The 70,556-nt window shown below is 41.4% G+C and overlaps 2 protein-coding genes across 8 annotated transcripts; both read left to right on the top strand.

The window, feature by feature from the left end:
• The first annotated feature begins 38,611 nt into the window (after positions 1 to 38,611).
• Positions 38,612 to 69,529, top strand: TMEM242 (transmembrane protein 242). Of its 7 annotated transcripts, none has more exons than XR_003969035.1 (5): positions 38,686 to 38,915; positions 39,894 to 39,994; positions 44,897 to 45,034; positions 55,079 to 55,429; positions 55,593 to 56,635. XR_003969035.1 is itself a non-coding variant. In XM_030316680.1 (5 exons), exons 1-4 carry the CDS (start codon positions 38,828 to 38,830, stop codon positions 46,602 to 46,604), a joined length of 348 nt encoding a protein of 115 aa, XP_030172540.1. In that variant the 5' UTR covers positions 38,730 to 38,827; the 3' UTR covers positions 46,605 to 46,645; positions 69,005 to 69,082. The 7 variants fall into 7 exon arrangements, 6 of the variants coding, with proteins under 6 accessions (XP_030172537.1, XP_030172538.1, XP_030172535.1 ...); XM_030316680.1 differs by lacking the exons at positions 55,079 to 55,429; positions 55,593 to 56,635 and adding exons at positions 46,584 to 46,645; positions 69,005 to 69,082 and having other exon boundaries at positions 38,730 to 38,915; XM_030316678.1 differs by lacking the exons at positions 39,894 to 39,994; positions 55,079 to 55,429; positions 55,593 to 56,635 and adding exons at positions 46,584 to 46,645; positions 69,005 to 69,529 and having other exon boundaries at positions 38,646 to 38,915.
• On the top strand, positions 44,953 to 63,298 carry LDHAL6B (lactate dehydrogenase A like 6B). The gene is made up of 2 exons (XM_030316673.1): positions 44,953 to 45,034; positions 61,389 to 63,298. The coding sequence occupies exon 2, from the start codon at positions 61,450 to 61,452 to the stop codon at positions 62,593 to 62,595; it is 1,146 nt and encodes a 381-aa protein (XP_030172533.1). The 5' UTR covers positions 44,953 to 45,034; positions 61,389 to 61,449; the 3' UTR covers positions 62,596 to 63,298.
• Positions 69,530 to 70,556: the final 1,027 nt, after the last annotated feature.

The raw sequence follows: 70,556 nt of genomic DNA, 5'->3' as shown, positions 1-70,556 counted from the left end.
CCAACTTTGACCCGGGTCATAAACTCATGGTTCGTGGATTTGAGCCCCATGCCAGGCTCTGTGCTGACAGCTCAGAGCCTGGAGCCTGCTTCAGATTCTGTGTCTGCCTCTCTCTTTGTTTCTCTCTCTCTCTCTCTCTCTCAGATGTAAACATTACCAAAAAAAAAAAAAAACAAAAACAAAAAAAACAAACAAACAAAAACCCAGCAAAAAAACAAATAAATGGGGGCACTCTTTCCCAAGTAACCAATGTTAACAATATATATACTTCTCCAAGGCTCATCATTATAGGCAAACACAGATACAGTCCACATTCCACTTTCACCAACTGTCCTAATAATGTCCTTTATAGTTAATTGGTCCTGGTTCAGGCTCATGCATGGCACTTCATCACTATGTCTCTGGAGTCTTCCTCCATATGGAACAGTCACATCACTTCTGTCTTTTGTTTCCTGATCTTGACATTTGCAAAGAGTATAGGCCATTTAGTCTGTACAATGTCATTCAATTTGGGTTTGCCTGGCATATCTTCACGGTAAAACCCAGGTTAGAGCTCTCACCAGCTCTCAGCCTTGTGTACTTGAGCAGTATAGCTGAAACTATGAGACACCTGTCTCAGTCAGGCCTCCTGCTTCCTCGGGGTGCACAGTCTTACACAACTTTCAAGAAGCATGTGCATACTGCTCCCAGCAACAGGTGCTGGATAAAGCTGGAACGTGCCTCAAGCCCAAGCCAAAACTGACACCTAAAATACAGACACTTGTTAACCGAGAAGCAGAAAAGTATGTACTGAAGCAAAAATTATGAACAGTCCCGAAGGCTCCAAGACTGCTTTGTTGGTTACTCATAAAACATGCAACAGAACAGTAACATGATGGCAAAAGAAGATGCTTCCTATGGGCGATGAGAAATAGGTCCACCACTCCCGAAATGAAACCTCGCAGGAAGACATGAGAGGAAAGCTCTGCATTCTGCAAGTGCTTCCAACGGCGAGAGCCCAGCCTTGGTGTGCAGAACACCAACATCTGCTCCTCAAAGGACAGGAGCAAAACAAACACTTCTCTCAACTGAAAATGCCGCTTAGTCAGAAAGAATTCCAAAAGAATGCAGGGTGGATTTCAGAAGTTTCTTGTCTCCCCTGTAAAAATGGATTTTGAGAAATGTCTAAGGCTATTTCTGAATTAAAGCTAGCCAGTAGAACGGCTTGCTAGACTTCTATTTATTCTCTGAACACATGGAAACCAAATCCAAAAAACAAAAAACTTTTCTTGGCATCCTTGGCATTTCCAGGAAATAAACACCTCCTTGGAATGAAGAGCTGAAACTTACCTACCTCAGAGGTTGGTTGTGAGGTAAAAAAAAATATACGAAAGTGCCTTGTAAATAAGAAATTTATATGCAAGTATCAGTTGTATTCTGATTATTTTCCCTTTACTCAGACGTTTTCACTATTTATATTGTTTTCTTTCAAAAGGCAATTGAGACCTTTATGAAAGTGTCTACTACTCATTTGTATTTCTCTGGTCAGTAGCCTAACTGCTAACTTGGGGGTGGGGGTGGGAGGGGGAAATGTATGTTTTGGTTCTCCCAAAAACATCCACATAACAATACATTAGTAAAATCTGAAGTTAATTATTGTTTTGGGTATAAAAGTATCAGGGATATTCTTAATTATAGGTGATTCAATGAGATAAAGAGTGCCAATATATTTCCAGAAAATTTCATTTTTTATAACTTTCTATCGTTCCTATAATAATATTTCACCTTAAGAGAGACTTTAATTTGTTCTGGTACAGACTTATTTCTAGGCTTAAAATCATTTCAAAACATAACATAGTAAATTATGCTTTAGCTCTCTTACATCTTTTCTGGAACAATGTAGATATAAGTTGTTGTTTTTTTAAAATGAGCAGCGTTATTTCAACCTTTCTATTTAGCCTGTTTAGATATGTTGAAAAAATTAGGTTATGCATTTTGGTAAGAGTGAGTATCAGTGAATTGATCTTGTGCCCTTTGCAACATCAGGTCAAATGTTGTTGGTTTGTCCTGATATTGGTGAAGTTCATTTTGATTTCCTAATTTCACTCCCCTTCCTTCTTTCCTTCCTTCCTTCCTTCCTACCTTCCTTCCTTCCTTCCTTCTTTCCTTCCTTCCTTCTCTGTCTCTCCCCTTCTCCCTCTCTTCCTCTCCCTCCCATCTCCTGCCCCTTTCCCTTCTCTCCCTTTTTCTCCCTTTCCCCATTCCTGCCCCCTTTCTTGGTATTTTATGGTGAGGAAGAACTTTCCCTTCTTCCCCATTTATGTATCTGTTCACTAGTTTATTTATATCAGAATGGCCTCATAGATGTTTATATTATTCAATAGGTCATAATCTGTTATTATCAATAGTTATTTTAATATTCAAATTGTTCCAGATTTGGCCCATTCAGTCCAAGTCCTGAGTAATTCGTTGTGACCTGACGATTCCTTGGTTCCCTACGAACCGAGTCAATCAGCTGTTCCAGGCTCATCCTGTCCTTTCTGTCTCAGTCCTGAACTTCTCAGGAAGTGAGAGACTGCATTCTCAGTCCTATCATTTCTCCAAGAGGTCCTAGTTCATTTCAGCAGAAAAAATATATATGCTTATACACCTCTGTCTATTGCCATCTCTATAAAAACAGAGATGTGCATAAACATGTACATTATTTTTCTCAATGTTAAAAACCACGTTTTTAAACTGACACGGGCAATTCTAACTTAGAACTATGGGGTATGCGGCCTGCTTCTCTACTTTCCTTATTTGAAACCCCAAATCGTTATCCTCAATATATTTATTCATTTCCTCAAGCCTACAATACAAAGATGATTTCAGAGTTTGAAGATGACCAGCAAACTACAATTGAGTAATCATTTAGAGTTGTTTCTTTTCTATTTTAGGCAAAAATAAACAAACAAAAACTAAAGGTTGGGCATCCAAGCATTGTTCTTAACCTTAGGAGAAAGCATCAAATATTTCATTGAGGGGTTTTCCTTCTATTTGTGCTTTGATGAGTTTATGTATACATAGATGTTGAATTTTATAAGATGTTCTTAATTATGTTGCTCATAATATTCTTCTAACACCCAGGTAATGTCTATAAGATCATTTGTTGTAAATATTGGCAATTTTCTCAGAGTTGCTAGGGGATTATCAATTTTATTAATTTTTTTCAGAAAACCAACTCTGTGCCTTGTTAACCTAAGCTAGCATTTGTTTCCTGTTTCATTGTGTCTGTTCTTATCTTTGTAATTATCTTCCATACATTTACCGTAAGTTTGATTTGCTTATTTTTTCCTAGATTCTTAAGTCAGAGTCTTTTTCTTTTCGAATATAAGTATTTAAAACTATAAATTCCCCTCTAAGAGTCAAACCATAAGAGGCTCTTAAATACAGAGAACAAACTGAGGGTTGCTGGAGCGGGGAAGTTTGGGTGTGGGTGAAATGGGTGATGGGCATTTAGGAGGGCACTTTTTGGGATGAGCACTGGTGTCATATGTAAGAGATGCATCACTGGGTTCTACTCCTGAAGCCAAGACTACACTATATGTTAACTAACTTGAAAATAAATTTTAAAAAATATATAAATTCGCCTCTAAAAACCACCTTAACTGCATCCCACAAATTTTAACATGTATTTTCATTATCAGAGTTCTAAGTATTTTCTAATTTTCCTTGTGATTTTTTTTAGTTTATCCATGTTTTATTTTTTTAATAAATTTTTTTAATGTTTATTTATTTTAGAGACAGAGAGAGACAGAGAGCGAGTGGGGGAGGGGCAGAGAGACAGGGAGACACAGAATCCGAAGCAGGCTCCAGGCTCTGAGCTGTCAGCACAGAGCCTGATGCCGGGCTCGAACTCACAAACCACAAGATCATGACCAGAGCTGAAGTCAGACTTAGCCGACTGAGCCACCAAGGCACCCCTCTCCATGTTTTATTTACAAGTGGGTTGCTTATGGGTGCCTGGGTAACTCAGTCAGTTGAGCATTTGACTCTTAATCACAGGGTTATGAGTTCAAGCCCCATATTAGGCTCTGCACTGGGCATGGAACCAACTTAAAAAGAAAAATAGAAGTCAGTTGTTTAATTTCTACATATCTTATTGTTATTGATTCCTAATTTAATTATTTTGTGGTCGGAGAACATAGTCTGTAGGATTTCAGTTCTTTTAAATTTATTAAAATTTGTTTTATTTTCAAGTATGTGGTCAGTTTGTCATGGTTCCACGTACACTGGGAAAAATGTGTTTCTGAAGGTTTTGGGTGCAGTGTTCTTTAAATGTCAATTAGGTCAAGGTAGTTGATAATTTTGTGAGGTCTTTTATATCCTTACCAATTTTTACTCTAGTTGTTCTATCATTTCCTGAGAGAGAGGTGTTAAAATCTCCAACTATGATTATGGATTTGTGTATTTTCCTTTCAGTTTTCAGTTTCTGCTTTATGTTTTTGAACCCTGTTATTAGGAGTATATGCATGTATAATTGTTTAATTGTTATGTATCCCCAAAGAATTGGCCATTTTATTGATAAAAATGCAATTCTTTTCTCTAGTTATATTCCTTGTTGAAGTCAACGTTGCCTAGGATTAGTTCAACCAGTCCACCTTTCTTATGTGTACTGTTTGTATGGTAAATCTTTTCCCATTATTTTATTTTCAACCCCTCTGATACTTTATGAAAGCATAACTCCTTTAAACAGCATGTAGTTAGGTTTTGCTTTGTTATCTAGTCTGGCAATCTCTGTCTTTAATGGGAGTGTTTAGCACATTTACATTTAATGTAATTATTTATATGATTATATTTAGGTCTACCATTTTATTTGTTTTCTATTTGCCTGAGCGGATCTTTTGGTTCTTTGCTACTCTTTTCTTGCCTTCTTTTGGTTTTATATAAAAAAAATTCTCCATTTTAGTTTCTTTATGGGCTTTTTAGCTATACTTCTTTGTCTTATCTATTAGTGGTTTCTTTAGGGATAAAAATAGGCATGCTTGTCACAGTCTTTAGAGTTAATATAGTGTACATTTTAAAATCTTGAAATAGTATAGTGCTATTTACCTCTGTTTTGTACACTTGATGACATTTATTATAACTATCTGCATTACAAACCACAAAATATATGGTGACCAAGGAGCACCTGGGTGGCTCAGTTGGTTAAGCGTCTGACTTTGGCTCAGGTCATGATCTCATTCATGGCTTTTGAGTTTAAGCCCTGCATTGGGCTCTGTGCTGACAGCTCAGAGCCTGGAGACTGCTTCATATTCTGTCTGTCTGTGTGTGTGTCTCTCTCTGCCCCTCCCTGCTCACATTCTGTCTCTCAAAAATAAATAAAACATTAAAAAAGTTTTTTTAATATATGTGGTGACCTAATTTTTACTTTAAATAACCATATTTCACTTTAAGCCATTAAAGTCTTTTTTATTTAGTCACATACTTAATATTGCTGATTCTCTTTATTCATTTCCATAGAAACAAATTTCCACCTGATGTCAATTTCTTTCAGCCTCAAGAAATGCTAAAGAAAACTTTTCTTTATCTGAAATTATCTTGGTTTATTTTCACTTTCTAAGGATATTTTGATTGGATTCAGAATTCTGGGTTGATGGGTGCTTTATCCTCAGACCTTTAAAGATATTATTCCACTGGCTTCTGGTATTCATTTTTTGTTCATTTTTAAAGTTTATTTATTTATTTTGAGGGACAGAGAAAGAGTGCAAGCAGGGGAAGGGCAGAAAGAGAGAGGGAGAGTGAGAACCCCAAGCAGACCTCATGCTGTCAGTGCAGAGCCTGACACAGGGCTCGAACCCACAAGCTGTGAGATCGTGACCTGAGCCGAAATCAAGAGTCAGACACTTAACCAACTGAGCCACTCAGGTGCCCCTGGTATTTATTATTTTTGATGAGAAACAAGCTGGCATTTGCACTATTGTTGCCCAATTTGTCACCTATCATAAAAAGTGCTACTCTCAACACGGTTTTTCAGTTTGACTGTGATGTACCCTGGTGTTTTCTTTTTAATTTATCTTGCTTAAGTTTCATAGCTTCTTAGATCTGTGAGTTTATGTTCCTCGAGCAATTTGGGAAGTTTTTGGTCATTATTTTTTCAAACATTTGCATATGGCCCCATTCTCTTTCTTTCCTCCCATTCTGAGTGAGACTCTAATTCCACATATGTTAAACTGCTCAATATCGTCCGACAAATTAATGAGACTTGGTGTATTTACTTTTTTAAAGTCTGGGGCACCTGGGTGGCTCAGTCGGTTAAGTGTCCAACTTCAGCTCAGGTCATGATCTTGAGGTTTGTGAGTTCCAGCCCTGTGATGGGCTCTATGCTGACAGCTCAGAGCCTGGAGCCTGTTTTGGATCCGTGTCTCCCTCTCTCTCTGCCCCTCCCCCGCTCATGCTCTGTCTCCCTCTCTCTGAAAAATAAATAAACATTAAAAAAATAAAATAAAATAAAGCCTTTCTTCTGTGCGCTCTTCAGATCAGATAACTTCTATTGATCTGACTGCAAGTTCACTGACCCTTTCTGCTATCTCCAATTAGTAATTATACCTAGCCAATGAATTTCTTGTTTCAGATATTTTACTTTTCAGTTCTTGAATTTCCATTTATTTCCTTTTTCAAGTTTTTCTTTCTTGCTGAGCTTTGTCTATCTGTTGATTTATCATGATTATTTTTTCCTTTAAGTTCTTGAACATATTTATAAGTACTCTTTTAAAGTCCTTGTTTGCTAATTCCAACATCTGAGTTATCTCATGGTTGATCTCATTTGGTATTTTTCTTGTTCATGGGTCACATTTGCTTGCTTCTTCAAATGTCTAGTAATTTTTTATTGTTGCCGCACATTATAATGCTATATTGTTGAGACTATGGATTTTTTAATCTCGCTTTAGTTTTTTTTTTCTTTTGGACAGTTAACTTACTGACACAGCAACTTGAGCCTTTCAAGGTTTGTGTTTAAGCTTTGTAATGTGGATCTAGAGTAGTCTTTACTCTAGGGATAGAATAACCCAATCCATAGAATGTTGACTTTTTGGCATGTTGAGTGGTCAAGATGTTCAGTGGCGTCTTTCCACTCTGGATTGTTGGAATTCCTGTATCTCTCAGCATGGTGAAACCTCCAGGCCTAGTGGAGTCTTGCCCATACACTCACAGTTCAGTACATAGTCAAAGAGGTAAGAGGATCCCTAAGCAGAATTTTGGAGCCCCTTTTATGCATAACTCCCTTTATTCTGATACTCTGTGCTCACAAACACCAGCTGCATTAGCAGCTCTGAACTCTGTTCTTAGCCTCTAATGATCAGTGGGCTAAAGGAGTGTGGGCTCCTTCTCACTGCACTATGGCCCAGAGAAAACCCTCAGGCAAAGAGCTGAGATGATTGTGGTGCTCACCTAATTATCTGCCTATTGTCCAACATCCAAAGACAAAACTCGTATATTTTTATCAGTTTTGATTGCCAGACAGGCCCCTTGTCCTTACATATTTTGATCAGTTTATGGAGAGAGGTTAGTTAGGTAGCAGTTACTCTATCATGGCTTGTGGAGGAAGTCTCGTGATAGATGTTTGTAAGTGTTCTGTGGATATATGCTCAATTGTGTCCTACTGGGGAAACTAATGCAGTACAGTGTTGTCTTTTCTCCCGTGGATTGGTGGGTTTCCTCAGACCATGCCCTTTCCAGGAGGACCTTCCTGGAGCTCATCCAGATTCTCCAGCTCTGGGCTTCAAACTCACCCCGAGGAGAAGAGCCTTTCGCTGGCTCCCTGTCTGGACACCAGCAGGGTTGGACTGACTCTCAGCAGCTTATTATCTCCAGTTTAGAGTAGAAGTTAGTAGTTAAATTGAAATTGAGAGGGAACAATGTGGACTTATTCAAATTGCCAGCTTTCTATCAAACTCAGCTTGATTACAATTCCTTTATGGGTTAATAAGAGAGGAAAGTTTGTGAAGCACCTTTTATTACAGAAAATGAATTTATATTTTTTATTTAGTGCCCATTCAAGTAAATCCCTAGAAGCTACCTTTTCTTAAGTAAATCTATGATTAAATGTTTGAATCTTTTAATACCTCTATTTAAAGATGAAACTTGAGCACCCTGGGGTTTCAGTTAGTGTCCTCCAGTCTAGCAAACATTCAGTAGTAAATGTTGATGATGATGAAAAACCCCAGTTGGAACTATACCAAATTAATGCTGGTAAGGAGGTAAAACAATAGAACTCGCATATATTGCCCCAATCTGTCTTTAGTACTATTTGGAAAAAGACGCATACAAGAGCATTCACGGAAACACTGTGTTTTTTTCATAGTCAAAAGAATTAAAACTGAAACAACCTACATGGCAAATTGGAGACTAGATTTAAAAAAAAACAAATAGTGGACTACTCATACAATAGAATATTATACAGAGTGAAATGGAATAATTAGAAGCATCAGGACAAACATATACATTTTTTAAATTTTTTTTACATTTATTTAGTTTTGAGAAACAGAGTGAGACAAAGTGTGAACAGGGGAAGGGGCAGAGAGAGAAGGAGACACAGAATCTGAAGCAGGCTCCAGGCTCTGAGCAAGATGTCAGCACAGAGCCTGATGCGGGGCTTGAACCCACGAACTGTGAGATCATGACCTGAGCTGAAGTCGGACGCTCAACCAACTGAGCCACCCAGGCGCCCCCATATACATTTTTTAAAAATTTTTTGAAGTTTATCTCATTTATTTATTTTGAGAGAGAGCGCGCAGGGCAGGGGCAGAGAGAGAGCGAGAGAGAGATCCCAAGCAGGCTCCGTGCTGTCAGTGCAGAGCCCAATGCGGGGCTTGAACTCACAAACTGTGAGATCATGACCTGAGCCAAAATCAAGAGTCGGACAAGTAACCAACTGAGTCACCCAGGCTCCCCACATATAAATTTTTTTAAAGATACTGAATGAAAAATAAAGTTGCTGAAGCTTATATATATGGTATCTTTTATGTGAATTATAACAGGACATATTGTTTATGGTTATATACATAGATACTAAAATTCCAAAAAGAATCCAAAGGAATGATAACTACAAAATTCAGTGTTTTGTGGTTTGTTTGTTTGTTTAGCAAGGGAAAGAGTGAAGAAAGAAGAAAAAGAGAATCAAGAGTTTAAGCTGTCTAGTTGATACAGGGGAGATCATTATATTCTTATTATATTATCATCTAAGCTTTTCCGTATTTATGCAACATTTTGTAATATTTTTTGGAATAACCAGATTGCCTTTTCACTTCCATACCCCAACTGGTTTAGAAATTCATAAAAGAATTTCCGAACAACATACATTCTCAGATACAAATCTATCTTCTGAAAACCACCAAATGTAAAGGATTTCCTTTTTGACATTTTCTATTCTATAGTTGGTAAGTCTCTTCCTGGCCTTGTCCTCTTTATGAGAGAAGTCAGCATCCACATACTGAGAGAGAGAACAGCATTTTATTCACAGGGTTAATAATTGAAGTTTAGGCAAAACATGGGAGCTGTCAAGCACAGGTTAAAAGAAATACCTGAAAAAGAAGAAAGGCATGTTTAATTTACTGGAACAATGTAATTAAAGTAGAGTGCTAAGATACACAGCAAAATTGTTGGGCCCCCATGATGGCTCTGTCCATATGTAAAATAATTACCACAAGAAAAACTTAAGATGGTACTTGATCTCAACGAGCTCTTATCTGATAAATATTTACTATCCTCCTGGCAAAAGGGAAAGTGAGTAATAAGAATTCCATTTTCTTAGCTTTGGCGTCTTAACAGTGAAACCAATCTAACTATCTAGATCCAACACAGAAGTTCAGTGAGCTCAAGTCAAAGTGTTAAAAAAAATTTCTGGTAGGCTGGGATAAAAACTGTGGAAGGGGAGAACTGAGAAGAAAAAAAGGAGGCCAAAAGAGTCTAAATCATATGAAAAATGTAAGGTTTGAACCTTAAAAACATTGGGTAGCCAAGAATTTCAGGATTGCCAATGAGCCATAACTCATCCATCATCTTCAGAGTCCCAGGCCATGTGGTATAGACTATGGGGAAGCAGACATGAATGAGAACTAGTCTCTGATGTTAAGTATAGTAACCCTAAGATAACTAAGGACACTCTCAGAGGGCAGATAATCGCCACCACAATGGCGCATGCAATAAAAAATCAGGCCACAGATAAAAGAATAACTACTTGTGGAAAGTTTAGTTTCACGGGCAAGCCAACATTTGGTCTGGATCTTTACTGAAACTCTACTCATTTTTAACCAAAGGAATAAAAAGAAAATTCTAAAACCAAAGACAAAAATTAAATAAAAAAATAAAAACACAACACAACAAAACAAAATAAAACCAAAGACGAAAGACAACTACCATGACATTGTTTAAATATTTGAAAAAATGGTGCGAATGAAGAATTATTTTTTAAAATATATGTGTTGTGGGTGGAAGTGTGTCCCCTTCTCCCAAAATTCATTTGTTGAAGTCCTAATCTAATCCCCAGCACCTCAGAGTGTGACTGTACCTAGAGGTAGGGCTTTCAAATGGCCCTAATCCATTTTCAAAGACATACAAAGAGGAAGATCACGTGAGAACACAGAGAGAAGATGGCCATCTACAAGCCAAGGACAGAGACCTCAGAAGAAACCAACCCTGCTGACACCTTGATCTCAAACTTTTTGCCTCCAGACCTGGGAGAAAAGTAATTTCTATTTTTTAAGCCACCCAGTCTGTGATACTTTATTATGGCAGAACTAGCAAACTAATACAATATAGTACACTTTAGATGATGGTCAAAATTCCATGTTGACCTATAATATTCAGACTGTATTCAGACTCTAGTTAAAGAAAGCAGACACATGGGGGCACCTGAGTGGTTCAGTGGGCTAATCATCTGACTCTTGGTTTCAGCTCAGGTCATGATCTTATGATTCATGAGATTGTGCCCCCCATCAGGCTCTATGCTGACAGTGCAGAGCCTGCTTGGGATTTTCTCTCTCTCTCTCTCTGCCCTCTTTGTGCTCTCTCTCTCTTTCAAAAATAAATAAATAGGGGCACCTGGGTGGCTCAGTTGGTTAAGCGTCTGACTTCAGCTCGGGTCATGATCTCACAGTTCATGGGTCCAAGCCCCGCGTCGGGCTCTGTGCTGACAGCTCAGAGCTTGGAGCCTGCTTCGGATTCTGTGTCTCCCTCTCTCTCTGTCCTTCCCCCACTCACGCTCTGTCTCTCAAAAATAAATAAATGTTAAAAAAAAGTTTTTAAATGACAAATAGATAAATAAACATTTTTAAAAAGAAAGCAGATACATGTATAAAATGATCTCATTTTTATAAAACCATGCAACCAAATGCATAAATATAGATAGAAAGATGACAAATGTGATCTCTGATGTTTCATGTGATTTTTAAAAAACTCTTCTCCATTAGGCTCTTCTGCATTTTAACAAGTATGTGAGTGATGAATTCAAGTGGGAATAAATATATAGAGCAAGAAAAGAATGTAGCTCAGGGTAGACCCTTGGGGAATGCTGATATTTAAGGGACAGAAGGTGGAAGCAAGCAAAGGCAAAGAAAGATTGGTCAGAGAGGAGAAAAACCCAGCATATTCCAAAGACACCCATGGAGGGCAAGGCAGGGTGCTAATGAGGGTTAAAGGCTGCAAAGAGCTGTGTGGAGCCTGGCAAGAGAATGTTGCATTTGGAAGCCAGGAGGTGATGCTGTCCTCAGAGAGCAGTTTGAAGGAATGTTGAGGCCAGTTTGTAAGGGTTTGTGGAAAGAATTGGCAGTGAGGAAGGAAGGCAGCAAGGCCAGGAATAGTGAGAATTACAGACCTTCAGGTATAGAAGCAGACTGTCATTATCATACCAGGAATAGCCTGAATACAAACCCAGAGATGTTGAGATGCCAGTTACCCTAGAAACCCAGAGAAGAGTACCTTAGCAACATGTACGAAGCTGCTGTATTCTGCACGGTGCCTAAAGATGTTTCTGGACCCACTCTAGTGTAATCTGTCAATTAGCCTGCAGTCTTCGCTTAATGGGAAAGATGCTCCTATAAACCAAAGGCCTTGACAATGAAATCACTTAGTAGCCTCCAGAACAACAAAGGTGCTGGCAGCAACCAGCATAATTTGCTATTAGAAAGGCTCTATAATCTGACAAGAAAGCATTTCTAAACTGAGTTGACTATGAGGAACATACTTTCTTGTCTAGTTTCTGTACATCTTAGCCAGGTTCCCTTGGGATAAGGGCACAATAAAAACTAAGCAAAGACGGGGAGAATGAGGGAGAGAGCATGTGTTTAGACAGTGTGCTAGGCACTGATCTTTCTTCCTTCATGTTAGCCAGGTAGCCTGGGATGACATATCGTCAATGTTATGAAATTATACATATACATTTATCAATATATGTATTTGAAAGTCATGTTGCAAGTAGCATACTACCTACTTTACTTGAAATATTTAACTCAATTTTTACACAAGCCCAATTAGGTAGCTACTATTATTATTCCCCCTTTTTAAAAAAATCTTTTTTTAAGTTTATTTATTTATTTTGAGAGCGAGAGAACAAGTGGAGGAGGGGCAGAGAGAGAGAGAGAGAGAGAGAGAATCCCAAGCAGGCTCTGCACTGTCAGTGCAGAACCTAATGCTGGGCTCGAACCCACAAACCATGAGATCATGACCTGAGCCGAAACCAAGAGTCAGATGCTTAATCGACGGAGCCACCCAGGTGCCCCTTGGGTGAATAAAATTCACCTTTTTTATAGATGAGGAAACTGAGGCTTAGAAGAGTTGTGTTATTTGCTTGATTTAAGCAAACTTCTTGATTTAAGGTCATTTCTTGGCCACTGCACAGGGCATGAAGTGGCTTATACGTCATGCCCTTCACTGAGGACCCTGCACCCCGGTAATGCAATTAGGCACATATGGAGGTAACCACACCTGAAAGCAGAATATAGATGCTGCAGGAAAGGATCTGGGTGTTCAACTCCTGGCTGGGCAACCAGACGATCTCTGAAAAGAAAGATAGCCTTAAACTTTGGGTTTGAAGGGTAGGAAGAATGTTTTAATAAATGGAGATTCCTCTTACCACAAAATCAAAACAACATCTGAGGTTTTTTTCTACCTCTCTTTCTTTGGGTTACTCCTTCCCAGCTCTTCTCAAGCTGTCTCTAACTAGCAAGGCTTCACTAGCATCACCATTTGTTTATTCCCATCATCTTTCCTTCCTTCAGGACACCAGCCTTCCACAGCAGTGGCGGACAGAGCTGGGCATGCTCAAATGTGCAGATGCCAAAGCAGGTGTTCACTGCTATCCGGCTGTGGCAAGGAGAACTTGGTTGTGGTGACCTTGGTAAAGGACAATAGCCCCTTTCCTTTGGGTAGGTATCTCTAGGGGCAGGCATTGTCTGAGGCAACCCGAATTCACGCCGGAGGCCTTTCTGAGTACGGCTCTATTCTATATTATCTGAATTCACCTTTAATTGTTATCTGTTAAGTAAAATTCTAAAATCCTTTGTGTCCCTAAAGTTGGAGGATAGAGGAACTGAGTGGTCAAGTTCACATCTTGAGCCAGGGCAGAGCATTGCTGGGAAAGTCCGTTTGATGTTCTCCCAGAAGTCTCTAGCACCCACATCGGACGCTGCTGCCTCAGAATCTGTCTCTAACCGGCTGACCTGCTCCACCAGAAAGCAGAAAGGAATGGTTCAAATAAATCTGTTTTTAAAATACTCATAGCACTTTTCACATTGCTCACAATAAGACATGTCCAATCCCCTAGTCAGGAGAGAGAGCATGTTTTTAGAGAGCGTTTCTTAAGCACAGAGTAATTTCTGGGTACCTATAGAAAACAAGCCAAAGATATCGAGGAAAAGTTGGAAAGAGTCATTTGCTCTTAGCAAAAGCAAATTATTCCTTATGGGAAGAAAAGTTTATGACAGTTGGTAACTCAGGCTGCTGAAAGATACCTCAACAACTTAAGAAAAAAATGCTCTCGTTAGACCAAAAAAAAAGGGGGGGGAGGACATTTTATTGCAGTGCCTATGTTTCTATATTTTGGACCCAAAGAAAAGGCTGAAGATGTTTCAAATCCTCAATGCCTCTTTCAAGCATATGCAGGATATGGGAAACTCGTTCTCCATCTCCCCAGAAGAGGAGTTTAGTTTTAAGAACAGGTTAGATGATGTAATTGGGGGAGAACTTTTGTCTAGACTTATGACTATACAATAAGATACTTAAGTGATTGTGGCTTTAACCATTCTTAAGAGTAGGATAGATCACCGTCCACTGACAGTCCTTACTTTCAACCCCTCCAGAAACGCAATGGACACTGGAGGTACGACCCACTGTGTGGTTCCAGGTAATATAATCTAAAGAACGTAGCAAGGACTCTGTAAAACCAAAATATCTGAATCTTCAAACATTTCCTCTGTTAGATTATTTTAAAATCTGGATACCTAAAGTGTCAGTTTTTTCCCCCAGTTTAAAAATAATGCTATTTTTATTATTGTTTCCTATGGAAACCATTTCCCTAGGCACGGCAATGGCCATGTCTTCACAGGGAATTATTTATTTAAGCTGTTTTTTCTTGTTGAGCTTTGGATGACAGAAACCCATATTTTATCCCAGTGGATTCTTCAAGATTAATCTCAGCATACTCTTGGAGAACCATCTAATGCTGCCATAGCCACACTGCCAACTGCTAAGCAGCCATGGAGAACTATTCTGTTCCCCAGAGATCACTTTGAAGAACTTCAGGTCCTCGGGGACTAATGGAAAGTTGCAGCAGCTGTGACCAGAACTATCCAAATCTGTCTGAAGTCAAATGTCAAATAAAGCAGTGATACTTAGAAAGTACATAAGAATCATGAGAAGACCTCCATACTCGCACAGGAAAAAAAGAACTTTCCCTTCACATAACACATATGTCTGACAACATGTTATTCTTCTTTAACCATTAAAGAATTGTAGGGATGCCTGGGTGGCTCAGTCAGCTGAGCGTCTGACTTCAGCTCAGGTCATGATCTCGTGGTGTGAGCTTGAGCCCCTCGTCGGGCTCTGTGATGACAGCTCAGAGCCTGGAGCCTGCTTCGGATTCTGTGTCTCCTTCTCTCTCTGCCCCTCCCCTGCTCACACTCTGTCTCTCCTTCTCTCTCAAAAATAAATAAACATTAAAAAAAATTTTAAACATTAAAGAATCGTAAACTTCTATTTGCACCTATGAATACGTAGCTTGTATCAGACTAACTCTCACAGAAGAACCGTCATAAAACACCACCTCTAAATTAAACAGCTATTAAAACAATGAAGAGTAACCAAAGCAACCAGGACTTAAGGGATCAAGATCCTGAAAATACACTGCGGTGAGCCAGGTAGTTACCACTCTTATTCCCCAGGGAGTTTGCTGAAGTATACAGGCCAGGGAGAAAGACACACACACACACACACATACACACACACACACACGCAGGCACGCATGCATACATAGGTATGTACGTACATATCTACATAAATGATCGAGTGCTACAGGAGTCTCACTGGGCTAAGGAATGAAAAGTAGAATTCAGGGCTATCAAGCTGAAAGGATGTGAGGATCCAGCATCTTAGAGAAGCGAGCCCCACATTCCCTGTGCAATTTCGCCTCAAGGCATTGACCTATCCCTGAACTAATTAGAAACAGTCCAAGAGGAAGAAACCAAGCAACCATACGGCAGACAATTCTCAGACGGGAATGGTTATCAGAGAGCTTAGTGATCTATGATGCTTGGAAGACAAAACTTGGAGTTCAAGACTCTCCAAAAAAGAGTAGTCCTGGCATGCACTCCAAACATTCAGTTGGGACTCTGAAGGACCATACCCTAGGAATAGATGTGATAATTCAGGGACAGAAGAACTCTTTCAAAGACTGAAACTCAACTCCAATCAGCTCAATTCCTGATTGGGTCACAATGAACGATCTGCTTGCCAAAATCAAATTAAATCCTCCCTATAGGAAGGTACACATTATCTAGAATCTTTATAATTTTCTATACACAATTCCCATCATTCAATCCAAGTTATCGGGCATACCAGAAAATACGACCAATGACTAAGATTTAGAGGGGAAAAAAAGCCATGACAATAGAGAAACACATGGAATCCAGATATTGAGGTTCTCAGACTCTGACTTTAAAATAAGTGGGATTGAAATGGTCATAGAAATAGTTATATATATGGAGGATTTCACCAAGAACTTCAGTCTTTTTTTTTTAAAGCACTAAATGGCAATTCTAGAACTGAAATGTACAGTAACTGAATTGAGAACCAAAAATTGGATGTAATAATAGATTATAAGCAGAAGAGAGAGTTAGCAAACTGGAAGATAGGTCAAATCGAAGCACAGAGAAATAAAGCATGAAAATAGAGAAAAGAGATACATGATACATACTGGAACAGTCTAATGCATGTGTAATTAAAGTTCCCAGAGAAGAGAAAGAATGAGGCAGAAACTATCTCCCCAAACTGACCGGAGACATCAAGTCACAGAGTCAAGAAGTTCTATGACCTGGAAGCAAGATAAATACAAAAGTAAACCACACCAAGGCATGTCATAGTAAGATTGCTGAAAACCAGAGCTAATGGGGGAAAATCTTATAGTAAATAGAAGAAAGGAGGCAACAATAAGACACCTTGGAGGCAAACACTGTGTTTCTGTGTGCTAGCCAAAAAAACCTGAAAATAAAAGTTTAAAAAAAATGCCATTTACAATTATAGCAAAAATTGTCAAATAAATAAGAATAAAACAAATAGAACGTGCATGAGCTCTCTTTGCTGAACACTACAAAACATTCCTGAGAGAATTTTAAATAGACTGTAATAAGTGAAAGTTTATTAAACACTAAGTTCGTGGATTAGAAGACCCAATATTTTAATGTAAATTATACTCAATCCAATGAATAGACTCGGTGCAATCTCCATTTTAAAAATGCCTGTAGGGGGGCGCCTGGGTGGCTCAGTCGGTTAAGCGTCTCAGTCGGTTCGGCTCAGGTCACGATCTCACGATCCGTGAGTTCGAGCCCCGCGTCGGGCTCTGTGCTGACAGCTCAGAGCCTGGAGCCCGTTTCAGATTCTGTGTCTCCCTCTCTCTGACCCTCCCCCATTCATGCTCTGTCTCTCTCTATCTCAAAAATAAATAAACGTTAAAAAAATTATAAAAAATAAAAAAATAAAAAAAATAAAAATGCCTGTAGGTGGCTGACAAATTGGTAATTGACAAATTATTTTTAAAAGTTACCTGGAAATGCAAGGGACAAAAAAAAAGCAAAAACAAACTTGATGAAGAAAAGAAAGTTGGAAGACTTACACTACCAGATCTCAAGATTGATTGGAAAGTTAAATAAATGTGGTATGGGTGAAAGGAAATAAAATAGGTCACTGCAATGTAACAGAGTTAAGAAGAATGGGTGGTCTTCTCAATAAGTGGTGGTGTATCAAGATGGGACAAAATTAACCTCAATCCCCTACCTACACCACAAAATCAATTCCAGGTGGATCATAGACCTAAATGGGAATGGTAAAATGGTATCGCTTCTGTACAATAACCTAGGGCAATATCTTCATCACCTGGGGTAGGCAAAGAGTTCTTAAACAGGACACAAAAAGGCACTAGATATAAAAGAAGGTGGACAACTGAACTTTATTAAAATTTATAATTTCTGTTTATCAAAAGTCACCGTTAAAATAATAAAAAATAAATGAAAAGGCAAGTGAGAAGGTATAAGAATACGTAAACAATGAATATGTATGTATATGTGTGTGTGTGTGCATCCTACAAAAGTTGAGATGGCAGATAATCTAATTTGAAATAGACAAAGGCTTGAATAGGCTTTTCCAAAAAAAAAGTGCATCCAAATGAACAATCAGCACAAGAAAGGTATTTGGTATCAGTAATCACCAAGAAAATAAAAATTAAAAAGAAAAGAAAAGAAAAGAAAATTCCACCACTCACCCAGCAGAATGGTTGAAATGAAAAGGACTAACAATCCCAAGTACTGGTGAGGACATGAACCGATCTCCCATCACTGACCATAGGAGTATAAACCAGGGCAATACTTTGGCAAATTTAAAAACATCCACAAATTATACCCATCTGTGTATGTGATTGCAACTGACACATACAATTTACAACTGACTTTTCAGTTTCTCCCTCTAAAAGGTCTATTTCTCCATTTCTGGAATCTGGGATTGGTCATGTGACATGCCTTGGCCAATGGGACATTAGCAAATGTGACACCAGTAAAGGCTTGAAAAGAGCTAGTATGTTGGAGTTTGCTCTCTTTCGCTACTCCTGGCAAAGTGCCACCATCACCGTGTGAATGAACCCAGACCAGCTTGCTGGATTATGCGTGCCCCATCACTAAGTTAGCCCCATTGCTCCTACCGACAACCAACCAATGGCCAAGCAAGTGAACGAGGCCACAGCCGCCAACTGACTGCTAATGCAGGACTGAATCCAGCTGTCATGCACAGAGCAGAAAAGAACCATTCCACATGAGTCCAGTCCACTACATTGATCCAGGGAACAAAGGGTATTGTTTTAGGATACTACATTTTCAGGTGGCTTATTATGTAGCAAAAGCCAACTGAAAAAAACCACTTTGGAAAATAATTTTGCAGAATCTATTAGACACATACACAATTTCCCAATTCCACTCCTAGGTGTATACCCAACAGAAATGCATCAAAAGACATGTACAAGAAGAAAGTTCATTGTAGCACTATTCGTAATAGCTTCAAACTATAAATAACATAAATATCCATCAAGAACAGAATACATAAATAAATTGTGGAATAGGCATGCGATGGAATACTATACAGCAGTGAAAATGAACAAACTATTGGTAAATGCTCAGCACAAACGAACTTCATAAATACCATATTAAGTTTTAAAAAACAGACACAACACAAAAGAATGTATACGAGTTCATTTCTAGAAAGTTCAAAAACTGGGAAAAATCTACAGTGACAGTAATCAGAATAATGGTTACCTTTGGAAGGGTTTTTGGCTGAAGGAACCACGAAGGGGGTTTCTGGGTGCCAGCAATGTTTTATATTTTGATCTACTCATTTGTGTCTACTCTGTAAAAATTCATTGAACTGAGTTCGTAAGATGTGTGCCCTTTACTGTGTATTATGCTTCTATTTTAAAAGTGTAAAAACAAATAAGAAATGTTCCTCAGTTATATTGTTTACAATGTCTTTTTCAGGGAGACCATCTACCCTTCATACACACTTTTAGTTCTAGATTTTTACTGGGTTTCATTCCCTGATCCTTCCACAGACACCTGTACTTATGTGATCCATTAGCATGGTGAATGCAGTCTAAATCTGAACAACCCACCTACCCCACATATCTGGGTTTGTGGCACTTCTCACTGCCAACTACCTTTCCTGGCTCCTCTCATTGCCTTATCTCCCTCATCTTCCACATCGTATCATCAAGTCTTATTGAGCCTTCCTTTGAATTTTCCTTCAACTTGGTCCCTCTCTCCTTTCCATTATGTCAGTCAGAGGTCAGAGGCAGGAGACAGAAACCGCTGAAGTTTTCTTGAGCAGAAAGACATTTAATACAGGGAAACCAGGGCTTACAGAATGATTGGGAGGCTGAAGAAGCCTTCTACAGGCTGACCTCCAGGAATGACTCCCGGAGCAAGATCACTCAGGTGGATCGCCAGTGGACGTCTACCTCTGCCACTGTCAGGCAGGTGGAGTGCAAGAGGCTGCAACTGGAAGAGTTGAGCTCAAAAACACCCATCCCAGCTGCAGTCCAGATATCCAGGAGCCACCCATCCACCCCACAAAGGTACTCAAAACTCATAACACTAGTAAATGGACCCTTGGGAATAAACCCAGTCTATCCACAACCTTGCTTACCAACAGTGATAACTCAGGTGGGAAATATGGCTTCCCTCTTTCCTAGCACTTCAGAGAAGTACATCAATTTGGCAAAATACAATCCACATTCATAAAACTGGTTGCATGGGAGTCTGGGAATGTATCTTTGGCTTTTTAGCCTCTGCAATACAGGAAGGCCATTTGAAGGAGACTGAGATAGATACCGAGGGTCAATCCCCCACGTCTTTGCACGTACAAGTCCGTAATCTCCCACACCTGGACTATCCCTTTAGTCATACAGCAGGCATCTACTCAGTCTCTGCTGAGCCCCCGGGCTTGGACTAGGACCTGGGACAACAAACAAAGATGTAGTTCCTGACTTCGAGGAGCTCTTGGTCTAGAAAGGAAAAGAAACCTAACAACCAGCGATCCCGAGACAGTGCAGGGAAGGGATGCGTGAAGGCTGGGCAGCTGTACTTTGGGAATAGGGAAAAGAGGCTTCTTTCTTAACCTGGGAGAATAAGGGAGCCTTCCCAGAAGAAGCCCAAACATATTTCTGAGTCTTTGATAATATCATTTCCTCTGTCTGAAATAGGTCTTCCATTCTGAATAAAAATCTTGTGAAAGAACTCACTCATGAGTCTCAGGAACTAAAGGCTGATTTAAAGTCAGACAAACTTTGGGGGTCAGCTCAGTGGGTGGTCTCTTGGGCTCCGTCAAGTGTGGTCTGGTTTTATCCCATGCTGGCCCCTGATTCTGAGGCCTTCTTTTTTTAAGGAAGAATGTGTGTGGCTTTCTGGCAGTGCACCTGCCCGAGTGGCAGAGCCAGATCTCCTTTTGATCCTTTAAGTAGGGTGAGTTCTGGTCCCTTCTAAAGAGGCAGAAGCACTTCTCGGTGATCATCCCCACCACTGTGTGGGCAGCCCCTTCCCCGATCTCACAAAGCCACAGGGACCCCTGAGCCTCTTGTGCAAAGGCTTTAGGGGACTGGAAAGGAGAAAGTCATGCCAGATGTTCAAACTGAGTTTTCCTTGGGCCTCTAAGCTCAGATGACAACTCTTAGTCAACTTATACATCTAGTAAAACAAGAATAATTTCACTTTTTCTTTCATTAGTGACCGATTATATCAAGTTGAACAGACTAAATTCCCTTAAACAATCACTGCCATCTACACCTTGGTTAATTAAATCCCCTCAAATATGCTAGACTGCAGTGACACATTTAACGGATTCAATTTTCTTTTGAACTGCTTCAAATGTCTACCCTAAGCAGCAAAGCCTTTCCAAGTACTAATACAACTGTAATCAATCTAATAAATTAAACCTATAAATGCTGTGACTCTCCCGTTCACTTAAACATTCACTGTTTATAAATTTAATCAAATTTTTTTTGCTTTATATAAATCATAAGTCTAAAATCAATTGCTTAATTACACATTTTAAATTGGAATCCCCTGTCTGCGTTCCAATATACCTAATTCTCTTATTACAATGAGATCCAAGTACATCCAGATTTTCTCAATGATTTCAAATGCATTCCTAAACTACACAAAAGTATGAATATTATGGTTTGATTTATTTCAACATCTAATTCTAAACAATCCTAGGGCTAGAAATATAGTTCACCTGTTGAAGGAACAATTTCATCACCCCAAAACAACTTGAGCTGTTTTCTCAAGGTGTTGGAATCATCACTGGCCAGGCAGCTAAGTCCTCGAGAAGGCTGCATTTGTCCCGGGCAGTCCTACCTGCATCAACTATGGACCTGTAAGCCTTTCTTGTAGTCAGACAACAAGGGACTCCCAAGTCCTTATCTTGCCCAGGGTGTTAATCTTAAAGCCCTTGCCACTTGGCTTCAGGGGATGGCATAATTTTCCAAAACTTCTTTCAACATTACTGCCTGATGGGGCACAATGGAAACTTGCATCCCCATTAAGATTTCAGTTAGCTTTCTCTAATCCCCCGCAGCCTGTTTGAATTTTAATTATTTTCATCTTCCCCAGTGACCAGGCCACAACTCTTAGAGACATTTCACCGGTATATAACTGGTTCTGCACACCTGTCTATGCCACCTGGTTCTGTGACCGTGCTGGTGATGCCAACCCTGCTGTGTGTCCCTTCGTGGTGCCTTGGCAGAGCCTTCTCCAGTGCACCTTTCTCTCTGTTCAAATACACCTGTAAACCCCTGATCTAAAACCAGGGAGGCCTCCTGTGGATGAAAGTCACCACAAAGTGACCGGGTTAGAGAATGTAAGTTACAAACATTGACTCTTTCAGGTGCCAGCCATGTATTCACTTCACAAACATCATTGAGCACTTACTGTGTACCAAGGAGTCCAGATACAGTGAGGAACGAGACCCGCCGTGTTCCTCCCGTCATCCCCGTGAGAGAAACCAGCAAATATGTAAGCACACTGCCAGATGCCCAGCCATCTTCAAGGGCCACACAGCATCCCTGTGGCTGAGGACCCCACCAGCTGCCCTCTGTACCCTGGGCATTTGCATGGTGGGGCCGCTTTGTGGCAGCACCTGCTGCAGGGTCCAACAGTCCGCTCTCAGAGCTAGAAGGCTTCTGTCCTGCTCTTATAAGGGCACTAATCCCATCTTGGGGGCCCCACCCTCGTGACGTCATTGAAACCTAATTACCTCCCAAAGGCTTCACCTCCAAATACCCTCATTGTGGGGGTTAGGGTTTCAACATATAAATTTTGAGGGAACACATTCAGTCCATAACAATATATTTCTCTGAGACTCCACTGAGCTTGAGTTGGGTTTTTTTGTTTGTTTGTTGTGTGTGTGTGTGTGTGTGTGTGTGTGTGTTTTAATCTTTTCAAAATGATACATTCCTGAAAACATACTTAGACGAAACTTGAGGAACCATAGCTAAGCGTTGCCAAAACTGTCCTTCATGTGTTATCTCTTTTCAAAAAACAAATCGTTCCTTCAGGGAATGAGCTGGTCGTTCTCCACTCTTGCATTCAGATACATTCCTCACTCTTCCTGCCTTCTTCGTGCTCCCAAGAACTTACACGGAGCCCCTTTCAGCTGCCTTCTGTTGGATGTGGCCAACGGGTGGTATCAGAGGACGTTGGAGGGCAGGGCAGGAAGCAGGGCAATTTTCCCTGTTCTTTTAGTGCTTTTGGTGCCTGGGTCTGGGAGTGGCAACATGCTTCTATGACCACACCTCCCTTCAGGGAGAGTGTTTTCTGCCTGCCTCCAAATCTCACCCATTTCCCCCCATGCCCAGGGTTTATAACAGCCTCCTACTGTCACAGTCTCTGGGAACCTCGACCTCTCTTAGTGGTCCCGTAACCCTCTTCACAGAGTCCCTTCATTAAAGAATCTTCTGTTGAGCTACCTAAGAGGTTTCTTATCTCCTGCTGGGACCCTGGTTGATAGATGTAATTATAACACATTTCAATATTTTTCCATGCAGCCTACTTCCCTCTCAGTCATGCTCTTAGTTTAATAAAATATTTGCCATCATTAAAAAAGAAATTCTACAGAATTTCCAACTGGCACATGTAGCTTTTGCAAGGTCATGATGATAATTGCCTTAGGGAAATAGCCATTTTTAGTAGTACTTGGAAGTGAAGTGGAGAAATACAGTAAAAGGAAGACAATCCTTGCTTGTATAATACATGGCTGGTGTATTAAGAAATATGAAAAATGAGAAGTTAGAAGTCAGCACAGGAGTTCAGAGTCAAGCTGTCAGAAGATCCTGCTGTCATTGCTTCTGCCTTCTCGGCGCTCTCTCCCTTGAAGGCAAAGCACTAATTGTCTTTCAAGAGGAATCCAACACTTACCCATAGGCCAATATTTAGGGGCTACCATGAGGTATGCCCTCACCTTTCCCCCACCCCAAATCTTGAAAATCAGGGAAATAAGATTAGTCTCATAGAGTTCAACTTTATTATTTTTTTTAATGTTTATTTATTTTTGAGAGAGAGACACAGAGACAGAGACAGAGTGCAAGCAGGGGGAGACAGGGAGAGAGAGAGGGAGACACAGACTCCGAAGCAGGCTCCAGGCTCTGAGCTGTCAGCACAGAGCCCGACACAGGGCTCAAACCCACAAACGGTGAGATCACGACCTGAGCCGAGGTGGGGGAGCCACCCAGGCGCCCCACAGAGAGTTCAACTTAAAATCACATGTCTTGGATCAGAACAGAGAAACGTAGAGTCACCTTACAAGTTGAAGGACCCTGAGAACCATAAGGCTTGTTTTTAGCTGGACTGAATATATTAAACTACCTACAGCAAAAATACATCGGTCAGAAGAGGCCAGGAAACAGAGAATCATAGAAACAGGACCAACTATGCTCAGTGAATTAGCAGAGAAACAAGCTCAAATAACTCAGAATGTTCTAATATCCTTCTAGTGAGACAAACACCTCAGCTTTTCTCAGCCAGATACCATTAAATGGTCAATTCTTCTAATCCCCCCTGTTTCAACTCCTGCCTTATCAAGAAATATTTTTATGGTCATAATTTTCCTATTTCTTATTTCAATATGCTTATTACAAAAATAATCAGAAAAGGTGGACCAAGCCCAGGGATGACGTTAATACTTTGATTTATTTTCTCCCCTGCCATTTTTCACACACATAAATACACATACATATTAACAAAAATAGAAATGTTTTACTGAGGTGTTTTTCAACTTCACTTAAAAATAAATAATGAACATCTTTGTATGTTGACAAATATACCTCCACAGCAGGTTAATGGATGCATACTTTTTTAGGTGTGCAATCCTATAATTTATTTAACCAGAGCTCTATTATTGCACATTTCCGCCATTTCCGCCATTTCCATCATTTTTATTTTTTTTAAGTTTATTTACTTATTTTGTAAGAGAGAGAGTGAGCATGATCAGGGGAGGGGAAGAGAGTAGGGGTGGAGAGAGAGAGAATCCCAAGCAGTCTCCACACTGTCAACACAGAGCCAGACACGGGGCTCAACCTCACAAACCATGAGAACATGACCTGAGCTGAAGTCCAGAGTCAGATGCTTAACGGAATGAGCCACCCAGGAGCCCCTCCATCATTTTTAAATTATCAACAGCACTACAGGAGACAGACTGGCAGCAAATATCTTCACCTCATTAACCATTTCTCTGCACTTCTCTCTTCCCAAAGGACATGGGCATTCCAAGACTTTTGATATATTTTGCCAAATTGCTTTCCAGAAAATATCATAATTGTTCCAGTGTTTGCCAATTTTTATACGTGATAAATCATTGTCGTTATTTTAATTTATATTTTTCCGATAGTAGTGAAGCTGAAAAATTTTTCATCAATTTATTAGGCATTTGATTCTTTTTGTATCTTCCTATTCATATCCATGGCCCATTTTTTTGACTCAGTAAATATTTTCTTTTCTTTTTTTCTTTTTTTTTGTATTAAATATAATTTATTGTCAAATTGGTTTCCATACAACACCCAGTGTTCATCCCAACAGGTGTCCTCCTCAATACCCATCACCCACCCTTCCCTCCCTCCCACTCCCCATCAATCCTCAGTTTATTCTCAGTTTTTAAGAGTCTCTTATGGTTTGCCTCCTTCCCTCTCTGTAACTTTTTTCCCCTTCCCTCCCCCATGGTCTTCTGTTAAATTTCTCAGGATCCACATATGAGTGAAAACATATGATATCTGTCTTACTCTGCCTGACTTATTTCACTTAGCATAACACTCTCCAGTTCCATCCACGTTGCTACAAATGGCCAGATTTCATTCTTTCTCATTGTTGAGTAGTATTCCATTGTATATATAAACCACATCTTCATTCATGTGTCAGTTGATGGACATTTAGGCTCCTTCCATGATTTGGCTATTGTTGAAAGTGCTGCTATAAACATTGGGGTACAAGTGCCCCTCTGCATCAGCACTCCTGTATCCCTTGGGTAAATTCCTAGCAGTGCTATTGCTGGGTCATAGGGTAATCTATTTTTAATTTTTTGAGGAACCTCCACACTGTCTTCCAGAGTGGCTGCACCAGTTTGCATTCCCACCAACGGTGCAGGAGGGCTCCCGTTTCTCCACATCCTCTCCAGCATCTATAATCCCCTGATTTGTTCATTTTAGCCACTCTGACCATGGCCCATTTTTTTAATTGACATGCCTATCTCTATAGAAGTCTTTATATTAATAGGCATATTAACTTTTGTGATATATATGCAAATATTTTCCCCCAGTTTTTCATTTGCCTTTTATTGAAATGCAGTGTTTTGCCTTAAGCTCAGACTCAGTTAGGAACGAATTTGACTTTGGAATTAATTTGGCGACAACTCCTGTCCTCTCTTGGCCACCTCCTGCTTGTCGTCTGACAGTCACAAATAGACTGCTGCAGCGGTAGCCATCAGATCTGTGTTCTAGGCAGAAGGGGGAAGAGTGGGGGAAAAGTCAACATCAGCTGACTCCTGTTTATGCCATTGGCCAGAACTGGTCACATAGCCACTCCCAGTAGCAAGTGAGGGGCAGGCAAAGGTGAAGTCAAGATGGGGTTGTGTGAGCAAATTTACACTCTCTGCCTTACAGTGGTTTTCAGATTTATATAGTCAAGTTGGTCTACACAGACCGTCCCAACTTACCATGGTTCAACTCAAAGATTTTTCAACTTTATGAAGGTCTGAAAGTGGTAGGTGTTCAGTAGAAAACATATTTCGAATTTTTAAGCTGGGTCTTTTCCCGGGCTAGTAATTTGCAGGTGAACTCTCTCATGATGCTGGGCAGCGGCCTCAGCTCCCAGTCAGCATGAGACGTGGGACATAGTGACAACCATTCCACACCCATTCTGGTTTTCCCTTTCAGTACAGTGTTCAAGAAGTTACATGAGACACTTAACACATTATTATGAAACAGGCTTTGTGATGATTTGCCCAATGGTAAGCTTATGTAAGTGTTCTGAGCACGTTTAAGGTAGGTCAGGCTAGGCTGTGACGTTTGGTAGGTTAGGTATATTCAATGCATTTTTGGGGCGCCTGGGTGGCTCAGTTGGTTGAGCATCAGACTCTTGATTTCGGCTCAGATCACGATCTCATGGTTTGTGGGATCGAGCTCCGCATTGGGCTCTGCACTGACAGTACAGAGCCTGCTTGAGATTCTTTCTTTCTCTCTCTCTCTCTGCCCCTCCCTGGCATCCTCTCTCTGTCTCTCTGTCTCTGTCTCTCTCTCTCTCTCTCAAAATAAATAAATAAACTTAAAAAATGCATTTCAACTTAAGATATTTTCGACTTACAATGAGTTTACCAGGACATAACCCCACTGTAAATTGAGGGAGAGCTGTATTTATATCTTTGGTTCATGCTTAGAAAGTTGTTCCTCAACTCAAGGATGTATTCCAGTAGATAGTTATCTATATTTTCTTATATCACTTTTATGTTTTCATTATAATGCGAGACAGAAATCAAAGATATTTATTTCCAAATAATCGGTTAGTTGTCCCCAGATCATTTTTTGGACTCTCTCCACTAATTTGAAATATGTTGTTTATTTATGAAACTATTAGATATACTTAAGTCCATTTGGAACTTACCATTTGGTGTCGTTGGTGTAGTCATCTATTCCTGGCTAGGGCTACTACTTCAAGTAACGTCACATCATGCATGTAAAAATGACAGGGCAATCCCCACTCCCCCACAAGGCTTTAACAAGAATTTCTCGACTTGTTTTGAATATTTAGCATTCAGATGAATTTTAAATCATTCTGTCAAGTTTTCTTAATAATTCTATCTTGATTTCAGCAGGAATTGCATTAAATGTGTAAGTTGAGAAGAATTAACAACTGTCCACTTAAGTTTTGGGAACTAATCATCAAGCCTACTTTCATGTGTCAGTATAGTTTTATTGATTATCACATCGTGGGATCTTTTTTCTCTATTTTGTATTCTAATCAGTCATAGCTGATATATGGGAAAGGTAATGATTTTTTTAAGATTGATTTTACAGCTAACCCACTGATGGAGCCTTAATTTATTCCAGAAGCTTTATCTTACTTGTTATTTGTCTACTTAATCCATCAGACCCTGAAAGAGGGCTGTCACACACAGCTTTCTGATTGCTACCTGGCTTCCTGTTACGGTTCTTACAATATTTTTCATTACACAGTATTAAATTGGCATTTGGATCCTGATTAATGTGATTCTTCCCAGAAAGATAACTCTGCTTTGGCTCTGCTGACAAAACCAAGTTTCAGAGACAGCAGAACTGAGTTAGCAGAGCAGCATCATAAGCCTTCTTGGAATTTCTAACTTGTCACTAGGGTAGGAATTTCTTCTACATCATCTCCGTTAGATATTGATCCAACTGAGGCTCAGAAAGTCCTAGTGATAGAAAACAATATAATTCAAGTTCCTAATTCCATTTGGGGGGACACTTCAAATTTTTCAAAGGTTTTCATTTGAAACACAATCTACCTATTCTATCTTTTCCCTATGCTTCCTGAGAAACTCGACCTCTTTCTTTAGCACATACCCTCAGCTCTTTTTTTCTTGGACAACATGGTTAAGATTTCCCACCTCCCGGTCACTGTCCCCTACACCTGCCCTGCTCTCTGAGGATATTGAGCGGGCAGACCTCACACAGGCCAACTAAATGGTCCGTGTCTTTGTTCACAGGATGTCTTTTAGGCCAACCCTCTCCCGTCCTGCACTTGGTTGTTTTCTGCAAATTTGATGTGTCCTTGTTGAAGCTCATCTTAGTTGTTTTTTTTACCTTTGTTGTCTGCCTAAGCCATGTGAAGACATTTTTGTCATTCATCTCACTCATCGAATAATTAAGTTTCCTTTCTTGTGCCATCTGTAAAGTGTAATAGGCGTGCCTTCTAGGGTCTAGGTTCAAGTTGCCTACAAACATGTTGACGTGGCCAAGGCTGAGGAGAGAGATTTGGCAGCATGACCTTGGGAGTTTCCTTCCAGGTGAGACATAAATCGATGCTCTTTGGATGTAGGTGCCCAACCTGTTTCAAAAACAACCAGCCTTATTAATAAAGTTATGAAATGAAGGATTTGGTCAAAAGTCTTTGGAAATAAGAGGACAGTAGTGCCCAGAGTTCTGGTTGACCCCCCAGCGCTGTGGTCAGTTACGGGCACAGTGCCACAGTGGAGCAGGGCAGATGGGGAGAAGCCAGGACCTGGACCAAGGTATGGCTCTGGGAGTGACCCACATAACGGGCTGGGGTGAGGGGGCATTAGAACCCACTGCAAGGAAAAAAGGGAAGCATAGACATTTGGTCAGCTCATGGCAACTGTGTGGGCCTTGGCTTCCAGAGGGTGTGTGAGTGGGAAAGCATGTGGCACATGTGTACAAGTATTCAATGGTCTACTTATGTGACATAATTTCACGCGAAAGAGGGTGCATTTTTCCAGTTCTAGCAAAGGGGCCTCAGGGGTAGTGACAAAACCATGAAAGATCCGTCCAGTGACTGTATGGTAGCCAGAGGAAGGGGGGCTGAGTAGGACACCTTGAAGGGTATCAGCTTCGGGACAGGCATGGAGAGAATAGTAAGCTTTCAGGAGAGAGGGAGTAGCCAAAACATGTGCTGAAGATTGGGTGCACCTGCCAGTAAGTAAGGCTCCTACTGGGCAGAGTGTTGGTGTACAGGTGACTGTCTTTGGGTCTGATGGTGACCTTGGTCCAGTGTGCTTTGGCCAGGGCACCTGGATCATGTGACATGAAACACAGAAACCTCTGCCGGTGGGATTGCCTACAACCATTCTCCGAAAAGGCTGAGGATGTTCCTCCCACACCTACTGCTTCCAGAACTACAGCACGCTGAGCTCCTTTAAGAGGAATTACGTGTATGATAGGATGTGCCTAAGTCAACTGGTTGCTCTACAATCAGGAGTCAAGATGGACCTCCTGCTGGATCAGTAATTAAGAGAATTTGAGCGAAATCCTTCCTGGACATGAGATGATCTGCTCCGTGACCTCGAAAGGGCACTCCCATTTCCCTAAAGTCATGCAACTCTGAGAAAAGCAACCAAATAAGGATAAATATATAGCAGGGCTTGAAATAGTAAATCTAATTCTACTGTAAGTCAGTCTATTTTGGTTTCTCAACTATACTAATTCAGAATGTGCTTTGGGGACTGCATTTTTCTTCCTAATTGACTGGAATGAAGTAGATTATTCATGACCATTTTGGCTTCCCCCCTCCCCAACAAATAGCTCTCTTTCTTCTCTCTTATAATGCGAAGAATAGCTCTAAATTTGATGTGGGAAAGTGAGACATTATTTTTGGCCTGAGTAGAATGAAAGTTTCAACCCCTGAGTGAAATCTGGTCTTCACTCTTCTGACCACCCAGTAGGTTCAGATTAACTGGAGAGTGGAGACATTAAATTTTAGATCTGATCCTGACCTGCAAGAAGAAGGAGAGGTATTGCTTTCTTCCCTCTACGCAGAATAACCTCATTTCTCCAAACAGAGTGACAATCAGAGTTTGGCGGGGGGGGGGGGGGGGGTGGTGCGGAGTAGAAACAATCCTAGTGACTGACTAGGTCAGTGTTTCTCAAACTATAGTCTAAGGTACACGAGATATTCCTAAACGGAGGGTTCTTCGGCCAAATACCTTAGAGAATCACTGCTTACTGTGTCCTCTTGAAGACTGAGAAGCCTCCACGCAAAGAAACCTGTTATATTTTGTTTGCCAGACTTATTCAATCACAAAACCTTTTTCCCTTCTAGGTAACACCTGACAGCTTCTGGAACTGGCATGCTGTGAAAGATACTTTGAAGAGTGCTGATCTATGCAACCCTCCCTTCATATCATGGGGGAGGCAAACGAAGCCCGTATTAAGACATGTGGAGACAATGGTGACCTTTACTGGCAGGGTTGGGAATTAGCTCCTGGCTTCCAGAGAGCTAGTCTAGTCTCTCTCTATCACCTTGAAAATGGCATTGGTAATGGTGGTAGCTTTGATGTATCCCCTAGCACATTTTCATTGTCTGGAATTTGAGGTTGTATTTATTTATAGTGCACTCAGCAATGAATCCATCAAATGCTTTGAATGTTTTAAAAAGGGCATTGGGCCCTGTACCGTTGATCTAAATAAGAGATTATCTTTTAAATAGCATGTAATTTACTACATGATGAAATATTTTATCATTCTATATAACCACATTCTAAGAGGTTATTACTTCTACACACAAGAATAAATCAAAGGGGGCAAATCTCAATAAAATACGTTACCAAAATGGAAGTATTTTCCCAGTGAGAAGTCACCATAGATGCTTCTTTTGTAGTACAGAGAGAACAATAGTTGGTGAGCCAAAATTACAAAAAAAAAAAAAAAAAATTGTCCAAAGGCCACAGATGTATTTTTTAATGGAAATTCAAGTAGTTTAAGTGCCCAAGAACTCTTCAGAAGCAACACTTTTCTGACTCATTCTCTGAATTCCAAAGGCACTTTGCATCTATGAGCATTTGAGCGCCACAAAGTTGTTCCTGAGACACTAGCCCTAGATACTCTGGAATGTTTCTCACATTTTTGTTTCTGTCTTAATACAAGGTACGTTCCCATCAGTTGGAATATTTTAAATTGGTTCCTAACCTCTGGATACCACGTTTCCAAATCCAGTACTGGCCCAGGTGGTACCAGCTTGTGAACCAGAAAAGGTGGCCCTTTCCAGAGGCAGTTGGGACCTGTGCAGGGCACATGGCTTGCTGAGCAGAGTGCAGGTGGGGTTTCAGACCCTGTCCCCTGGGATGGAGGCTCTCGTGCGGATGAACAAGTCACTCCACTAAAGGAAAGGGCCTTGTCTTCTTCCTTCCCTCCCCTCCAGCCCTCCTCCACCCCTGTGAGCTGATTTCCACCTGCAGACCCAGCCTTCATCCTGACCTGAATCAGGCTCTATTTACGGACTTTGTACCTCGAAACCCTCCTTGCAGACTCAGCACCAGAATCCCACTGACTCTGTCCTCCTAACTGAGCTCCTAGCTGTGGTCTCTTTATCATGCCCTTGCTATCTTGATTGGGTTGTGCCTTGCATTTACCCGATACTATCTTTGTGTCTTCAGTTCCGCCAAGGGTCAGGACGCTGTTATTCATGGACATATTTCTTGGTGCTGCTAGCCTTCCTGCTAAGTTCTGAACTCCCTTCTCCGCCCTGGATTCTGGAACACCATGTTAATTACTTAGAAATCGTACATCATCTCACAAGTAGACCACCACAACTGCAGACCTCTCTTACCATGACCCCTTAGGCATGCGCTTTGTCCCCCAAGACAAGCCTACCTGCTTCTGAATCATTTGTGGGGCTTCAGTTGCTGAGCCTACTTCTGGGAAATAGTCCTTTCCCTCTAAATCCCAAGACCTGGACAGTCCAGGCTCAGCACAGATGCAGGCCAATCTCATAGGCTCTCTCTATCCACATGTACAGCAGCAGCTGCGATTCAGAGGGGTGAGTGACCTGAATGAGCCTCATAGGCAGACTTCATAGGCAGGAAATAGAAAAGTGGCTCCATATTTTACTTGCCAAGGCAGAAAGTAGAAGAAATACAGTCAGAGAGAACATCAACCCCAAACATGGCAATGGAAAGATGCTTTGGTAAAATTCCCACTGACTTAGAAAATCGAGGGTCATGGAACTCTAAGCTCCAATGAGCCAAGGGCTAAATCCCTTTTCTTCAACACAGTAAATCCAGCACCTGAGACCATAATAGGCACTTAGTTATAACTTGCTGAAAAACTAACATCAATGTAAACACCGTATTTGGTCAAAAAAGGTTTCGCCAGCTTATGTAGTAACTCCTTCACTATACACGTGGTAGAACCTGTTTTTAGCCCCTTTGTGGTTTATAATCAGAATAGGACAGAATAAGTCACAAAAATAAATACAATAAACACAATAAGCATTAATGACATAAGGGTTGATATTACATATCTTCCTAGTAAATGTGAATGAAACATATGTGCCTGTGTATGAAATACTGGCAAAATGAGATGCATAGATGGAAATATATTTCACTTTTGGCAGTGGTAAAGGGTTTTTCTCTGACTGGGACATACATGGGACTAAAAATAAGAACGCCTTTTATTTCCAGAATCCTTGACAATTTACAAAATGCTTGAACACATGGGATCCTATTTGATCCTCACAAGACAGAGGAATGTCGTTAGAGGAAATCGTATGCATCACTCTTTTATAAGAAAATATCGGTGGCTCGTGAAATAGAACAGCTTTCAAGAAGATTTCTGGCCTGTCATTAACAGGAACAATCCAACCGATAGCATGAAGGGAGATAGGAAAGATACTCTCCCCAAGAAGGAAAAATTGAAAGGAAGTTACCTTTAATGGCAACTTGCATTTACTGTGATGAAGACAGACTTCTATTATTCAACCGGGGGCCATTATAGAACACTATTCTAAGAGATAAGTAATGAGATGCCGGAAGTGAATAATGAGATGTGAGCTTTGAAAGTCAAGTTGCAGCTCACTGAAGAGGAATTATTACCATACTTAGCACTTATATTGCACTACATTGATTGTAGTGCACTTCAAGGTGGTTATAACTCTGGGAGTCCAGAGCAGATATTGGGAAGAATTCAAGAGGCTCTGATCACGGCAAAACTGGGGATGCAAATCTGGCAAGGGCTCTCAGCCAGCCTAGCGTCTCTCCGTGGGACATATGTTTCTCACTCTTACTTCCTCGCTTTCCGAGAGTGTTGTCATTGGATATCCTGCTGGAGACTTCGGTGAGTTACTCTGGAAACCTACATAATATTTCTATTTACACAGGAAAAAAAATCCATTTCTTTAAATGATGTGATACATTTTAAAATTATGTTTATTGTTTTTCTTCCTTTTTTTTCCTTTTCATAAAAGTAATACAAAGCTCTTGCTATATTTTTTTCAAACATTATAGAAATACGTAAAACTGTTGCTTTGGTCGGCATTTTGCTTATTAGGGCAGAAAGTAGATGAAATGCAATTGGAAAGTTTCACCTCCCCCCTTCCCTCAAGGTAACCTCTGTTAATAATTCCGTGTAGTGTCTTTTCTTCTATGTACACACTTAATTAGGCAGTAACTTTTAAAGATCTCTGCACTCTATTTTTGACAACTATCTTATATCAAGTAGCAGTGAGAAGAATGACCAATATGTGACCTTTATCAGATTTAAAAAAGAATGCGGCCTCCTACTTTAAACAGGGAGACATTGAAGCTGCAAAGACATGTTTTAAAAATAGATGGGAAAAAAGCCCGTCAGTGTTTGGAACTAGAGAGAGCTAGGGTACCCACATTCTGGGAACTGTAATGCTAACAGGTTTTCTCGCTGTCGAAACTTGAAATAGAATCTACAGGGGCCCAAATGTTTGAAATAAGTATGTGGTCAGATGCATAGATGGTATGGACTTTCAGCTGACTAAAACAAAAACCAAAATAGCAACAGAATCTGTCTCAGATGAGCTCACTTTCCCAGCAGCCTCTTTGCTTGTAAGACATTTCTATTACATTTTCCTAAAAGGGAGTCATGCTTCCATTGAAACAACAGTTCTGCCCACATTGCATGGAGCACCAAACTTCTGCAAATTTCTCATCTCTCGTGTCCATGCTTGGAATATGTCCCATCTTGCTGTTCAGAATTAACATCCCAATCTTGCGGAGACACTGTGTTCCAAATATTTACAAGTCACCTGTTTGGAGCTTGCATCGTGCTTTCTTGTAGAAATCAATATAGATGGGATTTGAGGGTCCTGAGAGCAGGCCAGGAATTAGACTGCATGTGACCTGACTGTGTGAACTGTAGACATATGAGATCTTGGTTAACACTGTCCTTATTCTTTTATTTTTGTTTTAGTTAATAGATTTTATTCTTTTAGAGCAGCTTTAGATTTGCAGAAATATTGTGTAGAGTGTAGAGTTCCCACATACCGCCCTTCCCCCCGCATCCAGTTTCCCCTATTATTATTATTTTTTTTAATATGGCTGATGGGCATTGAGGAGGGCACTTGTTGGGATGAGCACTGGGTGTTGTATGTAAGTGATGAATCATGGGAATCTCCCCCCAAAACCAAGAGCACACTGTATACACTGTAGGTTAACATTGTCTTTGAGATATGTTTAATTGGGGTGCCTGGGTGGCTCAGTCGGTTGAGCGTCCGACTTCGGCTCAGGTCATGATCTCACGGCTCATGAGTTCAAGCCCCGTCGGGCTCTGTGCTGACAGCTCAGAGCCTGGAGCCTGACTTGGATTCTGTGTCTCCTTCTCTCTCTTTCTGCCCCTCCCCTGCTCACTCTCCATCTCTCAAAAATAAATAAAAACATTTAAAAAAATTAAAATGCATTTTATTTAAGCATCCTAATTTGGGATACCTGGAATGTGGTTCTAATCTCAAGGCCAAGGACTCCCTATCCTTGCTTCATGCAGGTTTCCCAGGCCTTGGAATCACTATCTTCCAGAATCTGGAATGGAGCAAATGGCAGGAGCCTAGGAACAGTGGGGAGTGGGATTGTAAGCTCCTCACACAACAAGCCTACCTTGTCCAAGGAGTTCTCGGTCTCTCCAAGGTGTGTATCTGACGAGGATCCTCAAAGTGCCAATTGTTCATCTAAGGCAAAGACTACCTGTTGGTTTGCTTTGATTGCCTTGTTGCCCTCTGTGTCCTGGGAAACTGAGCTTACACGTAGGAAGGAGGAAGCTGTCCTTTACCTTTGGGAGTTAGAATGAAGGTGGGTGTTCACCTCCTGGAATGAAAGCAGACAGGGGTCCGGCAGAGTTTGTATTTATTGCCTCAAAATGGAGACGAGCTCTAGAGCACAGGATGCTGTGTCATCCCTACATTTAAAAGTCTCTTTTCTGCTCCTTACAGTAAATAGCAATTTAACCCTTAAAATACAAAAAAAAAAAAAAAATTCTGTGGTTCTGCTGGGGGGAGGGGAAAGACAGCAAAGACAGGGGGAGTGAGGGAGCCTGCACGGTTTCTCTCTGAACAGTTTTGGGAGAAGAGAACTCCAGGTGTTAAAGTAGATGGTGTAGCTTTAAGAGGTATAAACTGGGAGAGTAAAGCAGGGAGAAGAGCTTCTGTAAGTGGAACCAGCCGCATCAGCCTCACCTCGAAACTTCTTAGACATAAAAGTTCTCAGGCCCACCCAGACCACTGAGTCAAAACTCTGGTAGAGAAGCCCTTCCAGGGGATTGCACTTATCAAGTTCGAGCTTGAGGACCACTGGGCACAGGATAAGGATTTGAGTAGAACTTCTTCTATTTATTCCTTTTTCTTTTTCTTTTTGACCCCCTTCACCCATTTCTCCTACCTTCCACCCCCTGCCTCTCTGACAACCACCAATCTGTGCTTTATATCTATGAGCTAATTTTTGTTTCTTCTTTTAGATTCCACATATAGGAGAGATCATACGGTATCTGTCTTTCTTTGTCTGACTTCTTTCACTTCACATAATGCCCTTGAGGTCCATCCACGTCACAAATGGTAAGGTTTCATTCATTTTATGGCTGAATAATATTATTATACATGCATACCACAATTTCTTTATCCATTCATCGACTGGTCTGCATTTAGGTTGTTTCCACATCTTGGCTCTTGTAAATAATGCTCCAACAGACATCAGGGTATAGCTTTTCAAGACAGTATTTTCATTTTCTTCAGATAAATAGCCAGAGTGGAATTGCTGGAGCATATGGTAGCTCTATTTTTAATTTTTTGAGGAGCATCTGTACTGTTTTCCATAGTGGCTGCACCAATTTACATTCCCACCAACAGTGTGCAAGGGTTCTCTTTTCTCCACATCCTCACTGACATTTGTTATCTCTTGTCTTTTTGATAATAGCCATTCTAACAAGTGCAAGGTGATATCTCACTGTGGTTTTGATTTGTATTTTCCCGATGATTAATGACGTAGAGCATCTTTTCACATGTCTGTTAGCTATCTATACATCTTCTTTGGGAAAATGTCTATTCAGATCCTCTGCCCATGTATAATTTTTATGGCTTTTGGGGTGGTTTTGTGTGAATGTGTTTGTATGATTTCCTTATATATATTGGATGTTAGCCCCTTATTGGGTATATGATTTGCAAATGTTTATTCCCATTCAGTAGATTGCCTTTTCATTTTGTTTCCTTTGCTGTGCAGAGGCTTCCGGCCTGTTGTAGCCCTTATTTCCTTTTGCTTTTGTTGCTTTTAGAAGCAGATCTTCTTTTATATCCTGGCTCTGCGTCTTAGCAGCTGTGGGAGTCGAGCAAGTTAGTTTCTCTGAGTTTATAAAGAAAATTAAATGAGATAACATATTTGAAGCACTTAGCACCATGCCAGACATACAGAAAGCACTAAAAAAAACCCCAAAAAACAAAAAACAAAAAACATGTTAGCTGCTATGATCACCATTTTGTACAAGAGAAAGGAGAAAGAATGGGTCCTAAAGAACTTCAACGAGTTAGTACAGCATTTACCAGTTTAAAGGGCCCTTTCAGACTCTGGCATTTTGCTTCCAAGGCACACACAGTTTAGATAAATTTTGTGTGGTTTCAGCCAGAAACAGAATAGTCCTCAACCTGACTGATCATCTGAACTCCCTGTGGAGCTTTTACACTGCCCTGCCTGGACCTTCAGAGCAATCATCTTCAGTGGTGGGCCCTGGGCATCTATAACTTAAAATTTTCCATAGGCGATGCTGCAAAACAGTTACTGGAAATTAAAAGGTATCATAACTAAAGCTAACACGTACTGAGTATCTGTGCCCGACACTGTGCTAACTTCTTTATGTTGCTTCCTTTACTTCTCACAGCAACCCGTGAGGCAGCTATTATCAGTTTCTTGGTTTTACATATGAGGAAACTGAGGCAGAGAGCCTCAATAACTCAGCCAAGTTCGCATGGCAGAGAAGGGATTGAGGACCTGAGCCCAGGGTTGAGCTACTAATTGCAATTAACTAATGCATTCATTTATTCATTCACCCAAAATTTATTATGTGTGACCAGATAATAGGTTGAGAGCCAGAGAATATAAAAATGAATAAAAATCTCCATCCTCATCCTCAAGAAGTTCATGGCTTTTGTGTGTGTGTTCACATTGAACAAAGGACAGATTGTCTCATTTTGAAAGATGATGTCATGTGTCTGTGTTTGAGAGGCTTAAAAGATTGTTTATGACTTCCAGCCTCTTCCTCTCAGGGACCATTTACAGAATCCACCCCCGTGGGCACACCAGCCTCCCAGACTGTGAAGACTAGGCGCGTCTGGGGGTCGCCTGCACCAGCGTTTCCCCCGCAAGAAGGACTCTAGTGCAGCCTTGCAGTCCGTGTTAGCAACCCCTCAGGGTTGTCCTCAGCTGTTCTCGCTCAGTTGTATCACTCGCTGCAGTTCAGCCCGATAGCCATCCACTCCTCTTGGTAGGTCCATCAATCAAACTACCCGGGAAGGAGATCTATCACAGCGGACCTGTGAGACGGCCTCTTTTCCAGGGATAAAACCTGTCACTTACACTTAAAGTGAAGACTGTTACGAAATTTCCCAGAAAAGTACAGAGAAAAGACGGGAGACCTGCTTTCTAGAATCGTGAAACATTAGGGCTGGGTAAATCCCTGGACAGAATGTAAGGCTGCTCAGGAAACTGAGCTCCAGGGTCTCAAACCTGGCTGGGACTGCGCTCCTGGCTCAATGCGCGACCGCTCACTGCCTCCTAGAGTCAGGGCCGAGCACTGTTTGAAAAAGACCGTATTCAAGTGCAGCGATCATCACTGTGGAGCAGGCAAATGATCCAACCTGGAGTCGGCCTGGGAGGACACCACCCTCGGGGCTGGGGTGGGGTCACCACTGGCAGCCACCTTGTTGTCCTCGCCCGTCGGCGGGGGAAGAGAGAGGGTTTGGGGTGAGCCGCCATTCCCCGGACCAGTATTCAGAACGCACAGGGAGAGGAGGTAGCGGAACCTTTGTCCTCCGCCTCACTCTCGCTTCCACCCGGACTCAGTTGGCGTCGGACGCAATTGCGGAGGCCTAGAAACATGGAGGCGGCGGGTGCTGGGGCTGGGCAGCCGTCCTCTCGTCTGGAGGCTCCGGAATCTACAGACGATCGGCTTTTCCTGATTAAAGGTGTGGTGTGGTGTGGTGAGGTGCTGGTGCCCGGGCGAGCTCACCCTGGGCCTGCGCCGAAGCCTCCATTTCCACACACACCCGGCCCTGGGAGACCTTCCCTTGGGCTGCCGCTGAGTTTAGCCGGTGGGGACGGGGATCAGGGGTCGTGCCCATTGGAATCTCCCCTGGGCTTGGGGCTGGTCCCTCGAGATGTCGTGTGTGCTGCATTTCCCCCATCACTCTGCAGTTTCTCTCGTGCCGTCCCCTTTCGAACTCCCACTATCTCGTCCCTCCCCCCCCCGCCCCCCCGGAGAAAAACTTCATGGCACCATCCGGGTGAAGAGGGTAAGGGACCCTGCGACGATTCTCACCACTTGGAAACGGATACCTCAGGATGACCGCAAGCACCAGAGGTTTCACATTGCTATTGTTTATGTTTGGCAAGAGCTGCCTAGTTAGCGTTTCTCAAATTTCAGAAGGGACTTAAAATGTAATTTATTTTATAGTTTTTAAAATTATTATAATAATTTTAAAGAGAGAGTGCACCAGCGGGGGACAGTGGCAGAAGGAGAGAGAGAATCTTAAGCAGGCTCCAGGCTTAATTCAGAGCCTATTGTGGGTCCCAATCCCAGGACCTTGGGATCATGACTTGAGCCAAAATCAGGTCCCAGGCTAAACCCACTGAGTCACCCAGGCACCTCTAAAATGTAATTTAAAGGAGCGCCTAAAATGTAATTTAAAGGAGTGCCTGGGTGGCTCAGTGGGTTAAGCCACCAACTTTTGGTTTCAGCTTAGGTCATGATCCCAGGGTAGTGAGATCCAGCCCCTCCTTGGGTACACTGAGCACAGAGCCTGTTCATAATCTCTCTCTTAAAAAAAAAAAAAAAAAGGTCTGAAACTTATTTGTGTATGTCCTCTTAACTTAAGGTGTTTTTTTTCTTTTCCTCCCTTTAATCCCTCTCACCCTCCATGCCCTACCCCCAAAACTCTTGGCAGGTGGAGTTTTCCTTGGTACTGTTGCTGCAGCAGGAATGGTAGCCGGATTTGTTACAACATTATCATTGGCTAAAAAGAAAAGCCCTGAATGGTTCAATAAGGTTTGTGACAAGGAAATCCATTAATAGCAGTGTTACTGCTTACAGATAGCTGGTAGCCAGTGTGCACAGGGGAAGTGAAAAAAATGTTGGTGGCCTTTCATATTGTTTTAAGAAGTAAACCTGTGTCCACCTATAGATTCAAGAAGTGTACAAATTATTGGTCTTTATTTTCATTAAAGTTTTTTTCATGTTTATTTTTGAGAGAGCAAGAGCAAGCAGGGGAGGGGCAGAGAGAGAGGGAGACACAGAATCTGAAGCCAACTCCAAGCTCCGAGCTGTCAGCACAGAGCCTGGTGTGGGGCTCAGACTCACAAATCAGGAGATCATGACCTGAACTGAAGTCCAAGGCTTAACCAACTGAGCCACCCAGGCACCCCTGTTTCCATTTAAAAAGATGTATTTAATTATGTGCTTTCTTAAATTTTAGCAGAATGAGACTAAATCTGGGTAATTCCCTATGAGTTGTTAGAGGCTCCAGTATTTTATGTGCCACTAAGAAAAAAAAAAAAAGTAATGCCATTATTAACTCTTGACATAATACTGATCGCCAGAGGCATTTCGTTTTATTTTTTAAAGTAAACTTTACACCCAACGTGGGGCTTGAACTCATGACCCTAAGATCAAGACTCACATGTTCTACTGACTGAGCCAGCCAGGCACCAGAGGCATTTCTGTTTCAAAAATGTTAAATTGTTGAAGTAAAGTGCGTCTTGTCATCAATGAAAAACATAGGTCAGCTTCTTGAACCCAGAGACCACACATGCGTGTGCACTGTGGCAGCCCTGCTCCCCAGAAAAGGGCCTGACACACAGGTGCTCAATAAGTTTTGGTTGAATGACCATAACCTACTTATGGCAGAAAATTCTTACTCCATGAGCAAGATTGAGTGATCACTCATGCGGACATATCTACCTCATTTCCCCAGTTGGTGAGGATTTTTCTTTACGTTGAGTTGTTTCTTGTTGGCGTGTGTTGTCCTGTCTCCGCCCTCTCCATCCCATCTGGTGTATTTATCCATTACTTTATTGCTTCAACAAGTGTTAACTTGGGGATCTTTTATGTGTCAGGCATTGTGCTTGCTAGGAGCCGGAGATACAGAGATGAGCAAAATATCTGCCCTTCAGGAAGCTAGCATCTGGTGCAGGAGACAGATATTAAACAAGTATTTACACAGTTAACTGTATAATTACAACTTGAAGAGCAGTGTTACGTGAAAATCATAAACCAGTCGACTTCTCTTTCCACTTCAAGCTGCGGTCCATAGAAACTCTTTGGGAGATCTGTAACAGCAAAACTGTTTTCATAATAACACTCAGACATTTGTACTAATGGTATGGAAGCAGTCGGGGGTAAAGCTGCTGGTGCCTTGGTGTAATCAAGGCAGTGGCTCCAAACTACTAGCAGTCATTGTGTCTTTCATTACCATGCACCTGTAGTTAAAAAAAAAAAAAAAAAAGCCATAATTGCATAAGACTGCCCTTGTTAAAGCAGTAAAATTATTAATTTTATTAAATCTTAACCCTTGAATGTACCTCTGTAATATTCCATGTGAAGGAATGGGCGGTAGGCGGAAAGCACCAAAGAAAGATGTGTTTCTCCAGGAAAAGCAATTGTGTGATTAAGTTACATGCTGAACTAGCTGCTTTTTTTTCCCATGTAATATCATTTTCGTTTGAAAGAGCAACTGACACACTATAGTTACTCAGAAGTGGGTATTTGGCAGACATTTCCTTCAAAATGAACAAAACGAGCCTGTGTCTCTTCAGGCAAGCACTGTTGGTGTTTGTTGCCAATGGTAAACTTCGAGCTTGCAAGTGAAAAGTAGATTTTAGGAAACTTGTATCTGCCATTCTGATCTTGATAGGTGCTCAATACTTAAAGGCTTTTCTGGTGAGATTGGTGGTAATATTAATGATGTGAAATTTTAAATATTTAATAAGAGGTGTCAACATTGGGGAGATCTGCATAACTTGGTTAGTCAATATTTTCTGAACGATCATAATGCATGGATGAAAGGCCCATTTGAAGTACAGAATAGACTAATGGATTTTAATGTAGCAAAGTAGAAAAATTCATCAGCGTGACTTCAGATTCCAAAGTGCAACTATCTGTGAAGTTTGGGTGTAGCATCAGAAAAGAAAGGCTATTAAAATACTCGTCCCTGGGGCACCTGGGTGGCTCAGTCGGTTAAGCCTCAGAGTCTTGATCTCAGCTTAGGCATGATCTCACAGTTCCTGAGATCAAGCCCTGCGTCAGGCTCTGAGCTGACAGCCTGCAGCCTGCTTGGGATTTTCTCTCTCTCTCTCTCTCTCTCCCTCTCCCTCTCCCTCTCCCTCTCCCTCTCCTTCTCTTTCTCCCTCTCCTTCTCCCTCTCCCTCCCCCTCTGCCCCTCTCTCTCCCCCTCTCTCTGCCCCTCCCCTGCTCAAAACAAACAAACAAACATTAAAAAAAAAATACTTGTCTCTTTTCTAACCACATACCTCTGTAAGGCTGGATTTTATTCAGATACTTGAAAAACATATTGCAACAGATTGAATACAGAAGCATTTATGAAAATTCATCTGTCTTTTATTAAGCCAGATTTCTAAAAGCTTAAGAAAAATGTAAAACATTGCCTCCTTGCACTAAATTCTTTTGTAAGATAGTTGTTTATATTAAATAGGTTTACATTAATCTATATTGACTTTATTTTTAAATGAATATATAAAACTTAAGAATTTCTTAGTTTTAATTTCTAATATATTAAATATTAATAGATATAATCCACATAATCAGAAATCTTTGGGATCCAAGCATAAATGGATCCTGAAACCAGAAAGTTTGAGAACCACTGGCCTTGATGTTAAATATGTTGTGTACAGCTCCACCTCCCCTCTGGGGAAGCATTTGAATTAGAGTATTACCATTGATCCAGACTCTGAGAGGTAAAGGTTTGTAAAGGAGCTCAGAGGTTCTGAAGCAGTTAATACATTTACACTGAGCAAGCACACATTTAAGGATACCACTCAGGCAGTGTACTTCAGAGTCCCTGCGTGGCAGTTTTCTCTGGCATTGATAGTGATAATGATACCTAACATTTGATGCTTGCCATGTGCTAGCTGCTACTGTAAGGGTTGGGTTCACTTAACCCCCATCTCAACCCTGTGAGGTACCGTTACTGTATTGTCCCCATTAAACTGTGGCACACATGGATTAAACAGCTTGCTCACCATGGCGATGTCTCCATCTTTGACTATTTTTGGAGAAGAAATTATTTGTAGCCACTTTTTATTTAAATAATCTTCTGCCCGGAATCTAGCTATTATTTATAATACAGATTCAGATTGCAACTCAGAACTTGAAAATGATCAGCTTTTAGTTGGGGACTGCCTACACTGCTTTTATTTCAGGAGGATGATCATCATTTCTTTAAAGTCTTAATTTCATTGTCTTAGCTGAGTCCCATGCTAGAAAACTTGGAGTTGAAAGGCAATAGTAAGTGATGAGTGAGCATTTTTCTTTGTCCTTTGTTGAATCAACAGAGAAAGGTATAAGCTAAGGTGGCTTAAAAAAAAAAAATACATGTACATATGTAATACATATATAATTTCCGTCCTTCCCAGGGAAATAAGGAACTTCTAAGTTTTCTAAAATAAAATTTAGGCACCTAAATTGACCTTGGTTTAATAATATTTGGTTAATGGTGCTGCTTCTGGATGAAAATTCAGGCCAATTAGAAGTTAGTGAATTTATATGAGCTGTGTAGTATCCAGAAAAACGCTCTGAAACTATAGCATCATGAGAAAAGGGATAAGAGAGTTGTTTTATCATAGAAAATGGCTAAAGAAAAATCTCTTGAAAAATCTGGTTGGGTCTCATATCTACAAAAAAGTGGTAAGTCAGCAAATATTGAGTATCTACTGGGTCAAGGCATGGAGATCCAGATAAACCAAGCGTTTCTATGTGCTACCAGTAACATTCACCTGTGCTAAAACCCTTTATTCAACAGGTTGAGCAATATAAAGAAAATTATTAAAAAAAAGAAAGTCTGGAGTAAATGGAAATACATTTCTAGAAGAAGACAACGTAAATTTTCTATCTCATCACATTAGCCAATCAGTTTGATGACATTCTAATGGACTTGGAGGAATCTTGACAGAATGTTATAGGGTTTTTCTGGAAGAATTATAGTAAAAATAGCAAAGAAGTTTTGGGGGGAAAAACCCAGCAATCAGTGCCTTCAGTGATGGGGTGGTTATTCCCTTTTGAAGGTGTGTTGCATTCTTACTCATCTCTAGTCACATTTGTATGCTGATAGTCTGAAAGTTGTTCTATTATTATGATTATAGATTTTTACCTTAATATTATACCTTGAAACCCAAGAAGAGAGTCATTGTTTATTTTCTCATTTCTCATTAATAGCTGCCATAATCTGAATTTCTACCGTGTGCCCGTATTTTGCATATATATTTAAAAGTCTTTGCAATGATTTAGATTTAGCTCACCTCTTTCAGGAACCCCCTCCTTAAAACTTCCTCTAACTGCAGCAATAGACTAGGTGCCCTCCTCAGGGACCATGTATAGTTCTACTGTTGCACATTACATTTAGATCATAATTTTATGAGTCTGTGTCCTCCCCCCCCCCATTGATTGAAATCTTTAATCAGAAAGAAGTTACTCTATTTACTTTTTTCTCTTCAGTATCTAGCAAAGCTCCTGGTAATTCCTTGCATATTCAAATATCTGTCAGAGAAGTTGTGACCTAAGTCCTGCAGTTATTAAGTAGCAAAGCTGGTATTTGAACTTGGGTTGGTCCGGCTTCCCAATATTATGATAGAATTCAGAGAGTCAAGAATTTCAAACACTCCCCAAATAATTACTCTTTCTGAACTGGTGATTTTTTCCTTTCTGTCTTCATCGCAGGGAAGTATGGCCACGGCTGCCTTACCGGAGAGCGGGTCTATCCTTGCCTTGAGAGCCTTGGGTTGGGGCTCACTTTATGCGTGGTGTGGTGTTGGTGTGATCAGCTTCGCAGTCTGGAAAGCTTTAGGAGTACACAGTGTAAGTAACTACAATCCTATAATTGATATCTGGAATGTTTATTCTACTTTCTGTGGTCTAAATCTGCCTAATTTTCAAGAACTGTGTGTGTAACCTATACCCCAAGCTAAAAAGCTATATATTAGGAATGATTGGCTTTTTTTTTTAAACTACTGGTAGGAAGTTCTGTGGACCAAGCCCTTTGTGACAGGTGAGAATCGATGGTGGTTTGGAATGGGTGGCAGCAGTGGAGTTGACGAAAAGAGGTTCTAGGTATATTTTGAAAGTAGCGTCAGCAAGGATTTGTTATACATCGGATGTGAGCGGTGAGGGAAAAAAAATGACTTCAAGGAGCTCCAAGGCTTTTGGCCTGAGCAGCTGGAAGATGGACGGGGACCAGTGTGAGAGGAGCAGGTGCTCGGGGATAATGTCAGGAGCTCAGTCCGCGGCCTGTGAGTTTGACGTGCCTATTAGTTGGCTAAGTGGAGAGTCAAGCAAGCAGTTAGATGTAGAAGTTTCGAACACAGAGGAGAGGTACGAGGTGAAGATGTAAACTTGAGACTCTTCGATATTTAAAGGTAGTATTTAAAGGCAGGAGACCAGGTGAGTTCACCAAGGCAGTGAACGCAGGGAGAAAAGAGGTCGGAGGAAGGAGCTCTTGGGCACTCCCAAGGTGTAGACGTCAGGGAATATGGAGGAAATTAGCAAAGGAGACCTCCCTACCAAAGAGCAAAACCAGGGAGAACCGGGAGAATGGTGACTTGGACATAGGTGAAGAAGGTGTACACTGGGGATAAGTCATGTGAGATGAGACTGTTAGTTTGCCACATGAGCAGTGTGGCAGTCCTTGGTGGGTAAAACTTCAGTGGGGTGGTACAAAAAAGAATGGAGGAGAGAGATCGGAGGCAGTACATATAAGCACATCTTGAGTTCTGCCATAAAGGGAAAGAAAGAAATGGGGTCATAGCTAGAAGGGGCCTGAGATCAAGAGAGGGTTTTTGTTTGTTTGTTTGTTTTTTAAGTTGGGAGAATTAACAGCATGTGTGCGTGCTGATGGGAGTGATTCAGTAGAGGGGGAAATTGCAAGGGAGGGGGAATGATATGTATTACTATTATTAAAAACATTACTATATTTTTCACATTTGGTTTAATCATAACTAAACATCAGCATTATTGTACTTCTCACTCAGAGTATTCTGACGAATAGATGTTGCTTTTCTCCTGGTCTGACACTTATTTTTAAAGTCACTTTGCTGGCTAGTAACTGTTTATGACAATAAAGTCAGGTTTACTTGGAAAAGTTAGAAGAGCCGTGACTGGAGATTTTTTTTTCTAAGATTTAATTTAAATTCAAGTTAGTTAACATATAGTGTATTATTGGTTTCAGGAGTGGAATTTAGGGATTCATCACTTATATGTAACACCCAGTGCTCATCAGAACGAGTGCCCTCCTTAATGCCCATCACCCATTTAGCTCCCACCAACCTCCCCATGATTAAGATTTTTGATGTTTTTTGTTGTGTCCTCAATTTTGCTTTTGACCAATGTAAAATCTCTTCTTCCATTGCAGATATTGTGCCAGACATTTTAGACCTAGCAGATTACTTAATCTTCACAATAATTGTGAAGCAGGTATTAATATCCCCCATTTTATAAATGAGGAAATTGGGACTCACAGAGGTTAAGTCATTTTTCCAAGATCACACAGCTTATAAGGTATTAATATCCCCCATTTTATAAATGAGGAAATTGGGACTCAGAGAGGTTAAGTCATTTTTCCAAGATCACACAGCTTATAATTGACAGAGTCAAGATTTGGATCCAAGTCTTATAGTCTTTAAAACCTAGATTTTTTTTTCCCCCAATGTTACCTCCCTTAGCTAAGATAGGAAATCAAGGAGTAGGTGGAAGGGGCCAGGATGAGGGGAAGGAGGTGGTTAATTTGGTTTTGATTATGATGTGATCCACACCCACACATTCTTAGTAACTTGACAGGTTTTACTGGGTATCTTCACTGCGGGTCTCATCTCCCAACATTGTAATTAACATCAGTCTGGTATAGGACCGGCCATTTTCTCATAAAAAGGAAGACCTCCTTTTAGCCTTCATCTTCAGTAGAAAAGTCTTTAGGATATAATGGTAAAGCAGTATTCATATGTATATATAATATGAGAGCAATTATTGAAAACAAGTGGAAAAAACTGAGAGAAAATACGTCTGGCAGAAATTTGAAGTTTTTGGGGTGCCTGGGTGGCTTGGTCCGTTAAGCCTCTGACTTTGGCTCAGGTCATGACCTCGCTATTTGTGAGTTCGAGCTTCGCATCAGGGTCTGCCAAGACAGTGCAGAGCCTGCTTCACATCCCCTGTCCCCATCTCTCTCTGTCTCTCAACTTGCACTTCCTCAAAAATAAATATACATTAAAAACATTTTTTTAAAAAGAAATAATGTGGGTGAAATATAGGTGTGGGGGTGAATTTTTATTTTACTTTTCTGTGTTTCTTAAATGTGTATTTTCACAATAGAACCCTTTTGAAACAATAGTGCTAGATTTTATTTTTATTAATTTATGCTAAAAATGAAGCACAGCTGCCTAGGAGTTCACAAAACCCCTTCAACTATGTATGAAATCTACTTGGGGGCATGAAATACTTAATTAAGCTTTTAGTTTCTATAAAAATGATGGTCTGTTAGCACTTTATATTGACTTCATGGAAATGATTGGTGATGTTTCCAGAACTTAGTAATGTAGGTCATAAACTGAGTAATAAAGTTTTAAGATACTTGAAAATATGAATAGTCTTTAAATTAGAAGAGTCATAATAAATCAATCCAAATTTCCATAGACCAACAAAACTAAGTTATTTAAGTTAAGTTAAATGCTCAAGAACTTGGGCTTTATGGGCTTTATGGTGCTATTCTAGCTTCTAGAATGTGAGCTTCTTTGTTTTATGGCACCAATAGGAGGATTATTGCCTAGATAAAATAGTTGAGCAAGAAAAATTATTTTCTGATTGGCACTACTGAATACAATGATACTTGGAATCTTTTTATATATTCATGTCTTTAACTAAAAAGTGGGAATATAAATCTACTCTTTCCCTACCTGTAGTTCATTAGGAATATCAGTTTGATCTCCACATCTGAGAAGTCTCCCAGAAAAATGATTCACTGACAGCTTTTCAAGAGCACACCTTTTAATAGCAGTAGTGTTTGTTAATTTGTTCATTCAAAAGACATTTGTGGGCCTACCCTGATCCAGGCACTGTGCCAAGACAGGACTCCCCAGTAGACTGTTATTATGGAAGACTTAGTTTTTAAGACTCTCTAAGCAAATTCTTATTATATGACCCACTCTGAAGCTTGTGGAAAGCAATATGGTATATTTCAGTTCTGCATCTAGAGAGTTTTGATGATAATTGTGAGGTTGCCCTGAGTCCAGTGTGGAACTTTTATCACTATTTACTGCCTCACATTTGGAAATGTCATCTTTCTCTGACTAAAAACAATCTCAGAAAATGCTGAACAGAAATGGCCCAAGTGTGTGTACTCAATAAATAGTTGATATGACCATTTTAGATAAATTCAGGTAAATCAAAATCAATTCCAGTGTCAAATAATTGTTGGTAGCTACCCTGGACTGTATTAAATTGCCAATATAAACCCAGTTTAAAAAAAAAAAAAAAAAAGGGTGCCATCTAATGGCTGAAGGAGAGCAGTTTACATTCCCTGTTTTAATTCACAGCTACATCTGCTGGCCTAAAAGAGAACACGTTGAAATGCTCGAAGCTAAGGTCTTCAGTTTCTTAGAAGTATTTTGGATTTACTCTTTGTGTATTCATAATTATTATGGAATTTCATTTCACATAGAACATGTACAAAACATCGGATATGAATTTGTATTTTGCACGATGGTGTATCATTTAATTAGAGATTCAAATAAAGGAGAGTTAGTGGAGCCTATCTTGTTCTCAGCCTACTGAAGCAGGGTAAGTGTGCCCAGGATGTAAGAGGGGACCCTCCCTGCCTTCGTGGAGGAACCAGTTCACCTTCCGCCTGGGATCAGCTCACCAGTTCCAGCCTGCTGAGCAGTGTTGTGGGCCAGCAAGCAAGGCCCGATTGCTCAGTATGAATTCATCAATTACTTTAAATTACAGTATTTTATCATCTGATTATGACTGAGGCAGCATTAATTTTATCACAGTAACTTAATTGTGAAAAGAATGAGCATTTACCATGGGTTTGTGGTCCCCTGATGCAGCTACGCAAATGATCCTGGGAGACTGCCGTGTTCAGGCCAAGTTCACACCGTGGAGGTCTGATTAGATTGTTTTTATTAGGGGCAGATATTTTAGGTTTAGAGAATAGTTGAAATAAAAGTTTGTCAGTGAGTAAATAAGGATCTCTAGGGATACCAAATAGTAATTCCCCAGTTATCAAAAGAAAAAACCATGCCATTTACAGTTATTTACATGTTAACTTAAGCACAAAGACTTAACTTTTCTACCTTTTCTTATTATAGTAAGTATCGATACTTGAAAGGATTTCTGAAAAGGTTGAGCATACTTATGGTTAGACATTTTGCCTTTTTTTTCTCCCCTTAGAAGGAAAAGGAAGGAAGGAAAAATGTTGGATGCATAAATAATTCCTAATTGATATGACTGGGAGCGTTAGGCCTTTTTTTTATGCCTATGGACTCGTGTTCAACATTTGTTGGAGGTGAAGTTGTCTTAGAGTGCCGATCAGAATCACCGTTGCTAACATTTACTGTGCCTTGTATTTACTATATTCATGATACCTGGTGTAGTTAGAATTTACAGATAATTTACACTTGTTGCCCTCAGAGGAGCTAAAACCTCAACGGTAATAAAGCCATGAATGAAAACATTTTTAGTTATTGTGAAATACTTTAAATTGTCCAGAAATTTAAATTTAAAAATTTACTTGTAAATAAAGGGAACTTTTAGTTTTGTTTGTTTTTTTTGACCATGGGATACTGTTTTTATTTACATATATTGCTTATTTTTTTAAGTTTATTTATTTATTTTGAGAGAGAGAGAGTATGTGAGTTCAAGTGGGGGAGGGGCAGAGAACAAGGGAAAGAGAGAGAATCCCAAGCAGACTCTGCATCTTCATCAGCGCAGAGCCTGGCGCAGGGCTTGAACTCATGAACTGCGAGATCATGATCTGAGCTGAAGTCAGACGCTTAACTGACTGGGCCACCTAAGCACCCCTTACATATATTACTTATTTAAAAATTTTTTTTTTAATTTTTTTTTTTCAACGTTTATTTATTTTTGGGACAGAGAGAGACAGAGCATGAACGGGGGAGGGGCAGAGAGAGAGGGAGACACAGAATCGGAAACAGGCTCCAGGCTCTGAGCCATCAGCCCAGAGCCCGACGCGGGGCTCGAACTCACGGACCGCGAGATCATGACCTGGCCGAAGTCGGATGCTCAACCGACTGCGCCACCCAGGCGCCCCTAAAAATTTTTTTAATATTTATTTATTTTTCAGAGACAGAAACAGAATGCAAGTGGGAGAGGGGCAGAGAGAGAGGGAGACACAGAATCAGAAGCAGGCTTCAGGCTCTGAACTGTCAGCACAGAGCCTGATGCAGGGCTTGGACTCATGAACCATGACATCATGACCTGACCCGAAGTCACTTAATCGACTGAACCACCCAGGCGTCCCTATATTGCTTAAAGAAAAACATGTTTAGGACCTATCTTAAAACAAAGACGGCTTTGTTTTTTTTGTAAAATTATGTACTCATTGTAAAAAAAAAAGTGTAGAAAAGTACAAAAGAGGAAACAAAACTCACCAGAAATCTCACTGAGTTGTAATCACTTACTAAAATAAAAACATCCCTTCAGACTTTCTATAAACATATTCATATAATTATATATAAATGTTGTTTTACTGTACTATTCTGGAACCTTTTTCACTGAATAGCCACAAGAACATCTTTGCACAGTAGAGTCTATAAATCTCCATCATTTTTAATGGCTACATGGTGCTCCATTATATTATAATTACTTAATCAGTCTCCTGCCAATAGCATTTAGATTGTAATTTTTCACTATTTAAACACCATAGTGAACCTCTGCAGGCATGCATCTTTTTGTACTTTTCTTGGTCAGGAAATTTGTCCTAAACACAGATGATGTTATTGTTAAATCCAAGTGCATTTTTAAAATGTCTTTGATATCTATTGCTAAGTGCTCAGTTTATACATTTAGAAGATATTGACAATGCATACAGGTTTCCTAGCACCCTTGCCATTAGTGGCTTCTATTACTTTGAAATGTTTGCCAATCTGATAGACGGGAAATAATCTCTTTCTTTCTTTATTGCATCTCTTAGAAGTCCCTGTCGCTATAAAGGCTTTTATGCAAATAACCTGTGATTGGAGTTTTAACATGTCTCTCCAGCCCCAGTGTTGCTTCCTCATCTGCTGATAATAGGTTGGTTCTTTCTCAAGAGCCAGGCTTCCTTCTCCTTGAAAACAAAAAGTAAAATGTGTAAATAAAACACATTTTAAATATTTCTCTAAAAATTGGCATTCAACTTTGCTATTCTAAGAAAGATTCTTTAAGGGAAGTAATATTATCTCTTTCCTCTAGGACAATATTGGATTCATTCTAATAAAATGTATTTTCTCCAGCTCTTTTTTGTAGCTGCTGCTAAGTATACTTTTTATGTTAATATTTAGGCTCATTTCTTAATGTCCTTGTGACCAGCTTTAAGGGCTTTTGCTAATTACAGTCAAATCTCTTTCTTTTGACTTTTTGCTAATTTCAACATCTGGTATATCTTATATTAAATATTGTTATGCCTACACCGTTTTTAAGTTACTCATTTCAAATGAAGCAACATTGTGAATGCTAGAACTGCATATGTAAATAAAACTATGGAAAAGCTTAGAAGTTTTTAACTTCTAAGATATCTAAGAAGAAAATAGACTGTGCTTTGTACTTCTCATTGGTTTGGTCAAAGATTAAAAACAAATCCGTCTCTTGGCAAATTGTTTAATGGTAGCCACTTCTGAGGAATCTGCAGGGAGAATCTGAAAAGTGACTGAAATATGTCCCTTCTGCGTCCTTGCCTAATCTAATTTCAGAGCTACCAGCTTCTGTCCCCAGGAAGCGGACTTCACTTCCTTATTCTGATTACCATAATGTCAGCTGACCCAGCCTCACGTCAACTTCCTGATAGTACTTACTAGAACACCCAGAACAGAGTCATCATGATCTTGCACAGATAGTTCCGTCTGTCAAGCTCAGGGCCTTCAAACGGCATACGCATTGAGGAATATATTCCTGGAATCATTTTCAAATTAATTGGAAGTGGCACTGTGCATCACTTAAATCTAGGTCTGAGGTGACAAGAACATCTCTGTAACCCTTATTTCCCATTCATTGCAGCTCTAATGGGCTTGGCATCCGGTGGTAAGAGGCACTCAGTGTAATGTGGAGGAGCAATTTGGTGACAGAGAGACCGAATCACAGGGACTTGCTCAGTTTAAAATGGGAGATAACAGCTAGTGTCTTTTTTTGGTTTTGGGTTGTTTTTTTTTTTTTTTTTTTTTTTTTTTTTTTTTTTTTTTTTTTTGCCTAAGCCAAGGGGGTGGGGGAAAAAAAAATCAGCTTTTTTTGGCATATTGCCAATATACCTCTTCTAAAAACCCACGTTTTCCTTTTATAAGTAAAACAGGGCCCCAAGCATTTTATAATATAGGAATGTGCAACCATTACTAGAAAAGATCAGGTCTGCCATGAAAGCCTTCTTGTTCCAAAGCCTGACACAAATCAGGCTTAATCACCTCAGGAATGTTCCCAGCCTTACTCCACCAGAGGAAAAGTATCCTTGATTTCACTTGGGTTTTCCTTTTCTTTGTCCTTATTTCTTCTACTGAGCACAGAAAATTGGACTCACGTGAGCAGATCTCTCTAAATAAGGCATTGTGGAGTGAAGACCTGATAGCATGTGTCTACCTTTGTTATGAAGGTACCTATTCTTGGTCACTTAGAAATCTCTAAGACTCCATGAAAAAATTTATATGTGTATGTTGGTATATTTATATATATTATTAGTCATTTACCGGTATATCAGACAATGAAGTGGTCTCTCCAGTTGAATTTTTCTGACTGAAATATTTCTAACAATTTTAAGAAGAAATCTTTTTTTAAATGTGCTGTGTATCTTTCCACAATGTAAATTGTGCTGAACATAATTTCACTATTTTTTGATGACTCTGATACATCAGTTTGCCTCTTGTGCGAACGAATGCTGGGCTTCTATAGTTCTTTATTCGTTTTGTAATTGTTCTCAATCCTAGTTTGGCTCTTACTTTTTGTTTCCCGCTATCCCATCTACTTCTGAAATGCTGCTGCCTTATTTGACACATTAGATGCTAGTTCCTTGCTTTGCCCTTGAATTTTCTCCTTTGCAGGCTCCATCCACTCTGGTGGCTTCATCCACGTGCAGAAGGTTGCCAGGTCTGCATCTTGAGTCGACCCCTGAGCTCCTTGCTCGTGGACGCACTTGACTGGATGCCCTGCAGGCATCACACGTGTCCCCACCTGCATGGTCATTCACCACCCCTCACCCCATCCTCACCCCATACCCTCCTCCTGCATCACTCAGGGGAATGGCACCATCATCCACAGAGCTGCCCAGAGAGAAAAGCTAGATTCTGTTCACGACCACACTCTTTGTCACCCCTGTATCTAAACAGTCACCAAGCCTTGCTTCTCCCACACCCCCACAGCCACTGTAGTCAGGGTGTCTCCCTGCCTCAAGATGGTCACGACTAATCTCCATTCACCCTGCCTCCCGCCTGGCCTCTCAATAGCCCTTTCTCCACACTTTGCAAGAAGGCCATGGCCTTCATCTTCCCCAAACTTCTCCCTGCATCTGTACCACTCACTCTGCCTTGTTCATGTCACCATGGACGAGGTGGCCATGCTGCTACCAAGGGCTGACCCCTACCATCTGCCAGAGGATCTTGCTTCTGGAATTATCCTCAGCCTTAGCTGCCGGTTTCCCCTCTGCTGCAGCGTGTACAGACATGTTCCCGTTTCTCCCGCCTCTATAAATTCTCTCTGACATTCCTCATCTTTCTCCAGCTACCAGCCCATTCGTCTGCTTCCCTTCATAGAAAAGATATTTTGCAGGGCGCCTGGGTGGCTCAGTCAGTTGAGCGACCTGCTCTTGATTTCAGCTCAGGTCCTGATCTCAGGGTCGTGGGATCGAGCCCGGCATTTGGCTCTGCACTGAGTGTGGAGCCTACTTAAGATTCTGTGTCTCCCTCTGCCCCTCTCCCCTGCTCAGGTGCATGCTTTGTCTCTAAAATGAAAGGAAGAAGGAAAGAAAGACGGAAGGGAAGGAAAGAGGAAAGAAGGAAGAGAAGGGAAGGAAAGGAAGGAAAAGATTTCTGAAAGTTGCCATGGTCACCGTCTGTACTTCCTCCCCTTTCTCTCCTCAGTCCTGAGGGAAACTGCCGGGTAGGGTCACCAGTGCCTTCCTTGTTGCCACACCCAGGTCTTTATCATTCTGCTAGTTGACTCTCAGCGACATTTGACACAACTGAGCATTCTGTCCCCCGCAAAACACTCTTTGCTTCCGAGACTCCTTCGACCTCCCTGGCCAGATATCTTTGCACGTCTCCTGTTCTGGCTCCTCCGTGGCAGACACGGAAACGTGGGAACATCCAGTGGCTTGCCACTTGGACCCATCTGTTCTCTTTCCGTCCTCGGTCCCTCGCTCCGCTCACCTCGTCCTCGGCATTTTCAAACAACCATACAGTCTGTTGCCAGATTTGCCTCACAGCTGCATGTTGTGCGTCGTCGGTCGTGGGTCCGAGAGGCACGTCCGCGACCGTGGCTCAACCACTCGGGGTTCCCGCGCCTCCAACGCCCCCTCCGTCTGTCTTTCCCACTTCGGCCAGTCCCTCTCCACCCCCCCCCCCCCCCCCCCGCCGGCTGTTCCAGCCAAACCCCGGCAGAGACTCATCGTGGGTTCTCTCATTTCCCTTTATCCCCTTCGTCTCATCCGTGGGCCAGTTCTGCTTCTTAGCGGTGCTGCGAGACACAGCCTGGCTCCTCTCGTGGCCCCACCTCCACTGGCCTTTTGCCCAGCGCCCTGGAAGTTTCCCGGCCTCTCCTTCCCTTCCCGCGAACGTCTCCTCCGCGCAGCGGCTGGCAGCTGGGGATACTCGGAAGGTCTAAGTCGGATCGCGTCACTCCTCTGAAAAACCCTGCAGCGGCTCCCGCTGAAGAGGTCGGCGGTCGCGCCCTGCCCCCTGCTCCCGGCTCCTCCGCAACCGCCACGGCCACCGCCCCCACGCGCTGCGCCGCACGAGCCTCTCCCCTTGGGCCCCTTCCTCCAGCCGGGCCTGGACCCTCCCTCCCCAGGTCTGCGCTCCGCCGCTCTGGCGTGACATTTAGAGTTTCAGCCCAAATTTATTTCACCTCCTCAGAGAAGCTTCCCCAGACCATCTGGTCCGAAATACAGTAGCCTCTTTACCCCCACCACTCAGTTCGTCTCTGACAGCATCCTGTTTTCTTCTCTTCACAGCACGATTGCAGAAGGAAGTTCTCTTGACCATTTTCTTGTCTCAGCTGTCCTCACAAAAACAACGTCAATTTTGAGAATAGAGACCTCATTTGATTTGTTCACTGTTGTATTCTCAGCACCTGTAACAGTGCCTAGCACAGAGGGTGCCCCCGCTGGCACACAGTTTCTGCCATGTCAGTGGCTCGCTGTTCCCTTGAGAATAAAATCCACGTTCCCTGAGATGGTTTGGCCCCTCCGTGATCTGGCCCCTACTTCTTTAACCCGTTGGTTCTTAATGGGGTCCGTTTTGTCTTCCCCGCCCTGCCGAAGAAAGATATTTGACAGTATCTGGAGACATTTTTGGTTGTCCTAACTGGGGGAGCTACTGGCAGCTAGTGGATGGAGGCCGGGGATGCGGTTCCCCATCCAGCGCTGCACCAGCAGGCCCCACAGAGCGATCTGGTGCCCGTGTCACTAGTGCTGCGGTTGAGAGTGGCCCTTTCTCTCTGTTTCGCCCAGAGCTCGAGCCAGGCTGAGAGGCCTTGTTCTTCCTGGCCTCTGAGCCCTGTCCCTGCTGATCTCCCTGCTGAGCACCCCTCGCTCTTCCTACTGTTCCTGATGCTGGCTCTGGTCCTTGCCCGATTGGAGTCTTGAGGCAAACTAATCTTTAAACTTCACAACAGGGAGTTCATCCATTTGGGCAGTTTTGAAATTATAAAGGTAACTTCTACCATTAGGTAAATTTAAGTTTGTACCTAAATTGAAGATAACTTGCATATACAAACATTCTTCATATCGGGTTTTTTTTTTTTTTTTTTTTTTTTTTTTTATGATGAATAGAACTGTTATCCAGGACTGTGGTATTATTTATATGAATCCAATCACAGAGAATACTTGGAGTGAATTAATAAGACCACACCTATTCAGTTAGAGCCTATAGCCATAAAATTAAATTTTGTCAGTTTTTAGCTACAGTTTGGGATGTTTAAACACATACCAGTGAATTTCAATTGCCTTGTTTTCATGTTTTGTCCTACATTAAAATATTTCCTTTTTTTCCTTTTGAATTATTAATACATGTAGCTCTTTTAAGTGCATCAAAGATTGTGTGTAGATGATATCTTTATCTTTATTTTTATTTTTTTAATGTTTTATTTTTGAGAAAGAGAGAACAGGAGCAGGGGAAGGGCGGGGGGGGGGGGGGGGGGGGGGGGGGGGGGGGGAAGAGAATCCCAAGCAAGCTCTGTGCTGTCAACACAGAGCCTGAGGCAAGGGTCAAACCCATGAACTATGAGATCATGACCTGAGCCAAAGTCAGATGCTTAACCAACTGAGCCACCCAGGCACCCCTATTTTTATGTATGTATGTATGTATGTATGTATGTATGTATGTATGTATGAGGGTGCATGAGCAGGGGAGGGGACAGAAAGAGAGAGAGAGAGAGAGAGAGAGAGAGAGAATATCTCAAGCAGGCTCCACCCTCAGTGCAGAGCCCAACATGAGGCTTGATCCCACAACCCTGGAATCATGACCTGAGCTGAAATCAAAAGTTGGCCTCTCAACCAACTGAAGCACCCAGATACCCTAGATGATGTCTTTAAAGAACAGAAGTGGGATTTGGGTTCTTTATTAGATGAATTTGCCAATTCCTGTTATGATATTTGAATACCATAAATGGAAGTTGATCCCAATTTTGTTTTGCAGTGACAGTCTACCTTTGTTCTATCAGGAGACAAAGCTGTGTGGCCCTGCTTTTGTCCCTCCCCAACATTCCCCGTATTGCTGACAAAGGAAACTACATAAGGTGCTGGTATTTCTAAACACCCCCACACAAGGATTACAGAGTTGTATGGATTTTAGTTCATGAGCAAGAGAATCATAGCCCACTAATTTGTTTTAAAACTACAATTTGCATTTTATGATTTTTAAATCACAAAGAAGACTTTTAAAATAATTGTGTTTATATAATGCTCTACTTGCTTGCTGGTGAGTTTATAGCTTATAATATTAATTAACACTTCTTTCATTGCAACTTCTTTTCTTTTCTTTTTTTTTTTTTTTGTCAAATCAAGGGTTTTATGCAGTGGTTACTTTTTAAAAGCTTTCCAAAGAACAAAATATTTGTTTAAAGAATGAAAATATTCTTTCCGCCATTGCATATTTATTTTACTGTGTTTCTAGCGCTGTAGAATTTCTTTCTTTTATTATTACTATTTATTTTTTATTTTTTATTTTTTTGTGTGTTCTAACTTGGTAAAGGGAGGTATTGGCTTTGGCTTTGGAAACAGTTAAGAAATCTTTTAGCCTATCCATAGCTTTGTCTAAAATTTATACATCAGCCTTGCTAAGAAACCCCAAACAGGCATCTACACATTTTACCTACCCTTCATTTAGAACTCTGGTAGTAGGTGGGTTCTCCAGCCATGCCTTTCTGTTTCTCTCACCTTTAGCCTTACTTCACTCGGCTCTATATTCATTCTTTTTTTTCTTTTCAAGATTTTTATTTTTTTAAAGTAATCTCTATGTCCAGCGTAGGTTTGAACTCACAACCTTAGATCAAGAGTCGTATGCTCTATTGACTGAGCCAGCCAGGCACTCCTCTACTCCTTCTTTTCTACCATGAATATTTACTGAATTTGCTTACCAAGCTGTGTTCTTGAGGATAGTGATATGCTATAAATAAAAGGTGATCCCTTTGGAGTGACAGATTCATATGTAATTACACTTAATTGTGTGTGAGAAATCCTATGATGGAGAAAGGTGCAAAAGACACTGGTGGCGTAGGATTTTTAAAAGTCAGTTCTGCTGGGGGGTGGGGGGGGGGTGGATTGTACAAGACTGAGAGGATGGAATATTTGGACCAGACTCCTAGATAGAAAAAGGGCCAGAGAGCTGGGGATGAGAGTCCAGACAGGTGGAATAGAATGGCTTAGTTGGAACAATTTGTGGTCCAGAGACTTGTTGGTCATCTTTTATTTCCTGCTTCCTCCTTCCTCGGTGATGTAATCAAGCATCCTCCTCCCATCAGCAATAATATTATACTGCCTTTTGAAAAAAAATTTTTTTTTCAATGTTTTTTATTTATTTTTGGGACAGAGAGAGACAGAGCATGAACGGGGGAGGGGCAGAGAGAGAGGGAGACACAGAATCGGAAACAGGCTCCAGGCTCTGAGCCATCAGCCCAGAGCCCGACGCGGGGCTCGAACTCCCGGACCGCGAGATCGTGACCTGGCTGAAGTCGGACGCTTAACCGACTGCGCCACCCAGGCGCCCTATACTGCCTTTTGAATAGATCATTTGAGTTGTGTTTTCCATTCGAAAGGAATAAGGAACCACCTCAGACAGGTCATTAGGGAGTTGTCTGGCTGTATCTGACTTCGCACATCTTTTTTTTTTTTTTTTTTTTTAATGTTTATTCATTCTTGACAGAGAGACAGAGCATAGCATGAGTGGGGGAGGGGCAGAGAGAGGGAGACACAGAATCCAAAGCAGGCTCCAGGCTCCGAGCTGTCAGCACAGAGCCTGACGCGGGGCTCAAACCCACAAACTGTGAGATCATGACCTGAGCCGAAGTCAGACGCCCAACCGACTGAGCCACCCAGGCGCCCCTGACTTCGCACATCTTTGAGTAGACCTAAATCTGCTGTGGAGGTCATGTACATGTCTTTGTCTTTCTCAGTTCTTCCCTTCTTAGCTCAAGACTTACTGTAAATAAAAAGCTGCTTTGTTTGAGGTATTTTTACTTTGGAGAGTGTTATTTTCTCAAAATTGATTTAGTTGTGGCTAAGGGGAAAAGCTGAAGAGGCAGCTGTCAGAGATTTTATTTCTGAAGAGGTTCAAACTCTAGAAAGAAAATTACTATAGAAAGAAGTCATCTAGCTAAGAGTTGTTATGTGCTTGAATTTCATCCTCAAGAACACTTATCTTGGAAAATGACTTGACTGGTCAAAGGAATCATTATAGGAAGAAGGTGGGACCAGGCATCAGGTTTAAATATTTCTATTCTGTCTGGGATAGAAGAAACTGCAGCTATCAAAAGTTGGTCTTTTAAAAGGATCCCTCTGTGATGTTAGCCACCATTAAATAAAGATGATTGTTTTTAAAATTGCAGTTGTTAATTTGGCAAATGGTTACCATAAAACTGACTACCAGTGTGGAGAGAACTCATGTTTGTGATGCTGTCACCACTTTGTGTATCATGGAGCTTGTGACCCTGTGCCATCTAAACAGTATGTCTGGTCCCTGCTAGAGTGCTGAGTCCCACCGAAACAGGGTTGCAGGAACCCCACTAATTGCCACACTTTCCCACCCCTCACCAACTGCTTTGCTCATTGTTCCTCTCTTCCTGGACTGCACTGCGGTGACAAAAGAATATAGATTTCTAAGTCCTGAATATAAAATATTCATTTTGTGGAGATTTGGTGTTCTGAAACCGAAATCTTTTTTCTGACTGGGAGGCGGCTGTGTGTGCCAAGAGCCCTATTAGGGAAGGGCATATTGCTTTTTTTTTTTTTTTTTTTTAACATTTATTTTTGAGAGACAGAGAGAGACAGAGCATGGGTGGGGGAAGGGCCGAGAAAGAGGGAGACACAGAATCCGAAACAGCCTCCAGGCTCTGACCTGAGCTGAAGTCGAACGCTTAACCGACTGAGCGCCCCAAGAGCATATTGCTCTTAAAAGGAGAGGAGAACTTTGAGGAATTATTACATGGTCAGAGTTGTTTTATAAGTGGGGAGAAAGTGCCACTATTTTTATTTGACTTTCGTAGCTTACTGGGTTTATTAGGGTATATATTTATATTTCATCAGATGTAAAGTTGCTATCTCCTTAGAAACTTCAAAGGAAGTTCAGAAGACTGACCAGAGAAATGCAGTGGAAAGCAAGATATACTGATACTTATTTTACTGCTTTAATCAATAATCTGATCTGTGCGTTGGTCAAAATTTGCCAGTTTAAAGACCTTTAACATAGATCTTCATTTGAATAGAAGGCTACATCCCCACCTTTCTACCTGAGAAATTTTTAATCAGGACTGTGAATCACACGGTTTCCTTTGGCATGAGAAAGTAGTAACGGCATCTCCCTTTGAGTTTCTACTGTTGGACTAGCTCACAGTCGGCCCCTTCCCCTTATTTGCCAGCGCTGTGACTCCCCCCCCCCCCCCCCAGTTGTGGATCATGGTCGTGACTGGTACAAAGGCAGTGGAACCTCTCCAAATAGAAAATTCTCCAATTGGATACAACTTAAAACAGGAGCCCCGCTTCTCCTATAGACGCAGAAAAATGGTGAAGGCGGCCGTTTGGAGACAGCACACGTACCTTATTCTTTCCGGCAGGGATACAGTTCAGAAAATCTAACCCTATTTTTATCTGTACCTACTGGAATTATTTCTACTTGGCATCTGTAGCAAAAATAGAAAATCCGTAATCCCGGGGATCTGGGTTGGCCCATTATACAAGTTAGAAATGGAAGAGAATTCATGTGTGTAAAACAATGTACAGAATTAATTTGCCAGAGAACCCCTTTTACCACCCCAGCCTGAGCAGACATGCAAAGTACCACTCTGGAGGCCCTTGAGATGCCACGCGAGCCTGCCCACTGGCACAGCTGCGGTAGTGGGCTGCGGGGCCCTCCGACGCCGCGGCCACGCACAGCCGAAGTAGTTGGGGGGGACGCGGTGCCGTCCAACTGCCACGGCCGCGCGCAGTCGCAGTAGTGGACCGGGGGGCGGGGCCTTCCAACCGCCAAGGCTTCGAGCCACCGCAGTAGCAGGTGCAGGAGGTGTCTAACGGTCACCTGCTGCTCTGTGCCCTCAGGTCACAGAGCTTGTCTGCAGTTTTCTTCCTTTCTCTCCCTCCACCCCGTGAGTGAGTAGCCATGAACTGGTCTGTGGGAGTCCTGCGGGCCGGCCGGAGAGTGGAGGCTGCGAGAGTGAATTTCCTGTGCCCGAGGGGGGCGCTGTGTCCCCGCCAGCCGGCAGGCATCTCCCTTCCGGTCGCGTGGCCCGTCACCCTCGTGTCCAGGATGGCGACCATCAAGAGTGAGCTTATCAAGAATTTCACCTCCGAGGAGGCCGTTCATCACAACAAAGTCTCCATTATAGGAACCGGATCGGTTGGCATGGCCTGTGCTATCAGCATCCTGTTAAAGGGCTTGACGGATGAACTTGCCCTTGTGGATGTTGATGAAGACAAACTGAAGGGTGAGACCATGGATCTGCAACATGGCAGTCCATTCGTGAAAATGCCGACTATTGCCTCCAGCAAAGATTACCTTGTCACTGCAAACTCCAACCTTGTGGTCATCACAGCAGGTGCACGCCAGGAAAAAGGAGAAACGCGGCTTAATTTAGTCCAGCGCAACGTGGCCATCTTTAAGTTAATGATTTCCAATATTATCCAGTATAGCCCTCGCTGCAAACTGATTGTTGTTTCCAATCCAGTAGATATATTAACTTACGTGGCCTGGAAATTGAGTGGATTTCCCCAAAACCGTGTTATTGGAAGTGGTTGTAATCTGGACACTGCCCGTTTCCGTTTCTTGATTGGGCAAAAGCTTGGTATTCACTCTGAAAGCTGTCATGGGTGGGTCCTTGGAGAGCATGGAGATTCCAGTGTCCCTGTGTGGAGTGGAGTGAACATCGCTGGTGTCCCTCTGAAGGATTTGAGTTCAGATATAGGAACTGATAAAGATCCCGAGAAGTGGAAAAATGTCCACAAAGATGTAATTGCCAGTGCCTATGAGATTATTAAAATGAAAGGTTATACTAATTGGGCCATTGGCTTATCTGTAGCTGATTTAACGGAAAGCATTTTGAGGAATCTTAGAAGAGTGCATCCAGTTTCCACCATAATTAAGGGTCTGTATGGGATAAACAAAGAAGTATTCCTCAGTGTTCCATGTGTCTTGGGAGAGAGTGGTATTGCAGACCTTGTAAAGGTGACGCTGACCCCTGAAGAACAGGCCCGTCTGAAGAAGAGTGCAGAAACACTGTGGGAAATTCAGAAGGAGCTTGAGCTTTAAAGTTGTTTGAAACTATCTTTCAGAAGTTATTGAAGAGATAGTAGGTGTGGGGTTGTATATGTCAAATTTTTTAATAAACTTGAAATTGCTAGAAGTTGGAAATAGGAAAGGAAGTACAGTGACTCATCTGTTTATTCCCCAGCTTTTTTATTTAGCATACAGATGTCAGGATGATTTTTTTTCCCCACACAATTCCTAAGTGACTGCATCAAAGGTGTTTTTGTACCACTGATGTGCCAGTACTTGCCATAGACAGAGAGTTGCTATTTGGTCCAAAAGGATAAAGGATATAGGTTTGTTTATTGTGTTACAGAAATAATTTTCATTAAGTACATGTTAATTTTTTCATTCTGGCTGGCTTACACCTACTGTGTTCATTTATATACTGTTTTTAAGAAGTTGTGACTTTCTCTACAATGTAAAAATATACAGACAGAAGTACTGTAAAGGAGCCATCAGCTGCCTTCGTGCCCCTGTGACAACCTTTCAGGTGGGCCTTAAAAAAAGGCATTATAAAATGAGAGCTGCGAGTAGGGCCTGTGTGTTGGGAGAAGGGGGTGCACATGTACACACATGCTCGTGTATGGACGGCAGTGAAGCAGAAACATTAGGTTAAAATAGGAAAATAGTAGTGGTCTGGGTGGTAGCAGTTATAAAGCGTTTAATGCAATGTAAAGTATGAAGTGTAAAAAGATAGAAAAAAGCTTTTAGAAAGAGACCTGACAGAGGTGGCAAGCGTTACTGTCATTTATTTGTCAGAGAGACATTCCTAAATTTTGTCGCCGCTAAAAATAAAGCCTCTGAAATTATTTTAGAACTGCCTCTGAGAACCTGACCTGTTTGCACATTAAACCGGGAGGCGTGTTACAAGTTGTTCTTGTTAGGCCAGGTCTCATCAGCAGAGTGGCCCTGAGATGCTCTGAGGGCATCCCTCTCGCTCGGTTTACTTCACGCTAACAAAGCTTTTGCTTTTGTATTGTGCCCTGTTGTTAATCACTGTCATAAAAATTGGCTGTTTTAATGAGTGCTTCAGGGATTGTATTTCTCAGAAAGTTACACATTCACTTTTTATTCCTAAATCAATTGACTTTACTATAGATTCTAGACTTTCTGCATGTGATACAGTGAAGGTTTAGGAGAAAGTGAAGACGCTTGTCTGACCTCTACCTAAATGATGTACTAATAACGTAGAAAATGAGAACGATTTTCAAATTCGTGTTAGCCTTCTTGATGCAATTGAGTATTAAATAAATAATATGGTATGTTCAAACATATTTCAGGATCCATATGGACATAAGCCAAGCTAATTAAAATGGAAAGGTACCAGCATCTCCTCTCTAAATAAAACCGGTCCTGCTTAGTTGAATTTTACCAGGTAGACAGGACAGCAATCCACCCCCAAAAATGACCCTTTACCATACTGATCAGAGCTCCCATACTATTTTATTGGAAACATCTAGAAATGTTCTGACTACCCAGGAAGCAGTGTCATGTAATGGGACTAATTGATGTGCTGAGCTCTGAAAGTGGGAAGAATGTTGGTTTGGTTCCAGACGATTCTAAGAGCTTTTTAAGCTTAACTGCACAGAGTTCTTCTTCCCCTTTGTCCAGCCCTTGAGTTTTTATTCAGCCATGTTTCAGCCAAGATTAATGTAATTTTGAAGGGGATCAGAGCACGCCTTAGGTCTATTTTGTAATTCTCTTTACTATGTCAAGTCAGAGTAGGCTGGGTTTACTACAGTGAAAAACAGTCTCCAAATGTGTGGCTCAAGGTTTATTTCTCTCATTAAATCCACTGTGGGTTTACTTGAATCTCTAGGGGAGCTGTCCTCCACAGGTGGCTTTGTACCTCAGGTTGCTTTGATCTTAAGGCACCGCCATAGTAACCCAGGTTTCCATGATTTCTATGGAAAGGTAAGAATGGCCTGGAAACACCTGCAATTAAATGCTTCAACCTGGAAGTGATGCACATTTCTTTTGTCAGAACTAGTCATGTGGGTACCTAACTTAAAGAGGGTGGAGAAGTATAACCCCCCCCCCCCCATATCTGGAAGTACATGACTACTGGCTATCAGTGAACATTAGTAATAATCTGCCATACCATTCTAAATAAAATGGTAGCCATTGTAAGAGGTACATGTGCTTTTAGAGTCATTTTTAGTTAAAGCTGGTATGTGATTAGAGGTTATAGAGGTACCAAGTCTTTCCAGGTCACAGAATCAGAGTGGCTATGGTGAAAGAGCCCTGGACATCATTCAGTCAGTTGTACTTAGAAAGCATGTCACCTGGGGCGCCTGGGTGGCGCAGTCGGTTGAGCGTCCGACTTCAGCCAGGTCACGATCTCGTGGTCCGTGAGTTCGAGCCCCGCGTCGGGCTCTGGGCTGATGGCTCGGAGCCTGGAGCCTGTTTCCGATTCTGTGTCTCCCTCTCTCTCTCTGCCCCTCCCCCATTCATGCTCTGTCTCTCTCTGTCCCAAAAATAAATAAACGTTGAAAAAAAAAATTAAAAAAAAAAAAAAAAGAAAGCATGTCACCATGGATGGGTTAACCTCTCTGACTTCTGGTTTCTCATATGTAAAGTGGCGGTGCTCATTTCTGCCACAAAGAATTGTAAAGACTAAATAATAGCCTGATGCTTGGTAGAGTGCCTGACACATAGGTAATCTCATACAGCAGCCATTATTATTCCTGTTCAAGTAACAGTTATTGTCTTATTCTGTGTTATGAAGAAGCTGAATTTCCAGGTTCTTCAAAATGACTGTCGGTCCTGTAACGCTTTCATCGTTCTACCTCCAGTACCGGAGTCCTGCAAGAGGCAGCTGAAGCCAAATGAGCTAGTCGGTGGCAAAGACATTATACAACTTGGAGCTTTTAATTCCAACAACTACTTATTTTTTAAAGAATAGATACTATTCTTAAGGGTAAGGGTTTTCTCTAATTGGGTACATCTCTTGGGCTTTTAAGGAGTTTTTCAGCACACCACGCATTAGACCAAAAACCTTCATGTTGTTTTTTCCCTGCCAAAACATGCATGGTAAATGTGCAGCCGTATCCCATGTTTCTCTCCTGGCTTACTGGCTATATGGCTCTTCAAACAACTATTGCAGTGTGAGTGAGAATAACATTATTAGAGACATAATCTTGAAGCCATTCTAACATCTAAAAAGTCAATCATACCCAGTCTTCAGAATGTCCATGTTAGTAACAAATTACTTGTAATACATTTCCCAATTGTCACGACACCGTATTCAAGGCTTGCTGCCTTAGAAAGTAATACTTTCTGATGGTATTACAACCCATCCCTGTTGGACACAATCAGTGGGACTTAGGGATGAGGTTCTTGCGCAGTGGGCTCATTGCCTTAGGGGGTGCCATTCCTGTCTTAGTCTTTGTGGAGAGCAGTGCCTGGAGTTGTGTAGTACACAGTGGCCCTGATTAGAAGCGTAGCCCTGGGACCCATAGCCAGGGAAAAATTCTCTCCAGTCAGAGGAAAGAGGGAAAAGGAAGACAGCAGGTAAGAGCTCAGAGCTTGGAAAATGCTTCAGAGTAAAACTGAGTTACTGGATCTCTAGTTCCCAACATTGTCCCGTCCTCACTGAACTTGTGGGGTACAGGGTAGGGGATGGTTTGTGCCAATAGCTGTCATTGTTATTGTGGAATTCAGTTCATTGGTTTATAATCAAATTTGCTTGAATTTACTCAACCCCTAAATCTTTTTTCAAGCACAGTTGTTTTTTTTTTTTTAATTTTTTTTCCCAACGTTTATTTATTTTTGGGACAGAGAGAGACAGAGCATGAACGGGGGAGGGGCAGAGAGGGAGGGAGACACAGAATCGGAAACAGGCTCCAGGCTCTGAGCCATCAGCCCAGAGCCCGACGCGGGGCTCGAACTCACGGACCGCGAGATCGTGACCTGGCTGAAGTCGGACGCTTAACCGATTGTGCCACCCAGGCGCCCCTCAAGCACAGTTTTAAGCAGGAGAATGTTCTGTTGACCTGTGATAGCGTATCACTGATAACACCAACACCTCTGAACTGCATATCAGAAATTAACACAGGGGGGAAAAATCCGGAAGGTTTTCGTGTCCTATCCATATACATAAATAGTACAAGCTTAAAAATTTGTGGAACCCCATTGTTTAGAGTAACATGAGGCCCTCTTTATAACTTCAGTGTAGACTTTGGGTTTCCTCTTCTACAGCTGTAAAATTAAAGAGGCCCGAATGGTGTTCTTTATCCCATCTGCCTCCTTTCTTTTACCCCTCTTCAAAGTCTGTCTATCCTTCTTTGGCTCTTTTTCAGATACGATTTCTTCTAGTGGGTCAGTAACTCATTTATGACTCTGGGGACAGGTGAATGATACAATACTTGGGAAATAAAGAAAAGAAAAAAATCAGTCCAAGAAGACAAAATGGCAACATGACCCCCCCCTTGCTGAATAGCAGCCACCCTTTACTCCTACCCAGACCACATCTGCGTTTCCTACCTTCTTCTCAGCAACTGACCATGTTCCACATCACTGAGAAGGCAGAATGGCATATGATCCTCTTCATGTCCTTGCTCTCTGACACTCCATTTGAAAACTTTGTCATTGGATTTAGTTGTAACAGATGTTCAGCCATAAAGGTGAAGGGAAAGAAGAGGCAGCACAAGCAGACCCTGGCCAGAGATGTCTTGGAACTGAGAAAGTCTATGCAAAAGATGCCTCAGTGGGGCTATATATTGGTATTTTGGACAAAGCAACAATTATTTTTGTGGCCATTCTAGATACTTAGAATCTGCCCCCCTCCTCCAGTGCAGATAGAAGTTCCCTGTGATTATGGCAACCAAAATGATGACACTATTTGAGAACTGCTATTTGGAGCTACATTTCCAATCCCTCCCCAGTACTGTGTCTAGGTGACAACGTGTTATGAAGGATTCGTCACAGTACAAACCAAAGAGTTGCATGGAAGACGGGGCTAGGGAGAGATACCCATGCCATGGATGTGTGTGTAATGAGGACTGGTGTCTGGGACCCAAACGTTAAAAGATGGTTGGCATGGACCTCCTATAGGCTACATATAACGGAGAACCATATGTATCCCCCAATGTCAAAATAGTTGAACCAAAATGATACAGAACTATAAAGTAATGCTTTTAGCCAACCTACCATATTATTTATGTCCGTATGAACTTTGTTCTTGGAATCCAGCACATACTTTGGTGATGCCATAATGACAATGGCCAATATATATTGAGTGCTGCCATGTGTTAGGTGCTGTGCTTTACGTGTCACTTAATCCTCACAACCCTATAAGCAGGCAGTTATCTCCCTTCTACACATGTGGAAACTACGGCTTAGAGACAGGAGTTTTCCCCAGTAGAGACAGATCTATCTGGCGGCAGAGGCTGTGCTGCAGTGACTGGAGTGAATGCCTAGGAATTTACAAGTCCTGAGCAAGATGCACTTGCTGAGTTTAGAAACAAAGTAAGGAATCAGCTTCAAAATAAAGTGAAATAAATAAGCAGCGATATAAGAAAAATATGTTAGCCAACTCCCAACATAACCACTCCAAGAGATGTCTTGGTGTTGTCGATGAGTCTGAGGTGCTTCGCACATCTGATTGAAGAGATCTGTATCTTTGAGAAATACAGTCAGGATACGGCCGAGGAGAATACTGTAATGCTGCACAGTAGTGCTGAAGTATCTTCATGACAGGACCAGACAGGTTAAAACCGTGAATCAAAAGTGCGTAGCCAGCACTATCTAATGCAAAGATGATCCGTCCTCCCTTAGGACGGTGTGCTCCGCAGGGGGAGCTAGGTGCCCCAGGTTGACGCTCCTATTAAAGATCTTCCAGCCCCTGCTGTGACCCTCGGGTTCCAAGTCAACCTCTGTTGGTAAAACCTCTACACAGAGCTTTCAACACCGTTTGGCATATGAGAACATTCTAATTTATCTGCCGTCCACTGATTATTAACCCTTTCTTTATTAACCCATTCTTTATTAACCCTTACTAAGTTTCTTCTCTCTACTTCTTTCCTCTAGCTCCAAAATGCTTCTACGAATGGCCTCGGTGTGTTTAAGACAAACAGAACTTCCATTCTCAGCTGCATCTTTATATATGAAAAAGCCAACAAAACATAGCATTCTTCTGGTAGGAAATAGATATCATGGAGGGTTGACAGTCTAGATTACGTTGCCTTCCAGATTCAGAGTGGTGTTTTATGTTATTTAAGGCTCAATAGATTACCACTTGGAAGAAGAACGGAGGTGTATCTCATTTCCTCTCAAGGTCGCTGGAGCACAGTCTTTACTTTTTATGGTACCCACAAGCGATGAAGTATCATCCCAGCAGCAACAGAGTCTGTCTCTAATTGCTTTGGCTCTTTTAATTTTGATAACTGATTTTTTTTCCTCCTTTTAGATGAAAGACTTTCGAAGCAAAATGCAATCAATATTTCCAGCAATCCCCAAGAACTCCGAATCGACTCTTGAGTGGGAGGAAGCATTGAAATCCAAATGAGATAAGCATGGTGAGGGAAGTCTAAAACGATTGTTTTGGAAAGGGTGGCTTCAGAGATGCCACAGAAGCAAAGGGGCCTCGACTGATTTATCATCAGGAACATGTGCATTGTTGACTGAATTCATGGGATAGAAGGCGCTCAGTGTCCACAGAGGAGGCCGCCAGTCTGTGCGCTTTACTTTAAAATTCACATGGGCATGCTTGTGCCTAAGGTTTTCCCAAAATTGGGAAGACTATTTAAAAATAATCATATGGATAACCTCTCTGTGGAGAAGATCCCAGGAGAAGTACGTCTGTTTATAACAGCTGAAGCCAAGTTTTGTACCTGAAAAAAATGTATAATAACATATGATGGAAAATCTTTATAGACAGACTCCTAACCACACTAGTACCTCAGTGTGTCTAATTAAATGAGTTTCAACAGCGTTTCTTGTCTGTATGTGATTGTCAGGGCTTGGAAAGCTCACTCCTATTAGGCCGACTCCAGAGCAACAGGTTAACAGGTAAACCCTGTTTGTCAGGTAGCAGGTGTGGCTCTGTTGTCCTGAATTTGCTGTCCTGGCTTTGCACGTGCTAATTAGTCGCTGATGAGCTGGTCTCAAGGCTCTGGAAATTCTTGTGCATAGATAAGAAGCCAGTAACAGATTATGAGAACTTGAAAAAGTAGTCATGCTAAAATAATACGATACCATGGATATAAAATGTACTTTTTTGAGAAGTTGGTTCCGTGTCCCTCAACATTGACTGTTTGCTGTTTTACCTCAATTGTCAATGTAAAATGAGTCCAATTATCACCTACCTTAACAAATTATTTTGAACCAGAAAGTTACCTGAGTATTGAGTCTCAATTTTAAGTAGTCAGTACTGCCTCCCTGATGAAACTACTGGTAAATTCTTCTATGCACACCCAGCCCTTTCCTGTCCTCCATGATCTCTTCAAGAAAACAGAGAAAAATGTCTGCACGCAATTATTTTTATTTGAAATTAACATTCTTTAAAGAAAAGTAAAAAAAAAGAGGTTAGAGTGGGAGAGAGCCAAAGCATAAGAGACTGTTAAAAACTGAGAACAAACTGAGGGGTGATGGGGGGTGGGAGGGAGGGGAGGGTGGGTGATGGGTATTGAGGAGGGCACCTTTTGGGATGAGCACTGGGTGTTGTATGGAAACCAATTTGACAATAAATTTCATATATTGAAAAAAAATTTTTTTTATTTATTTATTTTTTTTTTTTTAATTTTTTTTTTCAACGTTTATTTATTTTTGGGACAGAGAGAGACAGAGCATGAACGGGCGAGGGGCAGAGAGAGAGGGAGACACAGAATCGGAAACAGGCTCCAGGCTCTGAGCCATCAGCCCAGAGCCCGACGCGGGGCTCGAACGCACGGAACGCGAGATCGTGACCTGGCTGAAGTCGGACGCTTAACCGACTGCGCCACCCAGGCGCCCCGAAAAAA

This window comes from Lynx canadensis, chromosome B2, assembly GCF_007474595.2.
Source record: "Lynx canadensis isolate LIC74 chromosome B2, mLynCan4.pri.v2, whole genome shotgun sequence".
NCBI lineage: Eukaryota > Metazoa > Chordata > Mammalia > Carnivora > Felidae > Lynx > Lynx canadensis.
This window is presented reverse-complemented; position numbering and strand designations above follow the sequence as displayed.

Excerpts from the sequence above, each read along its gene's own strand:
- TMEM242 (XM_030316675.1), top strand. The coding sequence starts at position 38,828 with ATGGAGGCGGCGGGTGCTGGGGCTGGGCAGCCGTCCTCTCGTCTGGAG. Across the intron at positions 39,995-44,896 it reads GCCCTGAATGGTTCAATAAG|GGAAGTATGGCCACGGCTGC; the intron begins GTTTGTGACAAG and ends TCTTCATCGCAG. Across the intron at positions 45,035-55,078 it reads AAGCTTTAGGAGTACACAGT|TTCTGCTTCTTAGCGGTGCT; the intron begins GTAAGTAACTAC and ends TCCGTGGGCCAG.
- LDHAL6B (XM_030316673.1), top strand. The coding sequence starts at position 61,450 with ATGAACTGGTCTGTGGGAGTCCTGCGGGCCGGCCGGAGAGTGGAGGCT.